Source organism: Oncorhynchus mykiss, chromosome 6 (assembly GCF_057628025.1).
Source record: "Oncorhynchus mykiss isolate SJ-2025 chromosome 6, ASM5762802v1, whole genome shotgun sequence".
NCBI classification, from domain to species: Eukaryota; Metazoa; Chordata; class Actinopteri; order Salmoniformes; family Salmonidae; genus Oncorhynchus; species Oncorhynchus mykiss.
Genome location: NC_143027.1, coordinates 71,584,739 through 71,656,827, shown reverse-complemented (window position 1 = coordinate 71,656,827; position 72,089 = coordinate 71,584,739). Strand labels below are relative to the sequence as shown.

General features: G+C 42.4%; 1 protein-coding gene across 1 annotated transcript; it reads left to right on the top strand.

The window, feature by feature from the left end:
- The first annotated feature begins 29,909 nt into the window (after positions 1–29,909).
- On the top strand, positions 29,910–68,423 carry LOC110526496 (uncharacterized). Its single transcript, XM_090238773.1, has 48 exons — positions 29,910–30,211; positions 30,508–30,570; positions 31,576–31,837; positions 32,119–32,233; positions 32,518–32,608; positions 32,706–32,812; positions 33,932–34,148; positions 34,244–34,369; positions 34,784–34,901; positions 35,000–35,138; positions 35,637–35,747; positions 35,888–35,957; positions 36,174–36,311; positions 36,415–36,579; positions 36,696–36,790; positions 37,012–37,138; positions 37,239–37,494; positions 37,668–37,720; positions 38,002–38,102; positions 38,908–39,059; positions 39,136–39,274; positions 39,620–39,730; positions 39,961–40,140; positions 40,274–40,513; positions 40,594–40,750; positions 40,867–40,995; positions 41,524–41,674; positions 41,799–41,842; positions 41,930–42,187; positions 42,592–62,208; positions 62,348–62,592; positions 62,739–62,910; positions 63,162–63,409; positions 63,603–63,786; positions 63,874–64,072; positions 64,264–64,442; positions 64,536–64,605; positions 64,697–64,827; positions 65,161–65,195; positions 65,483–65,651; positions 65,801–65,899; positions 66,015–66,055; positions 66,327–66,449; positions 66,698–66,796; positions 67,039–67,167; positions 67,460–67,499; positions 67,594–67,717; positions 68,031–68,423. Exons 1-48 carry the CDS (start codon positions 30,130–30,132, stop codon positions 68,236–68,238), a joined length of 26,109 nt encoding a protein of 8,702 aa, XP_090094899.1. The 5' UTR covers positions 29,910–30,129; the 3' UTR covers positions 68,239–68,423.
- Positions 68,424–72,089: the final 3,666 nt, after the last annotated feature.

The window sequence follows — 72,089 nt, the reverse complement described above, 5'->3', positions numbered from 1 at the left end:
CCCAGCGTGGAAGATATGGACATGTCTGATGTAGAAGTGGCAGATTGGGAGGTGTCAGGTGTTAACAATTTGTCAGACAGTGAGAGAAGTGAGACAGACAGTTCTACTGGTGATGAGAGTGGTGGCTTGATGTGCAGACTGGGCTGTAGAGTTTAGGATCCCGTTGATTGCTTTGTCTGCCTTGTTGCTAATTTTTCGATTTATATACCATACTTTTCTTGCCAAAATGTGTACAAAATTGAGACACAGGTTGGTGGCTCATTTCACTACTTTAGAATAGTCAATGCGCTTAACAAACTATTGCAAAGACTATTGTCTTATGTTCCGGACAAGCATGCTTTTAAGTTGCAGCTTAATTTTGATGGCCTTCCTCTTTTTAAGAGCTCTGCCATTCAGTTATGGCCAATACTCTGAATAATCCAAGGAAAAGTCAAAAAGTCTGTGATTATTGCTTTGTTTTGTGGGTCTGCAAAACCAACTTCTTTGAATGAGTACTGAATGAGTACTGAATGAGTACTGAATGAGTACTGAAGCAAGCAGGTCACTGAGTTAAAAAGCATAAGTGGGGGTTTTCTTTTCATGTGATTTCTTTATTTCTTAAATGTGTCTTCTGTAATATGTGATGCCCCAGCTAGAGCATATATAAAAAGTGAAGTCCCACACTGGATATAGTAGGTGTGACAAGTTCTACCAAAGGGGTGTCTACACAGGCAACCATGTGGCATTTCCTGAGGTTAATGCCAGGCCTAGAATCAACGAGGGCTTCAAACAGTCAGTGGACGAAGAACACTTCCATAACCAGTCTCCTCTTTTGAATTCTAACATGGTAAGAGTCGTCCGTCATGACTACATGCATTTAGTTTGTTTGGTGCTCATGAGACACCCGTTGGATCTGTGGATGGGAAGTAGTAGTCATCGTTTATAACATACATGGCTTAGTACATCTGAGCGAAGATATCAAAGTACATGGACATTTATATCTGATTTCAGGCTTTCCCTTTGAAAATGCATTCGAAAAACAAACAAAAAATGGTCCGAAGGCTACACGGTCCTTTAACTCAAGTGATCTGCTGACTATCAGAATTTGATAGGTTAAAGTCTAGTTATGATGTTAAAGAAGAGCAGCAAGAACTATCCTTGAGGAAGCCTGTGCCACAGTGTTTTGTTGGAGTAGTGGATCAGTCCAAGGAGCTGTTGATTGATGGATTAGCTGTCAGAACCTCAAAGAGAGATGACTGTATCAGAATTGATAAAGTTATTTCTGTCATGAATGTAATTTCTACAGAAGGCAAAGAGTACATTGTGGGGAAAGAATACAGACTGAAAGCACCATTTTTTGAGTATCCTCTTGACTCCAGGGAGTTAGAAATCTATGTGGGTTCTAACCTGTCCTCAAGAATTCAGTGCTTTCAGGTAAAACACCTGAAGAAATATGTGTGGTTGCCACCATATAACAGATATGTGGTTTTTCCTCTTTTGCACTCAGTCCTAGGACTGGAACTTGATTCAACCCCCTGATGATTCCCTGTAATATATTTTTTTGTAAGTATACCTACTTTAGCCCAGAAAAATGATGTTACTACTAACTTAGTTTATGGGTGCATGTGAGCATATTAAATTTGTATAGCCTGGAACACAGCAGGGGTGTGGTTGAAGCCAAAAGGCATGACCAGATACTCGCTGGTTGTGTTGAAGACAGTTTTCCACTCGTCTCCTTCCTGTATTCGCACCAGGTGGTAGGTGTTCCGTAGGTTCAGCTTGGAGAACATGGTTTATCCCCTGAAGCGGCTCGAAGGCCGAGGAGATGAGAGGTAGAGGGTAGCAGTTCTGCACCATGATGTTGTTGAGACCTGGTCCTCATCCTTGTCGTTAAGACCTTTGTCCTTCTTCTCCACAAAGAACAACCCTGCGCTGGCGGGGGAGGCAGAAGGACGGATTAACCCAGCAGCTAGGGAGTCCTCAATGTAGGTCTCCATAGCCTTGGTCTCTGGACCCGACAAAGAGTACAGTTGTCCCCGGGACAGAGTGATGCCTGGGAGAAGATCAATCCCGCGGTCATATGGTCGGTGCGGCGTCAACGACAACGACGTATTCTGCTGGAATGGTGTAGAGGTCCGGGGCAGCTTCCGAGCATCCAGGAAGATGACACGGGGCAGGCTGCGCTGATTTCAGGCAATGGGTGTGGCAGAAAAGGCTCCAGCCCATGATTGCACCGGCAGACCAGTCAGTGAGGGGATGGTGGTTGCTGGAGCCAGGAGACTTAATGAGCAGGAACTGGAATGTCTCGCTTTGTTTCCTGACACACGTAGGTTGATGGAGATGGTATTGTGGGTGGCCCTGCCAATAGAGCGCCCGTCAAATACTCTAACATCCATGGGAATGGAGAGGGGCTGGGTGGGGATATCCAGCTCGGAAGCCAGGGTAGCATCCATAAAGCTCTCATATGCCCCAGAGTTCATGAATACCAGGAGATATTTTGACTGGTTTCCCCACAGCAACATGGCATGAAAAAGAATGCGAGTAAGGGGAGAGGAAAGTTCTCGATATAGCCCACCATAGTACTCGCTCCTACTGGTGAGCCTGGTCTTTTAGTGGACAGGTGGACACGAAATGACCAGTAGTCCCGCAATACAGGCAACTCTTAGTGTGAAGCCTGTATAGCCATTCAGCTGGAGACAGCCTAGCTCTGCCAAGTTGATTGGGCTCAGGAAGAGGTGACTCGTCAGTCTTCAGAGGCTCTCATGAGAACTCGGTTAGTAGCCTCTGGTTTTCTCGGCAACAGAGCCGTCTGGGACTTCCGGGATATCGGATATCTCAGAGGCGAAGTGGAATCGACTCTCCTCTCCTTCCTTCGTTCCCGTAGTCGTCCATCGAGCCGAATGGTCATGGCGATGAGTGAGTCGAGATCCATCGGTTGTTCCCGGGCTGCAAGCTCTTCCTTAACTTTCTCCGATACTCCGTGTAGGAACGTGTAGGAATGTGTCGAACAGCGCTTCCAGGTTCCAAACACTCTCCGCTGCCAACGTGCAGAAATCCACCGCATAGAGTCTTGGCGTAGCTGGAGCAGCTTACGAGCAGCATCTCTCCCAGACAATGGAGAATCAAACACCTTCCGAACTTCCTCCGCGAGCTACTCCAGACTGAGTCAGGTGGTGGATTGTTGCTCCCACACCGCCGTGGCCCAGGCGAGTGCCCTCCCGGACATCAGTGTAATGATGTACGGTATCCTTGAGCGGGCCAGGGGGATCGAAGAAGGCTGCAGCTCGAAAATGAGGGAGAACTGGGAGAAGAAAGCCCAGCAGTTTCCGAAAACTCCATTGTAGTGCTCCAGAGGAAGTAAGCGGGGTTCTTGGGACACTGGGGTGCCAGGGAGGCGGCGCTGCTAATAGCCAAGTTACTGAGGGGCTGGGAGGTTAACGTCGTGGTACTGCCTTTTAGACAAGCTGCGGAATTGCTCCAGCAATGTGTTCAATGCATGGTCATGGCGTTCGGCCAAGGTCTGGAACCCCTCCGACGACACAACAGTGGTAGGCCGGATCAACGACAATGAAGAGACAGCCTATAAGGAGGAGGTCAGAGACCTGGCCTTGTGGTGACAGGATAACAACATCTCCCTCAACGTGATCAAGACGAAGGAGATGATTGTGGACTACAGAAAAAAGAGGACCGAGCACGCCCCCATTCTCATCGACAGGGCTGTAGTGGAGCAGGTTAAGAGCTTCAAGTTCCTTGGTGTCCACATCACCAAACTAACTTGGTCCAAGCACACCAAGACAGTCGTGAAGAGGGCACAACAAAACCTATACCCCCTCAGGAGACTGAAAAGATTTGGCATGGGTCCTCAGATCCTCCAAAGGTTCTACAGCTGCATCATCGAGAGCATGATGGTTGCATAACTGCCTGGTATGGCAACTGCTCTTCCTCCGACCACAAGGCACTACAGAGGGTAGTGCGAACGGCCCAGTACATACATCACTGGGGCCAAGCTTCCTGCCATTCAGGACCTCTATACCAGGCATGTGTCAGAGGAAGGCCCTAAACATTGTCAAAGACTCCAGCCACCCTAGTCATAGACTAGTCATAGACTGTTCTCTCTGCTACCGCACGGCAAGCATTAACGGAGCGCCAAGTCTAGGTCCAACAGGCTTCTAAACAGCTCCAAGATTGAAGAAGAAACCTGCCAGACCTCACAATCTCACTAACTCTTCCACACATGGGGCGGCAGGGTAACCTAGTGGTTAGAGAGTAGGAACCGAAAGGTTGCAAGTTCAAATCCCCGAGCTGACAAGGTACAATTCTGTCGTTCTGCCCCTGAACAGACAGTTAACCCACTGTTCCTAGGCCATCATTGAAAATAAGAATTTGTTCTTAACTGACTTGCCTAGTAAAATAATAATGTTACTTTAATGCAAATACCTGGGAGACCTATGAAATTATACAAGTGATAGCTCCATAAAATAAACTAAATGAAACATACAAAATATGACCATACATATTTGTGCGTGTCATATGCTTGGGTACCAGGTTGACATCTCTGATCTGCTTGTCTCAATAAATTAATGCTAGAACATTGGTAGCCAGGGTTAGATATTTGTATTTGTCTCTTAATAATTGCATAACTGTGCAAGTTCGACACATGTTCTCTTTTGTTTGCATGTGAGCATGTACGTTTTTGTCTGTCCTGTCAATGTTGCGTGATCACAAATGCCTCAGCACGCATAGAAGGTTACTTTGCCTGCTTGCAAATGTGTGCTAAAAGTGGGGATGTTTCATAGTATTTCTGATTATGTTATCTACCCACCACCAATGAACCACTTTTTTGTTTTTTACAAAGAACCATAGAGCCACCACTGCAATACAGGCCTAAACTCAGGAAAAAGTGCTATCTAAAACCTAAAAGGATTCTTCCGCTGCAACCATAGGAGAACCCTTTTTGGTTACAGGTATAGCCCCTTCTGTGCCTACAGTAGGTAGAACCCTTTTGGGTTCCATTCCACAGCAGGTTCTACATGGAACCAAAAATATTTTTACCTGGAACTTCTACCTGGTGACAGCCAAATAAACCCATTGGTACCCCTTTTTCAAAGAGTGTACTCAACAAATTCAACCTGTTAAGTTTACACCATTTCATTCTGTACTCAAACATATTCCTGGTATTCAAGATAACATGCAACATAGCACCACAGTCTTTGAAGGTTTTTGTCAACCTCTTCTCAGACTTGCAGTGTTCCAAGAACCTCCACCAGGGGTGACTGTAGACTGTAGTTTCCTAAAACTAATAAAAATAAGACACAAGAGGGCACCCCATACTAATTTTAAACCCCAAGGGGTCTTTATTTTCATACTGCACGCTCTCACTCCCATCACTATCTCCTTTGACATCTTCCATTTATGACATTCCAAGTCAAATCAAATTGTATTAGTCACATGCGCCGAATACAACAGGTGTAGGTAGACCTTACAGTGAAATGCTTACTTACGAGCCCCTAACCGACAGTGCACTTTCAAAAAACATGAATAAGAATAAGAGATAAAAGTAACATGTAATTAAAGAGCAGCAGTAAAAAATAACAATATATACAGGGGGGTGCTGGTACAGAGTCAATGTGCTGGGGCACCGGTTAGTTGAGGTAGTATGTACATGTAGGTAGAGTTAATTAAAGTGGCTATGCATAGACGACAACAGAGAGTGGAGAGGGGAGGAAGGGGAGGGGGACAATGCGAGTAGTCTGGGTAGCCATTTGACTAGATGTTCAGGAGTCTTATGGCTTGGAGGTAGAAGCTGTTTAGAAGCCTCTTGGACCTAGACTTGGCACTCTGGTACCGCTTGCCGTGTGGTAGCAGAGAAAACATTCTATGACTAGGGTGGCTGGCGATGGCGCCGGAGCAGAATGCAGACGTTTTATGTGTCCCCAACCAATTGTGTTTTTTTGTTTGTTTATCTGCGTTGTTTGTAACTTATTTTTTTACTATTTTTGTACATAATGTTGCCGCTACCATCTCTTATGACCGAAAATAACTTCTCAACATCAGGACTGCGATTACTCACCACGGACTAGCAGAACATTTCAACATTGAGGGGCACATCACACTCATGTATTTTCTTAGAACTCCATCCATCCATACACACACACACACACACACACACACACACACACACACACACACACACACACACACACACACACACACACACACTAATGTAGCATCTTGTTTACATTTCTCACATTGTAGGCATCCAGCTGAGGCCTTGGATGGATCATGTTGCAATGAGATGGGCCCAGGGGTATGTATATACAATCCTTTTCAGTGTGGTGGCAAATTAGTTGAACAGGAGAAGAGGATGTGGTTGTTTGTGGAGGGAGAACAGTGTGAGTGGTAGGTAGAACAGCTGAAGTGATGCTGATTGGTTGCTCTGGCTCATCACTTCTTGACTAAAAGAAAGATAGATTTGGAAATGTGTTGACATTGCCGTAGTTCAACAGCTGAAAAGCCTTTATTAACATATTCCCAAAGATAGCAAGACATTCAGTATTCACTGAATGAAGTAGCCTACCCATCCTCATTTACAATTTAATTAATCAATTAAATACATTATACTAGCACATACATACATGTATACAGTGGGGCAAAGAAGTATTTAGTCAGCCACCAATTGTGCAAGTTCTCCCACTTAATTAAAAAGATGAGAGAGGCCTGTAATTTTCATCATAGGTACACTTATATCATGACAGACAAAATGAGACAAAAAAATCCAGAAAATCCATTGTAGGATTTTTAATGAATTTATTGGCAAATTATGGTGGAAAATAAGTATTTGATCAATAACAAAAGTTTATCTCAATACTTTGTCATATACCCTTTGTTGGTGATGACAGAGGTCAAACGTGGTATTTTGGCCCATTCCTCCATGCAGATCTCCTCTAGAGCAGTGATGTTTTGGGGCTGTTGCTGGGCAACACAGACTTTCAACTCCCTCCAAAGATTTTCTATGGGGTTGAGATCTGGAGACTGGCTAGGCCACTCTAGGACCTTGAAATGCTTCTTACGAAGCCACTCCTTCGTTGCCCGGGCGGTGTGTTTGGGATCATTGTCATGCTGAAAGACCCAGCCACGTTTCATCTTCAATGCCCTTGCTGATGGAAGGAGGTTTTCACTCAAAATCTCACGATACATGGCCTCATTCATTCTTTCCTTTACACGGATCAGTCGTCCTGGTCCCTTTGCAGGAAAACAGCCCCAAAGCATGATGTTTCCACCCCCATGCTTCACAGTAGGTATGGTGTTCTTTGGATACAACTCAGCATTCTTTGTCCTCCAAACACGACGAGTTGAGTTTTTACAAAAAAGTTATATTTTGGTTTCATCTGACCATATGACATTCTCCCAAGCAAACTTCAGACGGGCCTGAACATGTACTGGCTTAAGCAGGGGGACACGTCTGGCACTGCAGGATTTGAGTCCCTGGCGGCGTAGTGTGTTACTGACGGTAGGCTTTGTTTCTTTGGTCCCAGCTCTCTGCAGGTCATTCACTAGGTCCCCCTGTGTGTTTCTGGAATTCTTGCTCACCGTTCTTGTGATCATTTTGACCCCACGAGGTGAGATCTTGCGTGGAGCCCCAGATCGAGGGAGATTATCATTGGTCTTGTATGTCTTCCATTTCCCAATAATTGCTCCCACAGTTGATTTCTTCAAACCAAGCTGCTTACCTATTGCAGCTTCAGTCTTCCCAGCCTGGTGCAGGTCTACAATTTTGTTTCTGGTGTCCTTAGATAGCTCTTTGGTCTTGGCCATAGTGGAGTTTGGAGTGTGACTGTTTGAGGTTGTGGACAGCTGTCTTTTATACTGATAACAAGTTCAAACAGGTAACGAGTGGAGGACAGAGGAGCCTCTTAAAGAAGAAGTTACAGGTCTGTGAGAGCCAGAAATCTTGCTTGTTTGTAGGTACCAAATACTTATTTTCCACCATAATTTTCAAATAAATTCATTACAAATCCTACAATGTGATTTTCTGGATTTTCTTTCTAATTTTGTCTGTCATAGTTGAAGTGTACCTATGATGCAAATTACATCCCTCTCTCATCTTTTTAAGTGGGAGAACTTGCACAATTGGTGGCTGTCTCAATACTTTTTTGCCCCACTGTACATATATAGCACACACTATTGTAGAACAGGCTACTGCTGTATCCACACTATATTAGGATACCGTTATGATTTCATTTTCAGGCATGATTTTAGGTATTTGATCGAAGTTGTATGTTATACCTAATTTCCCTTCTTCAGTGAAAAGTAGTTTTGCATCCCCCATTCAATTCAGTTTGAGTGTGAATGTGTAGGCCTAGTGACAGTGGAAAAATAAACCCACAGCTCCAGCACACAATGGCATGTAGGGGTAGTGTTTTATAATGTAAAATATGTATGTTTCCCATAGCACCACGTGCGTATATTTTAATTTACAATTGAATTCATCCATTAAATAAATAATACTAGCACATCAAATTATGTTATTATTGTACACTAGACTACTCCCCTATCGACACAGTAAATCAACTCGTTTTCAACAAAAAGTAATTATTTTCAAATAAATCAAATTTGTCTTGTCAACACAGGCCTAAATATTTCCTAATGATGTCACAACTTAAATATAGCCTACTTACTCTTCAGTTGGATCAAGGACATCTTGGTCATTATTTTCATGGTCTCTAAGGAAACTATCTGGGGTAGACTCTCTCGAAAAGTGTGTCTGCCGCTTGTAAAAAACAAACAACTGAACTTCTGTGTCGCTGCCGAGCTCTCAAATACCGTGCCAATCTCTTACTCTATGAACGGTCACTGCTCTCCAGACGTCCCTACCCTGAACCCTAAACTATAACCCTTAGCTAACACTAAACTCAACTCTTACCTTAACCATTTTACATTTCTACTTGATTGAGGTCCTGATATCCCAAGAATTCCAAATAGCATGGACCCTCTGGGAAAGCCTATTAACTCCTCTATTCAACTGAAAACTATGGACACAACTCTTATTGGTTGTCTGAAGTAGGCTACTTACTGAAACTGGTAACAACACAGTCTGTGATTGGCTAACAACATTTAGATCTGAATACAGCAAGATAATACCATCCCATGAGGTGTTGAGGGAAAGACAGATTACCTATAGATTGGACATACTATTTTCTAGGAATTTAGCGATAACCCGGAAATACACAGCCGTAGACTACACTACAGCTCAAGGTGGCTACTGTGGAATTTTGGCTTTCTAACATTCATGGTTGAGATTGAATTAATATAAATATAAATTATGCATTTTATGACTTTCAGTAACACACAGGTGTCACGCAGACATTAGTAAGGCATTGGTATGATGACATGTTAGTTACACGTTCAATGGTAGGCGACAGCCACACGGTTAAAACTTAATGCATGCTCTTCAACCGATCGCTGCCCGCACCTGCCCTCCCGTCCAGCATCAGTACTCTGGACGGTTCTGACATAGAATATGTGGACTACAAATACCTGGGTGTCTGGTTAGACTGTAAACTCTCCTTCCAGACTCACATTAAGCATCTCCAATCCAAAATTAAATCTATAATTGGCTTCCTATTTCGCAACAAAGCATACTTCACTCATACTGCCAAACAAACCCTCTTAAAACTGACTATCCTGACGATCCTTGACTTCGGCGTTGTCATTTACAAAATAGCCTCCAACACTCTACTCAGCAAATAGGATGCAGTCTATCACAGTGCCATCTATTTTGTCACCAAAGCCCCATATACTACCCAACACTGCGACCTGTATGCTCTCGTTGGCTGGCCCTCGCCAAACCCACTGGCTCCAGGTCCTCTACACTGCTCAAAAAAATAAAGGGAACACTTAAACAACACAATGTAACTCCAAGTCAATCACACTTCTGTGAAATCAAACTGTCCACTTAGGAAGCAACACTGATTGACAATAAATGTCACATGCTGTTGTGCAAATGGAATAGACAACAGGTGGAAATTATAGGCAATTAGCAAGACACCCCCAATAAAGGAGTGGTTCTGCAGGTGGTGACCACAGACCACTTCTCAGTTCCTATGCTTCCTGGCTGATGTTTTGGTCACTTTTGAAAGCTGGCGGTGCTTTCACTCTAGTGGTAGCATGAGACGGAGTCTACAACCCACACAAGTGGCTCAGGTAGTGCAGCTCATCCAGGATGGCACATCAATGCGAGCTGTGGCAAGAAGGTTTGCTGTGTCTGTCAGCGTAGTGTCCAGAGCATGGAGGCGCTACCAGGAGACAGGCCAGTACATCAGGAGACGTGGAGGAGGCCGTAGGAGGGCAACAACCCAGCAGCAGGACCGCTACCTCTGCCTAGTGGTCGCAGTTTAAATGAGAACTTGTTCTCAACTAGCCTACCTGGTTAAATAAAGGTGAAATAAAAACAAAAAATTATGTTGCCTAGGTTTGTTAACATGCAGGTATCACGCAGACGTTAGTTAGGCATTGGTATCGTCATGTGAGTCAGACTTTCAATGGTAGGTGATAGCCATATGGTGGTACTGTGGCCTAGGCTGAATTTAGACCTTTAGACCTTTATCACCCCCCATAGGTACTCGCCAAGCAAGCAGCTGACTGCCCTCCTGAAGCATCTTACCAGTCAGTGCCACGCAAAAAACGATCTATTCGCTGGTGTGAGTCCACTTTAGGCTGAGGAGTAAGTTTCACACATCCCCATGTGCTACAAAGTCGATAACGTCATTTGGTTTCTCCTCCCCGTAAAATGTTGTGGGTAACAATGCAACGCATCAGATTAGGGGAGACCGAGTTGGTTGGGTCATGGGGTGAGGGAAATCAAATGAGTTGGTTCTGAGGCTGTTGGAACCAACTCGGATGGTTGTTGTTTTTATTTAAATTGAGCTTTCACGTCACCTCATAGTCATAGCACAGCACATACAGTAATACTCTGTGTGTATATACTCCATATAAATTATAGTCTCTCTGTGGATACATCACCACTTTCTATCAACAGTTAAGAGCAACCTGGAGATCATCTAGACTAGCCTTATTATCACTCACATGGAGAGAAAGAGAGAGAGGGTAAGAGAGAGTATGAATGAGAAAGTGGTGCCTGTGCCATAAGACCGCCTCCTCCACTTAATATTCTTTATTCCGTTAATGGAGCCTGCCTCAGTAATTGATGGCCTGTTTGTGGGTGGATGTTGACTTTGTCGTAACCCGGCACAGGGGAGGGATGGGTATAGAAACGTACATAGTTTCTTATGCTGGTGTAATCACTTCAATTAATCATAGTTAAGCATCTTAAAAGCGCCAATCTGCATGAAAATTAGATTTCTCGCTGTGGGTTCACATTTTATTGGTATTCACGCTTTTATTGGTATTCTGCTGAAGGTGTACTCTGAGCTACATGTGGAACTACACTTCCACTTTATAACCAGTAGGTGGAGCTATGAGTCACTAGAAATCCAGAGATTTCTATATTTTTATCTGTTAAGTGCCTTTTCCACTGAGAGTTGAGTAGAACCAGTGTAGCAAAAGTGTTTGTGTGTGTGTGTGTGTTTGTGTGTGTACTCTGCTTTAGAACAAGTGTGAGCATGCAGTGCAACAGGGATTCTCTTCAAGTGTGTGTTCAGTACAGAACAGGTAAACAAATCAAACCTGGACAGGAAGCGGGCGTGATTGTCCCCTACTGTACCTCCTCCAATCTCTCTGTAGTCTCTGTAATCTGCACAGTTCCATAGTAAGGTCCCTTCATCAGTGTTATGCACATATTTAGGCTTTAGGCTTTAGCTCTCTGATTAACTCCGTGAGATTATGGTATATCTGTTATATTTAAGTGACACAAGGCCATGTGTCTATGCCTTTATACTGTGAGACAATGATTATGTTAACATCTGCGGAGCCACACCTAATGTCGTAGAAAATCGGTTCAAATATGACACTTGCAAGAACCTGTGAAATCAATATAGGCTTTTAATATAACGTAAAGCAAGCCGGAGTGGTCCGCGGAACACACACCTTTTTCAGAGCACTGGCTCTGATTTATACACATACAACATATGAGTCCATCCCACATGCAAATGAAGTTACTTCCCTCAGTCCATCTGCCACCATTATATCCCAAATCTGTGTGCATCCTGCTTGTTCAGCTGTCCTAGGCGCCTATGTGTCGCCTTCTCTTCATGTGGTTATTTACGATCAGCAGACTATGTGTCTCCATCTTTAGTGTGTCCAGTTGCCCTAGGCGCCTATGTGTCGCCTTCTCTCATGGCCTTACTCTGGCCTCCTGTCCTATACAATAGACAATGCATTTTACCAGAATGGCAAATGCACTCTATAAGTGTATCTCTCTCTTGTGTTACAGTATTATGTTCCTCCATATATGTACATCATTCTCCCATACTAACCAATCATAGACACGCCCAACAACACACATGCACACACACACAGTGTGTGTGCATGTGTGTTGTTGGGCGTGTCTATGATTGTGTTCAACCAGGGGGTAAATGCTCAGCTGAAGAGGTCTGATGGCCCCTCCAAGGTGTCTCTCATCAGTCTGGGTAAATCCAGGGGCAGGAGATGGAGAGAGGGAAGAGAGAGAGCAAGGGGGGTAAAAGGCAATGGATGGATGGATGGAAAGATGGAGTGAGTGTAATCAAACCATAGGGAGAAGGTCAATGGAGGAAAGCCCACTCACTGCATCCCAATCTCTCCCTCACCTTCTCTCTCTCTACCCCTTCGAGAGTCATTGAAAACAGAATTACTAGACCTAGAAATCATTCCTTTGCTCACAAGCCATTGTCCTCATAATGATGTCTACCAGGGTAAACTATAGGAAAGTACATTTCTTCAGCACTTGGAGAAGGGTGGAAAAGGGTCACTGCAGATGAAACGGAGGAAGAGGAACACAGAGAAGAGTGGGATAGGGAGAGGGATGCACATACACACACACTGCTCTCACACACACACACAGAGCCAAGTGTTGCCCTGTCCTTGGTAATCTTATTCCAGCTCAGCTAGAATCAGACTGGGGGAAATCATAGCGAGAGTGAAAGGAAGAATAAGGTTGCCTTTTTACTGTATTTTAAAGGTCAGAAAAGAGGATATTACCTTCTGATTCAAATCTTTAGAAAATTGGGCTGGAGATTGTGAGTGTATTCTGAAGGCAGAGTGGAGTGTAGAGAGAGATGAGTGATTTAGACCAGCAAGCCCATTAATAAGTGAAATATGGCAGAGAAATTGAGACACAAGATGGAAGCCACAAATTCTAACCAAATAAAAAAGGTGAATGGTCATGACAACACAGGGACGGTTGTGATTCACTGCTGTTTTAATGAGGCTGTTGTTTGAGACCGCTCCAAAAGATAGGGCTCCAGAAAGATGACCTTCTCTCCTCTATTGTACTCTCTTTTCCTCCCTTATACTTCTCAACATCCCTTCCCAAGACATATTTTCTCATTCAGTTTATTTTACTATTCTCTCTCTGTCCCTTCACTCTCTCTGCCCCCTCTCCCTCTTTCTCTCTCTCTCTCTCCTTCCTTCCTTCCTTCCTTCCTTCCTTCCTTCCTCTGTTCCAATCTTTTTGAACCCAGGCCCAGGCTTCACCAGGCTGTCACCCAGCAGTTTGTGGGCATCTGTTTTGCAGAGTTATTTTAGGATGCGCTCCTGTATCTGTCGTACATTGAGCAGTAACAGGTTGCATTGAGGCAGAAAGAGAGAGGATAACTCAGCCTCATCCAACATTGCAAGATGGAAAGAAACATTTATCATCCTCTACATGTGTGCTTGTGAGTGAACATGTCCTATTTCTCTGCTCTCAAAATACACTACATGACCAAAAGTATATGGACACCTGCTCGTCGAACATCTCTTTCCAAAATCATGGGCATTAGTATGGAGTTGGTCCCCCCTTTGCTGCTATAACAGCTTCCACTCTTCCAGGAAGGCTTTCCACTAGATATTGGAACATTGAACATTACCTGACTTTGCATGGGGACATTGTCATGCTGAAACAGGAAAGGGCCTTCCCCAAACTGTTGCCACAAAGTTGGAAACAGAATAATCTGGAATGTCATTGGAACTAAGGGGCCTAGCCCAAACCATGCAAAACAGCCCCAGACCATCCTCCTCCACCAAACTTTTCCGCTAAACCCACATTCGTCCGTCGGACTGTCAGATGGTGAAACGTGATTCATCACTCTAGAGAACGCGTTTCCACTGCTCCAGAGTCCACTGGCGGTGAGCTTTACATCACTCCAGCCGACACTTGGCATTGCACATGGTAATCTTAGGCTTGTGTGTGGCTGCTCGGCCATGGAAACCAATTTCATGAAGCTCCAGACAAACAGTTCTTGTGCTGACATTGCACAAGGCTCAGCACTCTGTGATTTTACGCGCTACACGCTTCAGCACTTGGCGGTCCCGTTCTGTGGGCTTGTGTGGCCTACGACTTCGTGGCTGAGCCCTTGATGCTCCAAAACATTTCCACTTCACAAAGCAGCACTTACAGTTGACCAGGGCAGCTCTAGCAGAGCAGAAATATTATGAACTGACTTTTGAAAAGGTGGCATCCTATGACAGTGCCACATTGAAAGTCAATGAGCTCTTCAGTACGGACCATTCTACTGCCAATGTTTGTCTATGGAGATTGCATGGCATTCTGCTCAATTTCATACACCTATCAACATTGGGTGTGGCTGAAAAAGCCTAATCCACTAATTTGAAGTGGTGTCCACATAATTTTGCTGATGTGATGTATACTGTATATGGACATAGTTTAGTGCCTAAAATAAGGGGATAAATACATGTAAAAAAAATTTTTTAAATAGTTTATTTCTTATGTATCTCAGGTACAGGACAGACATTTTAGAACAAACTTTCTTTGGATTTTTTGGGGATCTGTTTCATCGCATAATTTTTGTATAGATTTTTTTTTGTACCTTAAGGGGTCTTAAAATTCAAAATCAAATAGCTAAATTATCCTTGGTATGGCCATCTTAAAACAATTTTGTCACCAAAGCCCCATATACTACCCACCACTGTGACCTGTATGCTCTCGTTGGCTGGCCCTCACTTCATACTCGTCGCCAAACCCACTGGCTCCAGGTCATCTACAAGTCTCTGCTAGGTAAAGCCCCGCCTTATCTCAGCTCACTGGTCACCATAGCAGCACCCACCCGTAGCATGCACTCCAGCAGGTATATCTCACTGGTCACCCCCAAAGCCAATTCTTCCTTCGGCCGCCTCTCCTTCCATTTCTCTGCTGCCAATGACTGGAACGAATTGCAAAAATCTCAGAAGCTGGAGACACTTACCTCCCTCACTAGCTTTAAGCACCAGCTGTCAGACCAGCTCACAGATCACTGCACCTGTACATAGCGCATCTGTAAATAGCCCATCCAATCTACCTCATCCCCATACTGTATTTATTAATTTATCTTGCTCCTTTGCACCCCAGTATCTCTACTTGCACTTTCATCTTCTGCACACCCTACCATTCCAGTGTTTAATTGCTATATTGTAATTACTTCTCTACCATGGCCTATTAATTGCCTTACCTCACTCATCCTACCTCATTTGCACATGCTGTATGTAGATTTTTCTATTGTATTATTGATTGTATGTTTGTTTATTCCATGTGTAACTCTGTTATTGTATGTGTCAAACTGCTTTGCTTTATATGGGCCAGGTCGCAGTTGCAAATGAGAACTTGTTCTCAACTAACCTCCCTGGTTAAATAAAGGTGAAATAAAATAAATACAATTACATATGGCAGGGCTTGGACTCTAGAGGGTTAACTAGTTCATGTTAGAAGCCTGAGTTACTTATGGATTTTATCTTTACACATTTTGAAGTGAACACTGTAAATAATATGTGGGAAATGATACCATTGTAATCAAATACCTAACAGTTACAGCAGGTTCCACACAGAGAAACATTGGGATGAATCCTTAGAAATGAAGACACGGGAGCACGTCACTAGAAACTAGCAGTGTCTAAACGTATTTTTTTACTGTAAATAACACAAAAGCATTTGCTACATTGGTTCTTTGATGAATAGTTTTGAGTCTTCAGGTAGATTGTGGTACAGTACAATAAAATATGTCACCACAAGGGGACGTTAGAACGCTGATTATGCTTTTGGGTTCAGTGTAAAGCGTTGGAACCCAGGCGCTAATGGTTTTCTCTCCTCACTGAAGGAATGACGTGAATTGATGAACGTGTGATAGAAACCACATAGAAACTGACAATTGTGCACTTGAATTCACGATTGAATGTGAATTAACGGAATGATGAGGATGAAAAAGAGGGTGATTGAATTTAGAACAATAGCGGAAGAATTGACCTTCCTCTGTCCTGTGTGCACACCTGGAAAAAGACACCTCTTTTTTTGTTTCTACTTTGTCAGAAGAAGCTGTATCTGAACTGTGGTCTATTACTTGCTATAACTGTTGTTACTCTGAAATGTTTGTTTAATTTAATTCTAAGAGAAATTAAGATGTTCTGTTATATTCTTAAAATATATGGGTTGACAGAATATACGCAAATGATGTCTGCTAAATTAACAAGTAGCCTTGGCAACTGAGCACAGATAAATAAATAAAAAAGGTTTGTTTTATTTATTACATTTACATGTGGAATATCACCAATTATACAACGGGTGGGTTTAATGCTGATTGGTTAAAAGCACATTCCAGCCGGTGTCTATTCCACAAGTAACCACCGGATAAATCTATGACATTAAAATGCCTATTTACTCTGTTCCATCTGACTGCGCAATGTCATCAGCCAAGCCAGGCAATTTATAAACTTGATCGCCACTATAAAAATTATATAGGCATTGCCCAACGTTTCTTTTAGAGGAACATGTCATATTCAACAGCTGAGATTTGTATAAACATTGCTGAATGTCTATATTGTTTTAATATTCAGCTGTTCAGCTGTTTAATATTCATATCTCCAGCTGTTTATAGTGGCGATCCAGCTACAGTAATGAACGTGTAGGGTTCGGGAGTCGGGATGAGACAGGCAGGCAGGCAGGGAGCGTTTCTTAGCCAGTCGAAATAATGAATCACCTGGCATCATTGTTATGTGTATACTGTAATGAAACAGCAGGGAGCAGGTCTCGAACCCTCGACCTTCTAGCCCGAGGTCCGGCGCGCTATCGACTGTGCCGCGTTTATAAACCCAGGTCGTTACACTACTCCCTCCTTTCAACGAGCGCGTCCTCGCGCTAGCTTGCGACTCTACGTTTTACAGGAACGCGCTCACCGGCCAAGCACACGCACTGTCGTGGATGCAAATTTAACCGGTGCTGTAACGCTGCGTTGTGTGTGGTTGATTGAGACTATAGACGTGGACTTTGGAGATCAGGTAGTTTTAATCAAGCAGAACTCACTCTCTGCATCCTGCATCTGCATCCAAAAGGAAATAAAACATTTGTAGAGCACATATGTTCTGAGAATCGTCGCCTCTTTCTCTCAGTGCATCAAAATTATTTTCGAATACAAAAATTAATACAGTCTCGCGTCCTCGCGCTAGTTTGCGACTCTACATTTTACAGGAACGCGCTCACCGGCCAAGCACACGCACTGTCGTGGATGACAAATCCGACCAATTCCGACACCAATCTAATCTAATCTAATCTACCAATGTAGTCTCGAACCCTCGACCTTCTAGTCCGAGGTCCGGCGCGCTATCGACTGTTTCACAAGAGCATGCTCGTGCGGCAGAGTCGATTTCCGCGTTTATAAACCCAGGGTCGTTACAATACGTACAAAGAAATGTCAATAGCTTGCAAGCAAGGGATAAGAACGTTGCCAGCCTGTATGGTAATTTAGAACGAACGACTTGGTCGCGTCCGTAGATACAGAACAAAAAGGCTGAACGACTGGGTCCGCCTCTCTGGCAACCGAAACAATAAAATGAACGACCAGCCGGCATGGATGTTAACCCTAGATTTGTGTCGGCACTGTATCTTGTGAAATGATGAAATAGCATGAATAAATTAATCAAGATAACGTTTTTAATTAAAATATGTCAATCATTATTTAAATATGTTGGTAACCCGTTGTATAAAGTTATAATGCCCTTGAAGCCGGTGTTTGGAGGATATATTGGCTTATATACCGGCTTCAATGGCATTATCACTTAAATAGATAACAATAGAATGAAGGGGTTAACCAAGGTTGCGGCTGGCTTCCGGGTTGAATGCGCGCTGTGTTATTAAGAAACAGTGCGGTTTGGTTGGGTTATGTATCGGGTGACTTTCATGCTCTCCCGAGCCCGTACGGGAGTTGTAGCTATGAGGCAAGATAGTATCTAAAACAATTGGATACCACGAAATTGGGGAGAAAACAGCAACAAAATGAAAAGCTGAAATCTCTAAGTATTGAATTCCTTTGTTATGCTAAATAAATTCGGGAGTAAAAATCATGATTACATCATGATTTTACATGAGGCAAGATAGTATCTACTAAAACAATTGGATATCATATCTGTAAAAACAAGTAAGGTACCGCAGTGAATTTCAAACACTGATTCAACCTACAAAGACCAGGGAGGTTTTCCAATGCCTTCCTGGTAGATGGGTAGAAAAAACAAGCAGAATGCAGAAAACAAGCAGAATGAATATTAGTCCTTCCTAACTCAGTTGCGCGCTCAGGAGTTTGGGCTCCTGAGTGGCGCAGCGGTATTAGGCGAACCAGGGACCCTCTGCACACATCAACAACAGTCACCCACGAAGCATCGTTACCCATCGCTCCACAAAAGCCACGGCCTTTGCAGAGCAAGGGGAACTACTACTTCAAGGTCTCAGAGCAAGTGACGTCACCGATTGAAACGCTATTTAGCGCGCACCACTAACTAAGCTAGCCGTTTCACATCCGTTACACATCTCAGTGCAAGAGGCATCACTGCAGTCCCGGGTTTGAATCAAGGCTGTATCACATCTGGCCGTGATTGGGAGTCCCATAGTGTGGCGCACAATTGGCCCAGCGTCGTAAATAATCATTTGTTCTTAACTGACTTGCCTAGTTAAATAAAGGTTAAAAAATATAATAATAAAAAATATATGTTAACTCTCAGGGATTTCACCATGAGGCCAATGGTGACTTTAAAACAGTTGCAAAGTTTAATAGATGGGATAGGAAAAAACTGAGGATCGATCAACAAGCTTGTAGTCACGACATAATGCTAACCTAATTGACAGAGAGAAAAGAGGGTAGCCTGTACCGAATAAAAATATTCCAAAACATGCATCCTGTTTGCAACAAGGCACTAAAGTTATACCGCAATAATGTTTGGGGAAAATCCAATACAACACATTACTGAATACCACTCTCCTTGTTTTCTAGCATAGTGTTATGGGTATGCTTGTAATTGTCAAGGACTAGGGAGTTGTTCAGGAAAATAAATGGGATGGAGCTAAGCACAGGGAAAATCCTAGAGGAAAAACCTAATTCAGTCTTCTGGGAGATGAATTCACCTTTCAGCAGGACAATAACCTTAAACACAAGGCCAAATCTACACTGGAGTTGCTTACCAAGAAAACAGGGAATGTTCCTGAGTGGCCGAGTTAGTTTTGACTTAAATCTACTTGAAAATCTATGGCAAGACCTGGAAATGGTTGTCTAGCAATAATAAACAACCAAAAAATGTTTTAAGAATAATTGGCAAATCTTGCCCAATCCAGGTGTGGAAAGCTCTTAGAGACTTACCCAGAAAGACTCATAGCTGTGATCGCTGCCAAAGGTGATTCTAACATGTATTGACTCGGGGGGTTGAATACTGTATCTAGTCAAGATATATTAGTGCTTTATTTGTAATTTCTTTCAAAATTCCACACATTTCAAACAACAATAAGTAGTTTTCCGTGTTCAACACAACTATTATGTCCAATATGGCTTGGTTGAAGGAGTTTATCATTGTTTGGTAATGCTGTAACCTGATGTTGTCCCAACTGAGCTCGAGAGAGAAAATCCCAGCATAACGTAAATTCCACATATCAAGATAGAAAAGGGCTAATTGTAGCAATGAATCATATTTTATGTTCTATTTACAACATTAGACTGTTGTTCTACCGTACATACGTAAATGCAGCCACATACACTTGAGGTAGAGGTTTTGATTCTCATTATCTGAGGTCTCAGCCAAATTACCCTTGCCATGACTTCCAGATTGATCCAGGGTTGGGGGTGGGATCTGTCTGTCAGTCGGTCTATCTGTCTGTGTATTTGTTACAACCTAGGTTGTAACAATATTATACATTTTAAGATAATGCTAGACTGTCATTTTGGCAAAGTGGTTGTATGCTAATATTACCGTGAGAAAGACAAGCAGGTTTTTTGGTTGCTTACCAATGTGTAACTTGGATGGCACCAATGAGTTGCAAATATTTGCAGAAGGGCTGACAAGTATTGAGGTATGGACACCCAGCAGGGACTGTATAATTGCATACGCAAACAGACGCATATGTTAAGTGCCTGTGTTTCACCACATAAGGTCTTTCCGTCCAGAACTGTTTTCACAAATCTGAGTGACTGCTTCCTGACACTCCCTGCGGGCAGCCGCTCCACCTGTGTATCTAGAGGTGGGTAGGGCTTTTGAACCAGTACCTTGTCATTGGTCATATAACCCAAAGTACAAACGAACATTCCACAATTCATCAAACCCTTTTTTTGAGGTTTCTAAATTCTTTATAGCTACATGTATGTATAGAACAACTATTTAAAAAACATTTGAAGGATATTGTTAGTTTGAGAGATTAACCAAGCCTTGCATAGTATTAATTCATTTTCTCAGAACTAATGTAGATAACAGAATTAAGATATCAAGTGGGAATGAAAAGCTTCCACTTGTAAAGTTAATATATGCAAACAGAAATTTGCTTGACATACAAACGAAATAACTAAAAACATTTTTGTTGTTGTTGTTGTCTGCATCATAACATCACACCAAATGTAGAGTATACCATATGTAGTTACCCCACTTTGTTTAGCTATGTTTACGTATTGTTTTGTCTGCTTGGTTACAATAAAGACGTAGACTGACGCCCAGGTTTGTTTGGCTCTCAGTGACACACCATGTACATTGGCAATCTCGTCCCAGAAAGAAATCCAGACTCCACCCATGGAGTTTTAACCACAGACCTATGGGTTCCAACTGTAAAATCAAAATCTCTGTGTGTAAAATATCGACACGGTGTGGAGAGAGGGACACGTTGCTGATCAGGGTTTTCACTGAGCAAATGTTGTATTAGGCTGAATTTATACTCCCCTAGACATACTCAGTAGAGGCTTTGTGACTTCACCATGCACCACACAGAGGGCTAAGTACAGAGATGTTGTTGCATGCTGTATGTTAAAGCTTTAAGTACTGGTGTCTTGCTACGGTGAACGTTTGGTGGAGTACAAACCCAGCCTTAGCAAGACGTCATCCTCACTGGCATGGGCTGTGCATTTCCCCTTTGGACTAAATAGCCCTGTCACAGATATGGATTAAGACATTCCAAATCAGGAAGGAGGAAGTGATAGTGATTTTTAGTAGGTATTGTTTGATGCATGTATATTTCCTTCTTCTAAATGGAGTCGGGATTATTAATCATTCACAAACCTTATGGTTTAAAGAAATAAATACTTTTAGCTCTGATGTTGCATCTTTACTTTTTCTGGGATTTTGCATCTTTGGGACCTTGTCTAAGTTACCAATGTTCTTTTTGACTTGAATAAGTCTAAAATAACATATATACAGAGACTTAAGAAACCTTGAATCCCATGCAGTTATGTATGTACTCTCCCCTACATATTTATTTGGACAGTGAAGCTAAAACTTTTAGCTCTATACTCCAGCATTTTCGATGTGAGATCAAATGTATTATTTGAGTCAACTGTTCAGTATGTCACCATGTCACCACATCTTGACTTGTCCAAATAAATACGAATGGGAGTGTATGTATAGCAGGATTGTTTGCAGGATTGATTGAATAGCTAAGTCTCTACGCTTGAGAAATTGTTGTTCTGATATCACTCATGGCTAAATGTAAGGCCTGCTGACCTCTCAGGGAGGTCCCCCATCAAATGATTAGTTTCAATCATAATTATATGATAATTATATCACGTCAAGGACATCCAATACATCTTTATTACTTATTAAATGGGTGCATCATTATGAGTGCCGGGATCCAGATCCTAATCTTGAAAGTGTAATGCTGACTAATTTTGGCAGTGCAACCATTTGGTGAGTCTAAGGAGTGGCAGTGAATGAATTGGGAACGACCAATCAATGGCACATTTTTCAGGTGATTAATGAACTATGGAGTGATTCAATTGTCACACCTTCAACCCTTAGCATACAATTGCTGTGCCCCCACAGAAATCAAATTAAGATTAAAAACAATACCCATCAAAATGCGTCTAAGTGAAGAGGTTGAAGCATCAGTGCAGAGTCCAATTTCTCTTGTCTTATATGGCTAGACGGGCTGACATTTCTTCCTAATTTCAAGATGAATTGAAAGCTGCTATACAGTACATACAGCAAGACATAAAGCAAGACAGGCTTTATTAAAGGGGAAGTTCAGGATTTTACAACTTGTCATTAGATGGTTCCTCATCCTAAAAGTAGTCTGTGGGCCAGGAGAAACTGTAATCCGTTCTCTAAACAGCCACTACAAATTTCAGCTAACTTTAGCCACTGCTAGCTAAAAATCTATGAAAGGGATGGGGGCATGTGTGCAATTGTCAAAATGTCAAATACATTGAAATAAACTTAATATTTAGTTTGATGTTACTAAAAGGTGATTAAGTCATTTTAAAAAACATGCACATGTAAAGGATGTCACACTGCTTGCTATGTCCTGATTCGGCTCACACCGAGGCTCAAACCCAGGACCTCTGCCTTGCTAGTATGCATGACTGCCCTCCTATTTGACCCAGGTCTGGTATTTTTCTTGGTTCAACTCTGACGCAACTACCTTTGATGTATGGTATATGTACACTTCACTTTAAGGTAGACTACACATACAGTATAAAACCACTTGTTTTTAGTTTATAAGTGTGTATATAAGTAGCTAAAATGCCTTTATTGTGTCTTATTAAGTCCTTGTTTAAGTGTTTTCCTATTCACACATAAGTCATGTGTTAGCCATAATAAAGACATTACTATTTAATAAAGAGAAAGTTACACAAGAAACATACTCTTAGTAGCTGTCTCAATGTGGAACTAATAAAGACAGTGTGTTATTTGCAGAAATAGCAGCAAGTGCTAATACATAGTTGCCTTTCATATTTAAAGATACTTGCAGAAATATTGTCCAGAAATGACCTCATTTGAGACATTAAATTCATATGGAGAGCATCACTGTCCAAATTTACATGGAGACCACTGTACAGTATACTAGCAGCAAGTGATAATACATATTGGTCATTCTAATTTAAAGATACTATGGAAAGAAGTTTAGTTTCTAATTGTTATTAGGTGCGTATGTCCTGTACATGCTGATGAACTACATATTAGTGGCTAATATTTGTAACAACATATAAAATGTTACCATTTATTTACTTTCAGGATACGACTATATCAATATCCTTAATGAGAACTTGTTGTCAACTAGCCTACCTGGTTAAAAAAAGGTGAAAAAATAAATAAATAGTCTTGTCAAAGACTATTAATCTTTCTAACCCTTGTGTGAAATTAATGAAATGGAACACAGCTTTCAACAATACATTCTATTAATTCACAGTTTTAATGGGTGTATTTTGAAGCCAAAAAGGGGTTTTCATGCCAAAACTCTCGTTTTGAACCTTTGTTCTGGGTCGTTCCATTTGATTTCAATCCGTTTTTGACCGCACCCCTTTTGATTTGAACAAAATACTTATTTGCTGTGGTAGAAGCTGTCAGTGTTACGGTGCGTGAATGAGGACCCAAAAGCGAATTAACGTAAACAGAACTTCTTTAATAACAAAACATAGGTAGGCTCAGATGGACCGGCAGATTCCGACAGGACAGGACAAGGTTGCAGCAAACATGACGATAGTCTGGTTCAGGCATGAAAAACACAAACAAGAATCCGACAAAGACAGAAACAAAAACAGAGAGAGATATAGAGGACTAATCAGAGGGAAAAAGGGAACAGGTGGGAAAAGGGGTGACGAGGTAGTTAGGAGGAGACAAGGAACAGCTGGGGGAAAGAGGGGGAGAAAAGGTAACCTAAAACGACCAGCAGAGGGAGACAGGGTGAAGAGAAAGGACAGAAACAAGACACAACATGACAATACATGACAGTACCCCCCCACTCACCGAGCGCCTCCTGGCGCACTCGAGGAGGAAACCTGGCGGCAACGGAGGAAATCATCGATCAGCGCACGGTCCAGCACGTCCCGAGAGGGAACCCAACTCCTCTCCTCAGGACCGTACCCCTCCCAATCTACTAGGTACTGATGACCACGGCCCCGAGGACGCATGTCCAAAATCCTACGGACCCTGTAGATGGGTGTGCCCTCGACAAGGATGGGGGGGGGGGAAGACGAGCGGGGGCGCGAAGAACGGGCTTGACACAGGAGACATGGAAGACCGGGTGGACGCGACGAAGATATCGCGGAAGAAGAAGTCGCACTGCGACAGGATTAATGATCCGAGAAATACGGAACGGACCAATGAACCGCGGGGTCAACTTGCGAGAAGCGGTCTTAAGGGGAAGGTTCTGAGTGGAGAGCCAAACTCTCTGACCGCGACAATATCTAGGACTCTTAGTTCTACGCTTATTAGCAGCTCTCACAGTCTGCGCCCTATAACGGCAAAGTGCAGACCTGACCCTCTTCCAGGTGCGCTCGCAACGTTGGACAAAAGCCTGAGCGGAGGGGACGCTGGACTCGGCGAACTGAGATGAGAACAGCGGAGGCTGGTACCCGAGGCTACTCTGAAAAGGAGATAGCCCGGTCGCAGACGAAGGAAGCGAGTTGTGGGCGTATTCTGCCCAGGGGAGCTGTTCTGACCAAGACGCAGGGTTGCGAAAAGAAAGACTGCGTAAGATGCGACCAATAGTCTGATTGGCCCGTTCTGCTTGACCGTTAGACTGGGGGTGAAAACCGGAAGAGAGACTGACGGAAGCCCCAATCAAACGGCAAAACTCCCTCCAAAATTGAGACGTGAATTGCGGACCTCTGTCCGAAACGACGTCTGACGGAAGGCCATGAATTCTGAAAACATTCTCGATGATGATTTGTGCCGTCTCTTTAGCAGAAGGAAGCTTAGCAAGGGGAATAAAATGAGCCGCCTTAGAGAACCTGTCGACAACCGTAAGAATAACAGTCTTCCCCGCTGACGAAGGCAGTCCGGTGACAAAATCTAAGGCGATGTGAGACCACGGTCGAGAGGGAATGGGAAGCGGCCTGAGACGGCCGGCAGGAGGGGAGTTACCGGACTTAGTCTGCGCGCAGACCGAACAAGCAGCCACGAAGCGACGCGTGTCATGCTCCCGGGTGGGCCACCAAAAACGCTGGCGAATGGAAGCAAGCGTACCCCGAACGCCAGGATGGCCGGCTAACTTGGCAGAGTGAGCCCACTGAAGAACGGCCAGACGAGTAGGAACGGGAACGAAAAGAAGGTTCCTAGGACAAGCGCGCGGCGACGGAGTTTGAGTGAGTGCTTGCTTTACCTGCCTCTCAATTCCCCAGACAGTCAACCCGACAACACGCCCCTCAGGGAGAATCCCCTCGGGGTCAGTGGAGGCTACTGAAGAACTGAAGAGACGAGATAAAGCATCAGGCTTGGTGTTCTTAGAGCCCGGACGATAAGAAATCACGATGAAACGACGATAGAAGTTTGCGAAGCCGAGAAAGCGCTGCAGCTCGACGCGTGACTTAGGGACGGGCCAATCAATGACAGCTTGGACCTTAGCGGGATCCATCTTAATGCCTTCAGCGGAAATAACAGAACCGAGAAATGTGACGGAGGAGGCATGAAAAGAGCACTTCTCAGCCTTCACAAAAAGACAATTCTCTAAAAGGCGCTGGAGGACACGTCGAACGTGCTGAACATGAATCTGGAGTGACGGTGAAAAAATCAGGATATCGTCAAGGTAAACGAAAACAAAGATGTTCAGCATGTCTCTCAGGACATCATTGACTAATGCCTGAAAGACAGCTGGAGCGTTAGCGAGGCCGAAAGGAAGAACCCGGTATTCAAAGTGCCCTAACGGAGTGTTAAACGCTGTCTTCCACTCGTCCCCCTCCCTGATGCGCACGAGATGGTAAGCGTTACGAAGGTCCAACTTAGTGAAAAACCTGGCTCCCTGCAGGATCTCGAAGGCTGAAGACATAAGAGGAAGCGGATAACGATTCTTCACTGTTATGTCATTCAGCCCTCGATAATCTATGCAGGGGCGCAGGGACCCGTCCTTCTTCTTAACAAAAAAAAACCCCGCTCCGGCGGGAGAGGAGGAGGGGACTATGGTACCAGCGGCAAGAGCTACAGACAAATAATCTTCGAGAGCCTTACGTTCGGGAGCCGACAGAGAGTATAGTCTACCCCGGGGGGGAGTGGTTCCCGGAAGGAGATCAATACTACAATCATACGACCGGTGTGGGGGAAGAGAGGTGGCCCTGGACCGACTGAACACCGTGCGCAGATCGTGATATTCCTCCGGCACCCCTGTCAAATCACCAGGCTCCTCCTGTGAAGAAGAGACAGAGGAAACAGGAGGGATAGCAGACATTAAACATTTCACATGACAAGAGACGTTCCAGGAGAGGATAGAATTACTAGACCAATTAATGGAAGGATTATGACAAACTAGCCAGGGATGGCCCAAAACAACAGGTGTAAAAGGTGAACGAAAAATTAAAAAAGAAATGGTTTCGCTATGATTACCAGAAACAGTGAGGGTTAAAGGTAGCGTCTCACGCTGAATCCTGGGGAGAGGACTACCATCCAGGGCGAACAAGGCCGTGGACTCCCTTAACTGTCTGAGAGGAATGTCATGTTCCCGAGCCCAGGTCTCGTCCATAAAACAGCCCTCCGCCCCAGAGTCTATTAAGGCACTGCAGGAAGCTGACGAACCGGTCCAGCGTAGATGGACCGACAAGGTAGTGCAGGATCTTGAAGGAGAGACAGGAGTAGTAGCGCTCACCAGTAGCCCTCCGCTTACTGATGAGCTCTGGCTTTTACTGGACATGAAGTGACAAAATGACCAGCAGAACCGCAATAGAGACAGAGGCGGTTGGTGATTCTCCGTTCCCTCTCCTTAGTCGAGATGCGGATACCTCCCAGCTGCATAGGCTCAGCACCCGAGCCGGCAGGGAAGATGGTAGTGATGCGGAGAGGGGGGCAACGGAGAACGCGAGCTCCTTTCCACGAGCTCGGTGACGAAGATCAACCCGTCGCTCAATGCGAATAGCGAGTTCAATCAAGGAATCCACGCTGGAAGGAACCTCCCGGGAGAGAATCTCATCCTTTACCTCTGCGCGGAGACCCTCCAGAAAACGAGCGAGCAAGGCCGGCTCGTTCCAGCCACTGGAGGCAGCAAGAGTGCGAAACTCAATAGAGTAGTCTGTTATGGATCGATTACCTTGACATAGGGAAGACAGGGCCCTGGAAGCCTCCTCCCCAAAAACAGATCGATCAAAAACCCGTATCATCTCCTCCTTAAAGTCCTGATACTGGTTAGTACACTCAGCCCTTGCCTCCCAGATTGCCGTGCCCCACTCACGAGCCCGTCCAGTAAGGAGAGATATGATGTAGGCGACACGAGCAGTGCTCCTGGAGTAAGTGTTGGGCTGGAGAGAAAACACAATATCACACTGGGTGAGGAACGAGCGGCATTCAGTGGGCTCCCCAGAGTAACACGGCGGGTTATTGATTCTGGGCTCCGGAGATTCGAAAGCCCTGGAAGTGGCCGGTGGATCGAGGCGGAGATGGTGAACCTGTTCTGTGAGGTTGGAGACTTGGGTGGCCAGGGTCTCAACGGCATGTCGAGCAGCAGACAATTCCTGCTCGTGTCTGCCTAGCATCGCTCCCTGGATCTCGACGGCTGAGTGGAGAGGATCCGAAGTCGCTGGGTCCATTCTTGGTCGGATTCTTCTGTTACGGTGCGTGAATGAGGACCCAAAAGCGAATTAACGTAAACAGAACTTCTTTAATAACAAAACATAGGTAGGCTCAGATGGACCGGCAGATTCTGACAGGACAGGACAAGGTTGCAGCAAACATGACGATAGTCTGGTTCAGGCATGAAAAACACAAACAAGAATCCGACAAAGACAGAAACAAAAACAGAGAGAGATATAGAGGACTAATCAGAGGGAAAAAGGGAACAGGTGGGAAAAGGGGTGACGAGGTAGTTAGGAGGAGACAAGGAACAGCTGGGGGAAAGAGGGGGAGAAAAGGTAACCTAAAACGACCAGCAGAGGGAGACAGGGTGAAGAGAAAGGACAGAAACAAGACACAACATGACAATACATGACAGTCAGAAACATTTAGGAGATATAGGTTTTCAAAATTGACCCATTTTTCCTATTTTTCTATTATGTATATTTCTATGATTTCAATAGGTTTTCTGTGGAAGATTGACAGCATAATTTAAAACAACTGATATTCCCATTCATTTCAACATTCTGTGATATGTGGAACTCCAACCAAATTTTGCTGTCCTTTAAAAGTTAAAATGTTGATTTTATCAGCCGAAACATTACACACAAACTATATTCAAGAGCATACTGTGTCGAAACCGATGTCGAACACAAACACATCAAATAAGTAAAATAGGGTCTAAGCTACAACATACGGCAAAAAAAAATATGCATTGCATTTTGGGAGGATAATTGATGTTGAAGGTAAATAAATGCCAATTTTTATAAAAACAAAAAAATTCTTCAAGGTATTCTAATTATTTTTTTGGACTACCCTGTTTGCAAGCTTTTAAATGATATCAAACTCATGCCATTGGTCTTTTCCAGTGACAAAGACATGGATGTCTCTTGGTAGGGTGGGGTATGCAAAATGGGTCAACTGTGAGCACCTATATCTCCTAAATGTTTTGGCATTCAGTTCCAAAAAGTTTGTTTCTGACTATTTTATTTAACCTTTATTTAACTAGGAAAGTCAGGTTACTGGCCCAACGCTTTAACCACTAGGCTTTAACCACTAGGCTACTACTTCTATGATGGGCAAAGTTTTGTTCATGTTAAAAGGTGTGCAGTCAAAAAGTTATTGAAATCAAATGGAACGACCCTTCTACAAGAATATTAACCTAAGGACATGAGATGGTGGAGTCACATTACACAGCACCACATAACCACATTGTGCATTGTGCATTGCAACAATACTAATGGCATTTTGAAAATGTTTCGTGTTTATAAAACAATTAATTACTAAAGTAAACAAGGGTTTTCCTTCATATCAAGTCATGAGCAATATTGCCATTGTGTGTAAAAACTCTTTGTGACAGGAGAAACAATAAGACATTTCAGCCTCAGTGTAAGGACAATAGATTGAATCAGTAATCACTCTTATCATAGGAACACACCTGCATTGTGTTATGTTGGTCTATTAAATTAGTCATAAGAGATAAACAAATGAACACAAACACTTCATGACCTGTTTTGGTGTTTTATTTAATCTATATATATATATATATATATATATATATATATATATATATATATATATATATATATATATATGAATTAATAAATACAATTAATCGAATAGATTAACTAATGCAATAATCTAACTAATGCAATAATAATGGTTATGAACATTGTCTATGGACACTGTGTCTCCTGAATGATGGGTCAGGGCTATATCCTCCTGGGTTGTGGCTCAACTCAAGACTAGGTTGACATATACGGTTGGTTTATTTGCTTGGTCGCGATAAATATTGGAACTTGGTCAGAAGGTAAACAAATCTAGGAACCACTTGTTGATGACACCTTTTTCTGTGCAATGAGAAAATGGGGTTTAAGCCTCTCATACCGGTATTAGAGGGCCATGAAATGCTTGGAACAGAGCCAACCCTTCTGCCACACCTTCACGTCCAGAAGAACCAGGGACCTTCCCTTCACTCAAATGGTATAAAGCCAAGAACCAACAAGTACCTTTCTCATACCACCTGTGTTCACTACCCAGAGGATGACCATGGGGACAACACAGACACCCACATGGGTGTTAATATGGATGGCTCTTGCGATTGGTTTAACTGCCTCTCAAAGTGGTAGGTAGAATCCATGATTTTGTTTTACATGAAACCTTGTACTTTAGTGTTGACAGGGCTAAACTGTATGTTACTGTATGTCATAGCACTCTCACAATAGCTCCAATGTTTATCTCATTGGACAGCCTAACAATGAGGGAATATTTGACCATGCTTTTAAGCACGAGTTATGATTGATGAATAGGTAAATGTAGGATTGGCAAGAGAACTACATAACAGAGCCTGAAATACACAGGATTCCACAATGATTTACAGTGCAACTTTATGTAACTTATTAACATACACTTTGATTTCAGAGGATACGACAAAGGCCACAGTTAACATCATCCCCTCAATGTCAAGGATGCCTGAGATTGCAGGTAAGCTTCATAATACATGTGCTATACAGATGTGAGCCCTGAGGATGGTGACAATGATTAACACTGCAGCCTTACATATCCACAGACAATGGTGAAAGGACAATAACCATGATGGAGACAGTCATAGCAAGTTGTGCAACAGGTTTTGTGGATTAGCTGTTTTTGAAAAGCATGAAGTAGCCTAAATAATTCAGTTCATAAAAATGATAGAGATTGGATGTACTTTGAAAATTCTTAGTTTTTAGTTGATCAAATATTGAATTTGGCCATAGAAACGCCTTGAATAACACGTTCATAAATGCCCAAAAAATGTATCCTAAGGAATACGGTTTAGAAATGTCTGGAGAGATAAGAAAGCTTAGGATATATTTGTGTTTTTTTACACATATTTAACCAATTTTTTTTGTTGGCACAAAACTATCGCCATGCTTCCATTCAGTGACACTTGTGGGGGTCGTAGACCAAACGGTTCGGACGCTACAGACAGAGGTTGGCACATCTGTGGTACTGACATCAGACGAGTCCCGTGACACCATGGAGTGGTGATATTAGTTCGTAGGCCAAATCGTTCGGACGCTAAAGACGTTTTCGTGAGAATACCAAATTTTTAGGATGTCCCCTGGTGTGACAAACAGCTCTGTAGCTCTGCCACTTTCAACCTCAGATGCGGAAGGTCGACATACTGTAGGTGGATGTGGTTGATTGAGACGCAGCCCATGCAAAAAAACAGATATCTTTAGCTTAAAATGACAGATTTTGATGAGGATGTTTTCATTATGTTAATTAGGTTGACACACGGGTGCGTCAGTAGACTCTTATGGTGAGTGAGTGAGGCCAATCTTGCAGTCAACCAATGGACTACTAGATAAAAGCAAGATCTTACAAGGGGCAACAAATTGAAATAATTCTGCTCACCGTTGTCTACACATTTCTTTCTCTGTATCTAAAGATAAAACCTGCTGAATTGTATGCTATCACAGCTGAATTGGTTATCCGTTTCCTCAGGAGTGAGTCCTATGCACAATGGCCAGGTCTGCAGCACGTGGGGTAACTACCACTTCAAGACCTTTGACGGAGACATCTTTCAGCTCCCCTCCACCTGCAACTATGTTGTGACCTCACTGTGCCATAGCAGTTATGAGGATTTCAACATCCAGATGAGGCGGCAGGTGGTGGACAACCAGCCCACCATTAGCAAGATCACCATGAAGCTGGATGGTGTAGTGGTGGAGCTTTCCAAGGGTTCCGTTGTTGTTAATGGGAAGAAGTAAGTTCCTCAAGAATTTCTCATGTAGCTGTATTTCTCAATCAGTGCTCAAGTAGTTGGATGTCATATTGTTGTCCCAGTCACTTTGACTTAAAACATCAGACACAACTGTATACTGTGTAAGTATGCTCCAGCACATATTTACAGCGATTGAGATGAGATTACAGTTTTTATACTACTAATGAAAATGTCTTAAAATGAAGTCAATTGAGCTAATGTCAAATTGGTTGGTCTGACTAAGTTCTAGTTGAATCTAATGCTTTGTCTTCCTCTTCCTCCAGTGCCACCTTACCATTCAGCCAGTCTGGTATTCTCATTGAAGAGACTCCCTCCTACATCAAGATCAAAGCAAAACTGGGATTGGTAGCCATCTGGAACCAGGAGGATTCCTTCTTGGTAGTACAACAATTATGCATTTCTGAATATTTCTGTTGTGGAATTAGGTTTTTGCAGTGTGGTCAATGTCTACATTTGAAGGCCTGTGCTATGGTGGGCACTTGGAATGAATGTAGGCACTTGGAATGACTATAGGTAGTACTAATCTAAAGTTATTGTAAGGAATAGGTTGTCACTGCGGTTAAATGTTCGTTTTGTTACAGTCATTTCCCGTTTTTGTTGAGTGTTATGCGGTTATGGAGGTAAACTGTCTCCCTAAAATGTCTAATGGTCTTCTATTTCAGGTGGAGATGGACATCAAATTCAGAAACAAGACCTGTGGTCTATGTGGAGATTTTAATGGAGTTCAGCAATTTGATGAGTTCTATAGCCATGGTACATTTTCACTGACATTATCAACACGTCAACCATAGCCTATTATTTGGAATACAGTTGACATTCAACAATAATTTGATTTATTTTTATGCCAAAGGTATGAAATTGTCCCCTGTTGACTTCGGAAACTTCTGGAAATTGGATGGTCCAACTGAAAGCTGTACTGAAAAAACACTGCTTTCGAATCATAAATGCCCCAATCTGGTAGGTTAAACTTTATCGCTTATGATAAGAATAGGATGTTGGCTGCTGTGTACTTAACAACATTTAAAGTGGGGTCCGAAATTACTGACTCCCTTGATAAAGATTAGCAAAAATGACTATACTGTATACTGCTACAGTATATATGCTCCATTTCTTTGAAAAATATATTATTTTATACTAATACAATTGCTCTGAGAAAGAGATTTTTTTTTAAAGTCATATTTTCTTTCTCTCCAGTCAGGGGTCAAAATTATTGACACCCCTGTTTTCAATACCTTTCAATACCTTGAGAGAATAATAGGACTGAGCCTTTTTCTAAAATGTTTTATGAGTTGGTGAACATATTGGGAGGGATTTTAGACCATTCCTCCATAGAGAAGCCTTCCAAATCATTGATATCCTTTGTCTGTGCTTATGGACTGCCCTTCAATTCAAACCACAGGTTTTCAATGGGTGTCAAGTTCGGAGACTGCAAAATAGCCCCTTTTTGCAATGGCCGTCTCAGTCTCTCTTTGAAACCCACTGAAAATCTGTGGTTTGAATTAAAGAGGGCCATCCATAAGAACAGACAACGATTATCAAGGATCCTAATCAGTGGAGGCTGCTGAGGTAAAGACGGCTCATAATAATGGCTGGAACGGAGTAAATGGAATGGCATCAAACACATGGAAAACATGTGTTTGATGTATTTGATACCATTACACTAATTCCGCTCCAGCTATTACCACGAGCCCATCCTCCCCAATCAAGTTCCCACCAACCTCCTGTGCTCCTAATGTGTTCTTCAACTCATAAAACATTTTAAAAAAGGATTACTGCAGTTTTCCTTACAAGGTGAGGTATTGAAAGATAGTGAAAACAACGATGTCAATAATTTTGACCCCACCTTTTAGAGATTTTTTTTGTATGACTTTTTTAGACAAAATCTCTTTCTAGAAGCAATTGTATTAATATAAAATTAAATATTTTCCCAAATTTGTTTTGCATACAATATAGTTACATTTTTTTATTATTTATTTTATACAGTCCTTTCTACTCGTCTTTATCAAGGGTGTCAATAATTTCAGACTCCACTGTATATGTCCTAATTATAACATCTCTCTGTTTTTTGTTTGATAGAAACCAGTTTGTGAGCAGTTGCTCTCCGGTCCTGCCTTCAGCAGCTGTAAGGACTTGTTGGCCATCGACTCATTTGTTGAGGCCTGTGTATCTGACCTGTGTCACTGTGATAACAGCACCAACTCCTTCTGCCTGTGTAACACCATCTCAGAGTACTCCCGTCAGTGTGTTCATGCAGGGGGGAAGCCCCAGCAATGGAGGACTGAACAGTTCTGCTGTAAGCATGCCATTACTCCCCATATCAAAAATCTAATCGCACATTGGTTAGTTGCAACAGTATACTAATATTTTGAAATAACCTTATCTTTGCAGATAAAACATGCCCCTTCAACATGGAGTACCAGGAGTGTGGAAACCCCTGTGTTGACACCTGCTCCAACCCTGAGAGAGGCCAGATGTGTGAGGAACACTGCTCAGATGGCTGCTTTTGTCCTCCAGGTAGGCAGACATATTTAAACGTTCTCTGCACATCCTCTTCTTCAAAGAGATGTGATACATGCATTGGAATGTAGCAGACTGTATACTGATAGAATGCAAAGCAATTGATTCCATATTGTGGACCGGACTCTGTTGCGTTACAAAGGCAACTACACGTTTGGTCAAAAAATGTTTGATCTGTTGTAATGGCCAGGTATACTATCTGATTCATGTGGTATTTAGTTTCCTGACACAAACATGCCAATTGATCAGAATATATTATGGCGTGTCAGAAATTATTGTCTGTCTAGACAGAAAAATACTTTGAATTCAGATTTTGGAGTAAAAGAAAACATATAGTTACTGAGTTTTGCCTTTGTAGGGCAGTATGGTGGGATGGAGACATAATAAACACATGTATGCTCTCACCCAAAGGCACCGTTTTTGATGACGTCAACAAGAATGGTTGTATCGCCTTGAGTCAATGCTCCTGCCGCCACAATGGAAAAACCTACGCCCCCGGAGAGTCTTATTCAAGCACTTGTAAAGATTGGTAAGAAAACCAGGCTAAGAATTTTGACTTGAGTCTAAAAGTTATTCCAGCAGTGACAATTTGTAAGTTCCATTGAATAATTGATATGTTGCCCTTAGCTCCTGTGGTGGTGGTCAGTGGAAGTGTGTGGACAAGGACTGTCCTGGCACATGTGCTGTGGAGGGAGGATCCCACATCAACACCTATGATGGAAAAGCCTACACCTTCCACGGGGACTGCTCTTATGTTCTGACCAAGGTCCATATGCAGTTTCCTCACCAAAGATCTGTGTGCATCCATCTCATCCACATAAGACATCTTAACACTTGTCAACTTTTTTGTAGTTATTATGTCTGTATTACAGCTTTGTCTCCAGCTTCTTTACTTTTATTCTAACAAATCCAGGATTATGAAGAACATTGTAATCAAACTATATAGAACAGGGCTCTCCAACCATGTTCCTGGAGAGCTACCGTCCTGTAGGTTTTCACTCCAACCCTAACACCTGATTATACTAATTAGCTGGTTGATGAGCTGAATCAGGTTAGCTACAACTGGGGATGGAGCAAAAACCTACAGGAGAGTAGCTCTCCAGGAACAGAGTTGGAACAATAATATTAATCTTGCATTCATACGTTTATCTATGGAGAAATCTGGGTTGTTCATGTTTACTCTGTCTCTTGTTTTACACTGAGATATTGATTTTTCCTTTTATTAAGGCAAATATTTGTAACAACTTATTCATATTTTTTTCAGGACTGTGATGGGATGCAATTCACTGTACTGGGTGATCTGGTGCAGTGTGGGCTTTCTGACAGTGAGACTTGTCTAAAGGCTGTTATCCTGTCCCTCTCAGAAGGAGCCACTGTAAGTATTCTTTGACTGACGTGCTATCAGTCTTTGACTGCAGTAAATGTTTTTTCCCTAGTGTTGTTAGGTTTTAGACCTGAATGTATAATTTGAATATCATGAATAAGCATATGGTTAAACAATGCCCCTCTATGCAGGTGATCAACATACAACCCAATGGAAAAGCCTTTGTAAATGGAATCTATTCTCAGCTGCCCTTTTCTGTTGGTAAGTTAGAGTTGCACAATAAACATACCGTACTATCAATGTAGTCATGACTAGGCATACATGAAACTTGTGTCCTACAGTTAAAGCACATCATTGTATGGGGAATACATAATGATAATTGGGAATGTCGTGATGGCGATGTAGCTTTATCATTCAACACTGACATATATTTTAATGCAGCATCTTACTCCTTCCTCTTCACTTTGTTCCTTATAGCTGGAGTAACTATTTTCAGAGCCTCCTCATTTTTCATCATCGTCCAGACCACCTTTGGCCTCCAGTTGGAAATCCAACTCTCACCAATCATGCAGGTCTATATTGCTGCAAGCACCGTTTGGCAGCAGAGAACTTGCGGTATGTCTCATCATCCGTTGACCAACCACCACAGTCCACTGAGGTGTTCATGTTCTGGGAATAATTTATATTCCCTGTATATAAATACATGTTCACCCTACAGGTCTTTGTGGAAACTTCAACAACAACCAAGGAGATGATTTCAAGGTCCTGAGCGGAGTGACTGAGGGCACAGCCATTGGTTTTGCAAACACCTGGAAAACACGAGCCAGCTGCCCAGACATCAAGAGTAGCTTTGAAAGCCCCTGCAGTTTAAGTCTTGACAATGGTAGCAGCATGATTTATCCCCTCTCCATGTCAGTTTTAAATGTTATGGAGAATGGTGCAAGTGTTTCTTAAAGTTGGCATAACTAATTCCTGTGGTTTATTTTTTCACTATTTCAGAGAAATATGCGCAGCACTGGTGCTCTCAGCTGGCTGATCCTAAAGGGTTGTTTGCTCCATGCCACGCAGCAATAAGCCCAGACATGTACAAAGATGTGAGACCCCATCACCATACTATTCATTTCTTAATATTTCATGAGCATATCTAATACACACATGTATGTATCATGTGATTACAGTTGTTATGGGGCAATTGAGAATCATTTTGCTTGCTGTTAAATATTGTTTTCTGCACAGTGTATTATGCACACACAATTAATTAAAACTATTGCACAGTATAATATGGATGCTGTTCTGACTGTGGTTTTCTATTCAGAACTGCATGTATGACAGCTGTAACTGTGAGAAGAGTGAGGACTGCATGTGTGCTGCCGTCTCCTCTTATGTCCACGCTTGTGCTGCCGAGGGTATCCAGCTCAGCGGCTGGAGAGACACTATCTGCAGTGAGTGACAATCACACAGTAATACCTAAGAAGATGTGTCAATTGTGGAAGAATAAGATATAAATATGCTTCATCTAACAGTAATTGTTGCCATCCCCAGACAAATACTCCACCTCGTGCCCTAGCACCATGGTCTACAGCTACAGCATGGAAATCAGTGATCGCTCCTGCCGCTGCTACAGCGACTCTGACTTTACCTGTTCAATCACCTTCGAGCCTGTGGATGGGTGTGTCTGTTCTGAGGGAACCTACCTGGATGATGAGGGCAAGTGTGTTCCACCAGCCAGCTGCCCTTGTTATTACAAGGGCTCAGTGGTGTCCCCTGGAGAGGTCATCAGCAAGGATGGAACCATGTGGTATGGACCGAGTTATTTACCTACCTATACTCAAGCTGTATATCAATGTAATTCACTACACATTTTATTTTAAAGGCATATTTTTTAGACTTTATGAACCAAGGGCCTTGGGCCTTGCTTTCCTGCAGTGCGCATAGGGACATTCAAGTACCATTAACATACTTTTATTTCAGCACCTGCAAGGAGGGAAAACTCCATTGTATTGGAGATTCACCTGATCATCCATGTAAGTTCATGTATATAAAATGTCAAAACATCTCACAATTTTGAGATATTGTACTGTGCCAGGCAACACTGAATTTGAAATAAGTATATTATTTTAATGGCACTCTGTCAAATCCTATATACACATGTGGTGTGTGGTAGTAGTATGCTATTTGCAACAGAACCAGGCTATGTGCATGTTGAATTATCATCTCTCCATCCTAGTACACACTTTACAGAGTATATTGATTTTGTGAAAGACACAACAGAGTCATGATACATTAATTCCCTTTATTTCCACAGCATGTGTTGCACCAATGGTTTTCGTCAACTGCTCCAATGCAAGCCCAGGAGTGAGAGGGTTAGAGTGTCAGAAGAGCTGCAATATTCTGGATATGGCCTGTGTAAGTCCCCTGTTTACTTTGTCTCCAGGCCATTTCGCACAGTGGATATACACCTGTGTACAAAACATTAAGAACACTTTCCTAATATTGATATTAATACGCAATCCGTCTCAATTGTCTAATGGCTTGAAAATCCTTCTTTAACCTGTCTCCTGCTCTTCATCTACACTTATTGAAGTGGATTTAACAATTGACATCCAAAAGGGATCAATGCTTTCAGCTGAATTCCCGTGGTCAGTCTATGTTATGGAAAGAGCAGGTGTTCTTATTGTTTCTACACTCAGTGTATCTAATGCCCAAAGGATTGTGAATAAAAATCAAGTGTAAAATATAAACTTTCAGTTTTTTATATATTGGTAAAGTTAACATAGTCTCCAAGCTATTGTGCACAGCGTATGTAAGGCTGGTACATCAACGATTCAATTTTGTCCTTAGTGGGAGTGATCATATAATTCTATGGGCGTTTCCTTATTGAGTAAAGTATTTGTCATCATTTAATTTGAGCGAATCACACAACTGCGAGGCTTGGTTCTGTGCTTGTGGTGTGCTAGTGTATGGGGGAGGGTTATTGGGAAGGTTTTGTGGGAGATGATTGTTTGGTAGAATAAGCCAATACCTAAGCACTGGGAGTTTCTCCTGGTCTCTCTGTATTGACTAATGGCTAACGAAGGCCAAGTTTGACCTTTTGGTCCACCAGACTCTTCACTCATTCATGCATAGCCTGGAGAAGCCCACAAATCTGCTGTGAGTTTCTAACACCATTTTTACACAACAGATTTTCAAATCAATAATTTTCACTTTACAGATCAGCACAGAGTGCATTTCAGGCTGTATGTGTCCCCCTGGACTGGTATCCGATGGAAAAGGAGGCTGCATCAAGCCAGACCTTTGTCCTTGTTCTCACAATGCAGCTACTTACCAACCAGGAGACAGCATCAAGGTCGACTGCAATACCTGGTAAGCTCATCTTGCCTTATTTGGGGTTTTAGACCAATGAAGACTTCAGTCTGATATCTGTTTTTGCCACTTTCAGCACTTGTAAAGACAGAAAATGGCAGTGCACAACTAACCTGTGCCATGGAACCTGTGCCATTTATGGAGATGGACACTACATTACTTTTGACGGGAAACGATTCACTTTCGAAGGAGACTGTGAATACACTCTTACAAAGGTATGCTTGCAGGGTAACGTGATAGTCTAAGTGATCAACACCAATATGATTTGTTTTATTGTTTAAGTATTAATACATGATGACCAATAAGGGTTTGTGTTCATTTTTTAAAAGGTATATACTGTAGGTGTTTCTGGGGAGTCTGAAAAGCAATATTTGAAACTGTTTGGACATTATCTGTTGTTGCTTTGTGAATACTACTGTAGCATTCCCAACGAGATTAACATTTTCATTATTTCATTGATTGACTTACCGCATGTGTGGTTGGAGACAATGTACCATCCACCATAATACTGTGTTGGCTGTTGTTACATTTATGACTGAAATTGAGTCTACCTTAAACAGGACTACTGTGGAAACAACAATGCCAATGGCAGCTTCAGAGTCATCACTGAGAACATTCCCTGTGGAACAACAGGCACCACCTGCTCCAAGGCCATCAAGCTCTTCCTGGGGGTAACTAGATTCCTGCTTCCTGCCTGGCACATACCATTACTGAAGCCAAGACTACTACTTTTCAGTCATACATACATACATACATACATACATACATACATACATACATACATACATACATACATGATATAAAGCATACGTTACAAAATACACAAAAAAACAAACATTATAGCATACATTATAACAATCAGTAATTAGATAAATTGATAATTTTTAAAAATCTCTTTCAGAACAATGAATTAATCCTGACAGAAGGGAACTACCAAGTCATTGAGAGAAATACAGGGGAGCTGGTTCCTTACCAGATTCGTACAATGGGCATCTACCTTGTGATTGAAGCCAATAATGGGTTGATTCTCATGTGGGACAGGAAAACAAGCATGTTCATCAAACTGAACCCACAGTTCAAGGTACATTTCAACTTTTATTGGATGACAAATTAGATATTAAAATATGTTTCTAGTATTCCATCAACTGATATTCACAAGTCTGTTATGACTCCTTTTTATCACTCAACTGAATCTAATGCTATGTCCTCTTCAGGGACATGTCTGTGGTCTGTGTGGAAACTATGATGGCAACGCAAACAATGACTTCACTACCAGGAGCCAGGCAGTAGTTGTCAACCCTCTAGACTTTGGAAACAGCTGGAAAGTCTCTGCAAGCTGCCCCGATGCAAAGAACAAAAGGAGCCCCTGTACTGCCAACCCTTACAGGCTGTCTTGGTCACAGAAGCAGTGTAGCATCATACAGAGCAAAGTTTTCACAGACTGCCATTCTAAAGTAGGTTTAGACTTTAGTCGTTCACTGAATGTTTAGGAATTTGATATGATCATGTTGACTAAATGATGTTCTCCAATTAGGTGGACCCCTCTTCTTTCTATGATGCGTGTGTGACAGACTCATGTGCTTGTGACAGTGGTGGAGACTGTGAGTGTTTCTGTACCGCTGTGGCAGCTTATGCAGAGGCCTGTAATGAGGCTGGAGCCTGCATAGCCTGGAGAAGCCCACAAATCTGCCGTGAGTTTCTAAATGTTCCATTCATTTAAGTGCTGACATAAAAACAGGCTTAATCCAGTCAGTTTAAACCGCATTGAAGATAGTACTTACAGAGAGCTTTTGTCCACCACATACAGCACTGTTCTGTGATTACTACAACCCCACTGGAGAATGTGAGTGGCACTACAAGGCATGTGGAGCTCAGTGTATGAAGACCTGCAGGAATCCCTCCGGGAGCTGCTCAACTCAGATACCACCTCTTGAAGGTACAGTAGACATTCATTTAGGATCTATTTTCGGCAACAACAATTTTCCATAACAGGTACTTAGTATTTATTTAATGTTGAAGCTAGAGTCCTTAAATGAAACAATAAAAAAGTCGCCACCCCGCCTCTGTTTAGGTAAAAAGCTGAGGGAAGGCCCAGGAGAATTGTAACCATTCTCAAATTCATACAGGGCTATGGATGCAAGGGCTTTCATGATATAAATTCATGATGTAAAAATTATTGTTTTAACCATGTTTTGAGGCTACACAGTGTTTGACTTAATTTGTATTGTTTACAAACATTGTGGTAAAACAAACGTGTATTTGGGGTTCTTATGGGGTACGACAGTTGAACTAAGCTCAGGAGGCATTTATAAGTTATATTCTTCAAGAATGAATGGGTATGTATTATTCATTTATAGGTAAAAACAAAAATGGCTGTAGCAACAAAAGATTATAGCTTTAAATTACCTCTATCAATCAATAGCTTTTTGATCATTAATATTTGAATATTTTTCTTCTTCTTTAGGTTGCTATCCAAAATGTCCTCCTGCTCAACCCTTCTTTGATGAAGATATAATGAAGTGTGTGGAGAAGGAGCAGTGTGGCTGCTATGGCAGAGATGGAAAACACTACAATAATGGAGAAAAAGTTCCAACCACAGAAAACTGCCAGACATGGTATGTCTTTAGTAATACAGAGAATCTTGGTCTTGGCTAAAATTGTGAACACCCTAACTTTGTTTGAATGTTTGAATGTCAAGAATGAAACTAAGTAGAATTGTAAATGTTTCTTTTTCCAAAGCTATTGTAATTCAGTGACAGTGGACTGCAAATACGATGTACAAGGTATGAATGCATCCCTCAACAAAAACGAAAACACAGTAATAATGTTTTCAACATTCCAGTACCCTAAAATATATCTTATCATTTCAGCTTGCACTTGCACCTACAATGGGAACAAATACCCCTATGGGCATATCATATACGATACAACGGATGGACATAGCAGCTGTATGACAGCAGTTTGTGGGAAGAATGGAACCATTCAAAGGGACATGTACACATGTTCAACTACAACTCCATCAACTTCTATTCCATCTCATCCAACTCCATCTACGAATGTTCCTACCACTACATCATTCTCTACAGTGACAACAAATGTTTTCACTTTCTCAACACCAACGCCAACTGGTGGGTACCTGAAACGGAGGCTTTAGTGACTAGTATGACTTGGTTATATATCAGAGTAGGCTGATGAGGGGAGGACGGCTCATAATAATGAGTGGGAAAGAGTAAATGGAATGGTGTCAAACACAAGGAAATCAGGTGTTTGTGTTTGAGACCATTCCATTTATTCCATTCCAGTTATTACTATGAGCCCGTCCTCAATGTTTAACGTTCCACCAGCCACCATTGTTGCATATGAAATGTGAACACTACAGCAAGTATCTCTTATGATCAGAATGGCTGAAGACATTGCTAACTAGGTACCTTCCTTAGATTGTGTTACATTACCACCAATCTAAAAGAAGAAAATATATTTTTATATTTTTGTATTTAACTGACTAACTGTAATGTAATCCCTGATTCTATAGAGCCAGCCACATCTTCAACAGAGACAACAGTGTCTCCAACAACCTTTACTACTACATGTGGATATCCATGTGTGTGGTCACAGTGGTTTGATACCACATTCCCTACACTTGGAACTCCAGGAGGAGACTCTGAAACCTACAACAACATAAGAGCAGAGGGACACAATATATGTGAGAAGCCAAGCAACATCCAATGCAGAGCCGAGAAGTACCCAAATGTTAGCATAAGCCAAGTAGGCCAAGTGGTGCAGTGTAATGTAGCAGAAGGGTTGACTTGCAGAAATGAAGACCAGTCAGGTCCATTCCCACTGTGCTTTAACTACCAAGTCCGAGTCCTCTGCTGTGATGAAGATCTTTGCACATCTAAGCCTACAACCATTTCACCAACAACTACAAGACCACCTGTTACGACGACAACAACAACTACAAAAGCAACCACCTCCACTATATCAACAACCACGTTGAATACAAAAACCCCTACCTGCACAGTTTGTGAGTGGTCACCTTGGTATAATGTGGACTATCCTCAATTTGGTCCTGGGGGTGGCGACAATGAATCAATTAAAAAGATTCTAGAATCTGGAAAACATATTTGTGAAAAACCAGTGGATGTCATATGCCAAGCAGTGCGATATCCAGGGGTCCCAATGTCTGAATTAGGACAGAAGGTAGAATGTAATACAAAGGTTGGATTAATATGCCAGAACAAAGATCAAGGTATTCCTCCAATATGCCTTGACTATGAAATTAAGGTAAAATGTTGTAAGACTGTGAAATGTCACACTACAACACAAGAATCTACAACTACACCTACTGTCACAACTACAATAATGTCAACATCCACATTAACTACAATAACAAGTAAACCAATGACAATCACTACTCCTTCAACCTCAACTCAACCTCTGACCACAACTACAACTCCAACAACCACAACAACACCCACTACTACGATCTTGACATCGCCTGCTCCAGCTACCACATCAACAACAATTCCTTCAACCACGACTCCTACACCCACTACTACAATCTTAACTTCGACAGCTCCATCTACCACAAAAACAACTACTCTGCCTTCTACTACAACTCCAACCTCTACTCCTACATCAACCTCAACAGGAGCATCAACTACCCAGTGCAGTAGTGAAGAAAGTTGTGTGTGGTCAGACTGGATCAACCTTGGTCAGCCAACCTCTGGCTCTGAAGGTGGAGATAATGAATCCATTAAGAACATCATTGCTAGTGGTTATCACATTTGCTCAGCTCCAGAGGCAGTTGAATGTAGAGCAAAACAATACCCTGGACTTCAGATCTCTCAGCTTGGCCAAGACGTGACTTGCAATCCATCCGTTGGACTGATTTGTAAAAACAATGAGCAAGGTCTTCAGCAAAAGTGCTTCGATTACGAGATACGAGTGAAATGTTGTCAATGTCCTCCCACAACACACATCCCGACAACAACAACAACAACAACAACAGTTCTGTCGACCACGACTCCTACACCCACTACTACAATCTTAACTTCAACAGCTCCATCTACCACAAAAACAACTACTCTGCCTTCTACTACAACTCCAACCTCTACTCCTACATCAACCTCAACAGGAGCATCAACTACCCAGTGCACTGGTGAAGAAAGTTGTGTGTGGTCAGACTGGATCAACCTTGGTCAGCCAACCTCTGGCTCTGAAGGTGGAGATAATGAATCCATTAAGAACATCATTGCTAGTGGTTATCACATTTGCTCAGCTCCAGAGGCAGTTGAATGTAGAGCAAAACAATACCCTGGACTTCAGATCTCTCAGCTTGGCCAAGACGTGACTTGCAATCCATCCGTTGGACTGATTTGTAAAAACAATGAGCAAGGTCTTCAGCAAAAGTGCTTCGATTACGAGATACGAGTGAAATGTTGTCAATGTCCTCCCACAACACACATCCCGACAACAACAACAACAACAACAACAGTTCTGTCGACCACGACTCCTACACCCACTACTACAATCTTAACTTCAACAGCTCCATCTACCACAAAAACAACAACTCTGCCTTCTACTACAACTCCAACCTCTACTCCTACATCAACCTCAACAGGAGCATCAACTACCCAGTGCACTGGTGAAGAAAGTTGTGTGTGGTCAGACTGGATCAACCTTGGTCAGCCAACCTCTGGCTCTGAAGGTGGAGATAATGAATCCATTAAGAACATCATTGCTAGTGGTTATCACATTTGCTCAGCTCCAGAGGCAGTTGAATGTAGAGCAAAACAATACCCTGGACTTCAGATCTCTCAGCTTGGCCAAGACGTGACTTGCAATCCATCCGTTGGACTGATTTGTAAAAACAATGAGCAAGGTCTTCAGCAAAAGTGCTTCGATTACGAGATACGAGTGAAATGTTGTCAATGTCCTCCCACAACACACATCCCGACAACAACAACAACAACAACAACAGTTCTGTCGACCACGACTCCTACACCCACTACTACAATCTTAACTTCAACAGCTCCATCTACCACAAAAACAACAACTCTGCCTTCTACTACAACTCCAACCTCTACTCCTACATCAACCTCAACAGGAGCATCAACTACCCAGTGCACTGGTGAAGAAAGTTGTGTGTGGTCAGACTGGATCAACCTTGGTCAGCCAACCTCTGGCTCTGAAGGTGGAGATAATGAATCCATTAAGAACATCATTGCTAGTGGTTATCACATTTGCTCAGCTCCAGAGGCAGTTGAATGTAGAGCAAAACAATACCCTGGACTTCAGATCTCTCAGCTTGGCCAAGACGTGACTTGCAATCCATCCGTTGGACTGATTTGTAAAAACAATGAGCAAGGTCTTCAGCAAAAGTGCTTCGATTACGAGATACGAGTGAAATGTTGTCAATGTCCTCCCACAACACACATCCCGACAACAACAACAACAACAACAACAGTTCTGTCGACCACGACTCCTACACCCACTACTACAATCTTAACTTCAACAGCTCCATCTACCACAAAAACAACTACTCTGCCTTCTACTACAACTCCAACCTCTACTCCTACATCAACCTCAACAGGAGCATCAACTACCCAGTGCACTGGTGAAGAAAGTTGTGTGTGGTCAGACTGGATCAACCTTGGTCAGCCAACCTCTGGCTCTGAAGGTGGAGATAATGAATCCATTAAGAACATCATTGCTAGTGGTTATCACATTTGCTCAGCTCCAGAGGCAGTTGAATGTAGAGCAAAACAATACCCTGGACTTCAGATCTCTCAGCTTGGCCAAGACGTGACTTGCAATCCATCCGTTGGACTGATTTGTAAAAACAATGAGCAAGGTCTTCAGCAAAAGTGCTTCGATTACGAGATACGAGTGAAATGTTGTCAATGTCCTCCCACAACACACATCCCGACAACAACAACAACAACAACAACAGTTCTGTCGACCACGACTCCTACACCCACTACTACAATCTTAACTTCAACAGCTCCATCTACCACAAAAACAACAACTCTGCCTTCTACTACAACTCCAACCTCTACTCCTACATCAACCTCAACAGGAGCATCAACTACCCAGTGCACTGGTGAAGAAAGTTGTGTGTGGTCAGACTGGATCAACCTTGGTCAGCCAACCTCTGGCTCTGAAGGTGGAGATAATGAATCCATTAAGAACATCATTGCTAGTGGTTATCACATTTGCTCAATTCCAGAGGCAGTTGAATGTAGAGCAAAACAATACCCTGGACTTCAGATCTCTCAGCTTGGCCAAGACGTGACTTGCAATCCATCCGTTGGACTGATTTGTAAAAACAATGAGCAAGGTCTTCAGCAAAAGTGCTTCGATTACGAGATACGAGTGAAATGTTGTCAATGTCCTCCCACAACACACATCCCGACAACAACAACAACAACAACAACAGTTCTGTCGACCACGACTCCTACACCCACTACTACAATCTTAACTTCGACAGCTCCATCTACCACAAAAACAACTACTCTGCCTTCTACTACAACTCCAACCTCTACTCCTACATCAACCTCAACAGGAGCATCAACTACCCAGTGCACTGGTGAAGAAAGTTGTGTGTGGTCAGACTGGATCAACCTTGGTCAGCCAACCTCTGGCTCTGAAGGTGGAGATAATGAATCCATTAAGAACATCATTGCTAGTGGTTATCACATTTGCTCAGCTCCAGAGGCAGTTGAATGTAGAGCAAAACAATACCCTGGACTTCAGATCTCTCAGCTTGGCCAAGACGTGACTTGCAATCCATCCGTTGGACTGATTTGTAAAAACAATGAGCAAGGTCTTCAGCAAAAGTGCTTCGATTACGAGATACGAGTGAAATGTTGTCAATGTCCTCCCACAACACACATCCCGACAACAACAACAACAACAACAACAGTTCTGTCGACCACGACTCCTACACCCACTACTACAATCTTAACTTCAACAGCTCCATCTACCACAAAAACAACTACTCTGCCTTCTACTACAACTCCAACCTCTACTCCTACATCAACCTCAACAGGAGCATCAACTACCCAGTGCACTGGTGAAGAAAGTTGTGTGTGGTCAGACTGGATCAACCTTGGTCAGCCAACCTCTGGCTCTGAAGGTGGAGATAATGAATCCATTAAGAACATCATTGCTAGTGGTTATCACATTTGCTCAGCTCCAGAGGCAGTTGAATGTAGAGCAAAACAATACCCTGGACTTCAGATCTCTCAGCTTGGCCAAGACGTGACTTGCAATCCATCCGTTGGACTGATTTGTAAAAACAATGAGCAAGGTCTTCAGCAAAAGTGCTTCGATTACGAGATACGAGTGAAATGTTGTCAATGTCCTCCCACAACACACATCCCGACAACAACAACAACAACAACAACAGTTCTGTCGACCACGACTCCTACACCCACTACTACAATCTTAACTTCAACAGCTCCATCTACCACAAAAACAACAACTCTGCCTTCTACTACAACTCCAACCTCTACTCCTACATCAACCTCAACAGGAGCATCAACTACCCAGTGCACTGGTGAAGAAAGTTGTGTGTGGTCAGACTGGATCAACCTTGGTCAGCCAACCTCTGGCTCTGAAGGTGGAGATAATGAATCCATTAAGAACATCATTGCTAGTGGTTATCACATTTGCTCAATTCCAGAGGCAGTTGAATGTAGAGCAAAACAATACCCTGGACTTCAGATCTCTCAGCTTGGCCAAGACGTGACTTGCAATCCATCCGTTGGACTGATTTGTAAAAACAATGAGCAAGGTCTTCAGCAAAAGTGCTTCGATTACGAGATACGAGTGAAATGTTGTCAATGTCCTCCCACAACACACATCCCGACAACAACAACAACAACAACAACAGTTCTGTCGACCACGACTCCTACACCCACTACTACAATCTTAACTTCGACAGCTCCATCTACCACAAAAACAACTACTCTGCCTTCTACTACAACTCCAACCTCTACTCCTACATCAACCTCAACAGGAGCATCAACTACCCAGTGCACTGGTGAAGAAAGTTGTGTGTGGTCAGACTGGATCAACCTTGGTCAGCCAACCTCTGGCTCTGAAGGTGGAGATAATGAATCCATTAAGAACATCATTGCTAGTGGTTATCACATTTGCTCAGCTCCAGAGGCAGTTGAATGTAGAGCAAAACAATACCCTGGACTTCAGATCTCTCAGCTTGGCCAAGACGTGACTTGCAATCCATCCGTTGGACTGATTTGTAAAAACAATGAGCAAGGTCTTCAGCAAAAGTGCTTCGATTACGAGATACGAGTGAAATGTTGTCAATGTCCTCCCACAACACACATCCCGACAACAACAACAACAACAACAACAGTCCTGTCGACCACGACTCCTACACCCACTACTACAATCTTAACTTCAACAGCTCCATCTACCACAAAAACAACTACTCTGCCTTCTACTACAACTCCAACCTCTACTCCTACATCAACCTCAACAGGAGCATCAACTACCCAGTGCACTGGTGAAGAAAGTTGTGTGTGGTCAGACTGGATCAACCTTGGTCAGCCAACCTCTGGCTCTGAAGGTGGAGATAATGAATCCATTAAGAACATCATTGCTAGTGGTTATCACATTTGCTCAGCTCCAGAGGCAGTTGAATGTAGAGCAAAACAATACCCTGGACTTCAGATCTCTCAGCTTGGCCAAGACGTGACTTGCAATCCATCCGTTGGACTGATTTGTAAAAACAATGAGCAAGGTCTTCAGCAAAAGTGCTTCGATTACGAGATACGAGTGAAATGTTGTCAATGTCCTCCCACAACACACATCCCGACAACAACAACAACAACAACAACAGTTCTGTCGACCACGACTCCTACACCCACTACTACAATCTTAACTTCAACAGCTCCATCTACCACAAAAACAACAACTCTGCCTTCTACTACAACTCCAACCTCTACTCCTACATCAACCTCAACAGGAGCATCAACTACCCAGTGCACTGGTGAAGAAAGTTGTGTGTGGTCAGACTGGATCAACCTTGGTCAGCCAACCTCTGGCTCTGAAGGTGGAGATAATGAATCCATTAAGAACATCATTGCTAGTGGTTATCACATTTGCTCAGCTCCAGAGGCAGTTGAATGTAGAGCAAAACAATACCCTGGACTTCAGATCTCTCAGCTTGGCCAAGACGTGACTTGCAATCCATCCGTTGGACTGATTTGTAAAAACAATGAGCAAGGTCTTCAGCAAAAGTGCTTCGATTACGAGATACGAGTGAAATGTTGTCAATGTCCTCCCACAACACACATCCCGACAACAACAACAACAACAACAACAGTTCTGTCGACCACGACTCCTACACCCACTACTACAATCTTAACTTCGACAGCTCCATCTACCACAAAAACAACAACTCTGCCTTCTACTACAACTCCAACCTCTACTCCTACATCAACCTCAACAGGAGCATCAACTACCCAGTGCACTGGTGAAGAAAGTTGTGTGTGGTCAGACTGGATCAACCTTGGTCAGCCAACCTCTGGCTCTGAAGGTGGAGATAATGAATCCATTAAGAACATCATTGCTAGTGGTTATCACATTTGCTCAGCTCCAGAGGCAGTTGAATGTAGAGCAAAACAATACCCTGGACTTCAGATCTCTCAGCTTGGCCAAGACGTGACTTGCAATCCATCCGTTGGACTGATTTGTAAAAACAATGAGCAAGGTCTTCAGCAAAAGTGCTTCGATTACGAGATACGAGTGAAATGTTGTCAATGTCCTCCCACAACACACATCCCGACAACAACAACAACAACAACAACAGTTCTGTCGACCACGACTCCTACACCCACTACTACAATCTTAACTTCAACAGCTCCATCTACCACAAAAACAACTACTCTGCCTTCTACTACAACTCCAACCTCTACTCCTACATCAACCTCAACAGGAGCATCAACTACCCAGTGCACTGGTGAAGAAAGTTGTGTGTGGTCAGACTGGATCAACCTTGGTCAGCCAACCTCTGGCTCTGAAGGTGGAGATAATGAATCCATTAAGAACATCATTGCTAGTGGTTATCACATTTGCTCAGCTCCAGAGGCAGTTGAATGTAGAGCAAAACAATACCCTGGACTTCAGATCTCTCAGCTTGGCCAAGACGTGACTTGCAATCCATCCGTTGGACTGATTTGTAAAAACAATGAGCAAGGTCTTCAGCAAAAGTGCTTCGATTACGAGATACGAGTGAAATGTTGTCAATGTCCTCCCACAACACACATCCCGACAACAACAACAACAACAACAACAGTTCTGTCGACCACGACTCCTACACCCACTACTACAATCTTAACTTCAACAGCTCCATCTACCACAAAAACAACTACTCTGCCTTCTACTACAACTCCAACCTCTACTCCTACATCAACCTCAACAGGAGCATCAACTACCCAGTGCACTGGTGAAGAAAGTTGTGTGTGGTCAGACTGGATCAACCTTGGTCAGCCAACCTCTGGCTCTGAAGGTGGAGATAATGAATCCATTAAGAACATCATTGCTAGTGGTTATCACATTTGCTCAGCTCCAGAGGCAGTTGAATGTAGAGCAAAACAATACCCTGGACTTCAGATCTCTCAGCTTGGCCAAGACGTGACTTGCAATCCATCCGTTGGACTGATTTGTAAAAACAATGAGCAAGGTCTTCAGCAAAAGTGCTTCGATTACGAGATACGAGTGAAATGTTGTCAATGTCCTCCCACAACACACATCCCGACAACAACAACAACAACAACAACAGTTCTGTCGACCACGACTCCTACACCCACTACTACAATCTTAACTTCAACAGCTCCATCTACCACAAAAACAACTACTCTGCCTTCTACTACAACTCCAACCTCTACTCCTACATCAACCTCAACAGGAGCATCAACTACCCAGTGCACTGGTGAAGAAAGTTGTGTGTGGTCAGACTGGATCAACCTTGGTCAGCCAACCTCTGGCTCTGAAGGTGGAGATAATGAATCCATTAAGAACATCATTGCTAGTGGTTATCACATTTGCTCAGCTCCAGAGGCAGTTGAATGTAGAGCAAAACAATACCCTGGACTTCAGATCTCTCAGCTTGGCCAAGACGTGACTTGCAATCCATCCGTTGGACTGATTTGTAAAAACAATGAGCAAGGTCTTCAGCAAAAGTGCTTCGATTACGAGATACGAGTGAAATGTTGTCAATGTCCTCCCACAACACACATCCCGACAACAACAACAACAACAACAACAGTTCTGTCGACCACGACTCCTACACCCACTACTACAATCTTAACTTCAACAGCTCCATCTACCACAAAAACAACTACTCTGCCTTCTACTACAACTCCAACCTCTACTCCTACATCAACCTCAACAGGAGCATCAACTACCCAGTGCACTGGTGAAGAAAGTTGTGTGTGGTCAGACTGGATCAACCTTGGTCAGCCAACCTCTGGCTCTGAAGGTGGAGATAATGAATCCATTAAGAACATCATTGCTAGTGGTTATCACATTTGCTCAGCTCCAGAGGCAGTTGAATGTAGAGCAAAACAATACCCTGGACTTCAGATCTCTCAGCTTGGCCAAGACGTGACTTGCAATCCATCCGTTGGACTGATTTGTAAAAACAATGAGCAAGGTCTTCAGCAAAAGTGCTTCGATTACGAGATACGAGTGAAATGTTGTCAATGTCCTCCCACAACACACATCCCGACAACAACAACAACAACAACAACAGTTCTGTCGACCACGACTCCTACACCCACTACTACAATCTTAACTTCAACAGCTCCATCTACCACAAAAACAACTACTCTGCCTTCTACTACAACTCCAACCTCTACTCCTACATCAACCTCAACAGGAGCATCAACTACCCAGTGCACTGGTGAAGAAAGTTGTGTGTGGTCAGACTGGATCAACCTTGGTCAGCCAACCTCTGGCTCTGAAGGTGGAGATAATGAATCCATTAAGAACATCATTGCTAGTGGTTATCACATTTGCTCAATTCCAGAGGCAGTTGAATGTAGAGCAAAACAATACCCTGGACTTCAGATCTCTCAGCTTGGCCAAGACGTGACTTGCAATCCATCCGTTGGACTGATTTGTAAAAACAATGAGCAAGGTCTTCAGCAAAAGTGCTTCGATTACGAGATACGAGTGAAATGTTGTCAATGTCCTCCCACAACACACATCCCGACAACAACAACAACAACAACAACAGTTCTGTCGACCACGACTCCTACACCCACTACTACAATCTTAACTTCGACAGCTCCATCTACCACAAAAACAACTACTCTGCCTTCTACTACAACTCCAACCTCTACTCCTACATCAACCTCAACAGGAGCATCAACTACCCAGTGCACTGGTGAAGAAAGTTGTGTGTGGTCAGACTGGATCAACCTTGGTCAGCCAACCTCTGGCTCTGAAGGTGGAGATAATGAATCCATTAAGAACATCATTGCTAGTGGTTATCACATTTGCTCAGCTCCAGAGGCAGTTGAATGTAGAGCAAAACAATACCCTGGACTTCAGATCTCTCAGCTTGGCCAAGACGTGACTTGCAATCCATCCGTTGGACTGATTTGTAAAAACAATGAGCAAGGTCTTCAGCAAAAGTGCTTCGATTACGAGATACGAGTGAAATGTTGTCAATGTCCTCCCACAACACACATCCCGACAACAACAACAACAACAACAACAGTTCTGTCGACCACGACTCCTACACCCACTACTACAATCTTAACTTCAACAGCTCCATCTACCACAAAAACAACTACTCTGCCTTCTACTACAACTCCAACCTCTACTCCTACATCAACCTCAACAGGAGCATCAACTACCCAGTGCACTGGTGAAGAAAGTTGTGTGTGGTCAGACTGGATCAACCTTGGTCAGCCAACCTCTGGCTCTGAAGGTGGAGATAATGAATCCATTAAGAACATCATTGCTAGTGGTTATCACATTTGCTCAGCTCCAGAGGCAGTTGAATGTAGAGCAAAACAATACCCTGGACTTCAGATCTCTCAGCTTGGCCAAGACGTGACTTGCAATCCATCCGTTGGACTGATTTGTAAAAACAATGAGCAAGGTCTTCAGCAAAAGTGCTTCGATTACGAGATACGAGTGAAATGTTGTCAATGTCCTCCCACAACACACATCCCGACAACAACAACAACAACAACAACAGTTCTGTCGACCACGACTCCTACACCCACTACTACAATCTTAACTTCAACAGCTCCATCTACCACAAAAACAACTACTCTGCCTTCTACTACAACTCCAACCTCTACTCCTACATCAACCTCAACAGGAGCATCAACTACCCAGTGCACTGGTGAAGAAAGTTGTGTGTGGTCAGACTGGATCAACCTTGGTCAGCCAACCTCTGGCTCTGAAGGTGGAGATAATGAATCCATTAAGAACATCATTGCTAGTGGTTATCACATTTGCTCAATTCCAGAGGCAGTTGAATGTAGAGCAAAACAATACCCTGGACTTCAGATCTCTCAGCTTGGCCAAGACGTGACTTGCAATCCATCCGTTGGACTGATTTGTAAAAACAATGAGCAAGGTCTTCAGCAAAAGTGCTTTGATTACGAGATACGAGTGAAATGTTGTCAATGTCCTCCCACAACACACATCCCGACAACAACAACAACAACAACAACAGTTCTGTCGACCACGACTCCTACACCCACTACTACAATCTTAACTTCGACAGCTCCATCTACCACAAAAACAACTACTCTGCCTTCTACTACAACTCCAACCTCTACTCCTACATCAACCTCAACAGGAGCATCAACTACCCAGTGCACTGGTGAAGAAAGTTGTGTGTGGTCAGACTGGATCAACCTTGGTCAGCCAACCTCTGGCTCTGAAGGTGGAGATAATGAATCCATTAAGAACATCATTGCTAGTGGTTATCACATTTGCTCAGCTCCAGAGGCAGTTGAATGTAGAGCAAAACAATACCCTGGACTTCAGATCTCTCAGCTTGGCCAAGACGTGACTTGCAATCCATCCGTTGGACTGATTTGTAAAAACAATGAGCAAGGTCTTCAGCAAAAGTGCTTCGATTACAAGATACGAGTGAAATGTTGTCAATGTCCTCCCACAACACACATCCCGACAACAACAACAACAACAACAACAGTTCTGTCGACCACGACTCCTACACCCACTACTACAATCTTAACTTCAACAGCTCCATCTACCACAAAAACAACTACTCTGCCTTCTACTACAACTCCAACCTCTACTCCTACATCAACCTCAACAGGAGCATCAACTACCCAGTGCACTGGTGAAGAAAGTTGTGTGTGGTCAGACTGGATCAACCTTGGTCAGCCAACCTCTGGCTCTGAAGGTGGAGATAATGAATCCATTAAGAACATCATTGCTAGTGGTTATCACATTTGCTCAGCTCCAGAGGCAGTTGAATGTAGAGCAAAACAATACCCTGGACTTCAGATCTCTCAGCTTGGCCAAGACGTGACTTGCAATCCATCCGTTGGACTGATTTGTAAAAACAATGAGCAAGGTCTTCAGCAAAAGTGCTTCGATTACGAGATACGAGTGAAATGTTGTCAATGTCCTCCCACAACACACATCCCGACAACAACAACAACAACAACAACAGTTCTGTCGACCACGACTCCTACACCCACTACTACAATCTTAACTTCGACAGCTCCATCTACCACAAAAACAACAACTCTGCCTTCTACTACAACTCCAACCTCTACTCCTACATCAACCTCAACAGGAGCATCAACTACCCAGTGCACTGGTGAAGAAAGTTGTGTGTGGTCAGACTGGATCAACCTTGGTCAGCCAACCTCTGGCTCTGAAGGTGGAGATAATGAATCCATTAAGAACATCATTGCTAGTGGTTATCACATTTGCTCAGCTCCAGAGGCAGTTGAATGTAGAGCAAAACAATACCCTGGACTTCAGATCTCTCAGCTTGGCCAAGACGTGACTTGCAATCCATCCGTTGGACTGATTTGTAAAAACAATGAGCAAGGTCTTCAGCAAAAGTGCTTCGATTACGAGATACGAGTGAAATGTTGTCAATGTCCTCCCACAACACACATCCCGACAACAACAACAACAACAACAACAGTTCTGTCGACCACGACTCCTACACCCACTACTACAATCTTAACTTCAACAGCTCCATCTACCACAAAAACAACTACTCTGCCTTCTACTACAACTCCAACCTCTACTCCTACATCAACCTCAACAGGAGCATCAACTACCCAGTGCACTGGTGAAGAAAGTTGTGTGTGGTCAGACTGGATCAACCTTGGTCAGCCAACCTCTGGCTCTGAAGGTGGAGATAATGAATCCATTAAGAACATCATTGCTAGTGGTTATCACATTTGCTCAGCTCCAGAGGCAGTTGAATGTAGAGCAAAACAATACCCTGGACTTCAGATCTCTCAGCTTGGCCAAGACGTGACTTGCAATCCATCCGTTGGACTGATTTGTAAAAACAATGAGCAAGGTCTTCAGCAAAAGTGCTTCGATTACGAGATACGAGTGAAATGTTGTCAATGTCCTCCCACAACACACATCCCGACAACAACAACAACAACAACAACAGTTCTGTCGACCACGACTCCTACACCCACTACTACAATCTTAACTTCAACAGCTCCATCTACCACAAAAACAACTACTCTGCCTTCTACTACAACTCCAACCTCTACTCCTACATCAACCTCAACAGGAGCATCAACTACCCAGTGCACTGGTGAAGAAAGTTGTGTGTGGTCAGACTGGATCAACCTTGGTCAGCCAACCTCTGGCTCTGAAGGTGGAGATAATGAATCCATTAAGAACATCATTGCTAGTGGTTATCACATTTGCTCAGCTCCAGAGGCAGTTGAATGTAGAGCAAAACAATACCCTGGACTTCAGATCTCTCAGCTTGGCCAAGACGTGACTTGCAATCCATCCGTTGGACTGATTTGTAAAAACAATGAGCAAGGTCTTCAGCAAAAGTGCTTCGATTACGAGATACGAGTGAAATGTTGTCAATGTCCTCCCACAACACACATCCCGACAACAACAACAACAACAACAACAACAACAGTTCTGTCGACCACGACTCCTACACCCACTACTACAATCTTAACTTCGACAGCTCCATCTACCACAAAAACAACAACTCTGCCTTCTACTACAACTCCAACCTCTACTCCTACATCAACCTCAACAGGAGCATCAACTACCCAGTGCACTGGTGAAGAAAGTTGTGTGTGGTCAGACTGGATCAACCTTGGTCAGCCAACCTCTGGCTCTGAAGGTGGAGATAATGAATCCATTAAGAACATCATTGCTAGTGGTTATCACATTTGCTCAGCTCCAGAGGCAGTTGAATGTAGAGCAAAACAATACCCTGGACTTCAGATCTCTCAGCTTGGCCAAGACGTGACTTGCAATCCATCCGTTGGACTGATTTGTAAAAACAATGAGCAAGGTCTTCAGCAAAAGTGCTTCGATTACGAGATACGAGTGAAATGTTGTCAATGTCCTCCCACAACACACATCCCGACAACAACAACAACAACAACAACAGTTCTGTCGACCACGACTCCTACACCCACTACTACAATCTTAACTTCAACAGCTCCATCTACCACAAAAACAACTACTCTGCCTTCTACTACAACTCCAACCTCTACTCCTACATCAACCTCAACAGGAGCATCAACTACCCAGTGCACTGGTGAAGAAAGTTGTGTGTGGTCAGACTGGATCAACCTTGGTCAGCCAACCTCTGGCTCTGAAGGTGGAGATAATGAATCCATTAAGAACATCATTGCTAGTGGTTATCACATTTGCTCAGCTCCAGAGGCAGTTGAATGTAGAGCAAAACAATACCCTGGACTTCAGATCTCTCAGCTTGGCCAAGACGTGACTTGCAATCCATCCGTTGGACTGATTTGTAAAAACAATGAGCAAGGTCTTCAGCAAAAGTGCTTCGATTACGAGGTACGAGTGAAATGTTGTCAATGTCCTCCCACAACACACATCCCGACAACAACAACAACAACAACAACAGTTCTGTCGACCACGACTCCTACACCCACTACTACAATCTTAACTTCAACAGCTCCATCTACCACAAAAACAACTACTCTGCCTTCTACTACAACTCCAACCTCTACTCCTACATCAACCTCAACAGGAGCATCAACTACCCAGTGCACTGGTGAAGAAAGTTGTGTGTGGTCAGACTGGATCAACCTTGGTCAGCCAACCTCTGGCTCTGAAGGTGGAGATAATGAATCCATTAAGAACATCATTGCTAGTGGTTATCACATTTGCTCAGCTCCAGAGGCAGTTGAATGTAGAGCAAAACAATACCCTGGACTTCAGATCTCTCAGCTTGGCCAAGACGTGACTTGCAATCCATCCGTTGGACTGATTTGTAAAAACAATGAGCAAGGTCTTCAGCAAAAGTGCTTCGATTACGAGATACGAGTGAAATGTTGTCAATGTCCTCCCACAACACACATCCCGACAACAACAACAACAACAACAACAGTTCTGTCGACCACGACTCCTACACCCACTACTACAATCTTAACTTCAACAGCTCCATCTACCACAAAAACAACTACTCTGCCTTCTACTACAACTCCAACCTCTACTCCTACATCAACCTCAACAGGAGCATCAACTACCCAGTGCACTGGTGAAGAAAGTTGTGTGTGGTCAGACTGGATCAACCTTGGTCAGCCAACCTCTGGCTCTGAAGGTGGAGATAATGAATCCATTAAGAACATCATTGCTAGTGGTTATCACATTTGCTCAATTCCAGAGGCAGTTGAATGTAGAGCAAAACAATACCCTGGACTTCAGATCTCTCAGCTTGGCCAAGACGTGACTTGCAATCCATCCGTTGGACTGATTTGTAAAAACAATGAGCAAGGTCTTCAGCAAAAGTGCTTCGATTACGAGATACGAGTGAAATGTTGTCAATGTCCTCCCACAACACACATCCCGACAACAACAACAACAACAACAACAGTTCTGTCGACCACGACTCCTACACCCACTACTACAATCTTAACTTCAACAGCTCCATCTACCACAAAAACAACTACTCTGCCTTCTACTACAACTCCAACCTCTACTCCTACATCAACCTCAACAGGAGCATCAACTACCCAGTGCACTGGTGAAGAAAGTTGTGTGTGGTCAGACTGGATCAACCTTGGTCAGCCAACCTCTGGCTCTGAAGGTGGAGATAATGAATCCATTAAGAACATCATTGCTAGTGGTTATCACATTTGCTCAGCTCCAGAGGCAGTTGAATGTAGAGCAAAACAATACCCTGGACTTCAGATCTCTCAGCTTGGCCAAGACGTGACTTGCAATCCATCCGTTGGACTGATTTGTAAAAACAATGAGCAAGGTCTTCAGCAAAAGTGCTTCGATTACGAGATACGAGTGAAATGTTGTCAATGTCCTCCCACAACACACATCCCGACAACAACAACAACAACAACAACAGTTCTGTCGACCACGACTCCTACACCCACTACTACAATCTTAACTTCGACAGCTCCATCTACCACAAAAACAACAACTCTGCCTTCTACTACAACTCCAACCTCTACTCCTACATCAACCTCAACAGGAGCATCAACTACCCAGTGCACTGGTGAAGAAAGTTGTGTGTGGTCAGACTGGATCAACCTTGATCAGCCAACCTCTGGCTCTGAAGGTGGAGATAATGAATCCATTAAGAACATCATTGCTAGTGGTTATCACATTTGCTCAGCTCCAGAGGCAGTTGAATGTAGAGCAAAACAATACCCTGGACTTCAGATCTCTCAGCTTGGCCAAGACGTGACTTGCAATCCATCCGTTGGACTGATTTGTAAAAACAATGAGCAAGGTCTTCAGCAAAAGTGCTTCGATTACGAGATACGAGTGAAATGTTGTCAATGTCCTCCCACAACACACATCCCGACAACAACAACAACAACAACAACAGTTCTGTCGACCACGACTCCTACACCCACTACTACAATCTTAACTTCGACAGCTCCATCTACCACAAAAACAACAACTCTGCCTTCTACTACAACTCCAACCTCTACTCCTACATCAACCTCAACAGGAGCATCAACTACCCAGTGCACTGGTGAAGAAAGTTGTGTGTGGTCAGACTGGATCAACCTTGGTCAGCCAACCTCTGGCTCTGAAGGTGGAGATAATGAATCCATTAAGAACATCATTGCTAGTGGTTATCACATTTGCTCAGCTCCAGAGGCAGTTGAATGTAGAGCAAAACAATACCCTGGACTTCAGATCTCTCAGCTTGGCCAAGACGTGACTTGCAATCCATCCGTTGGACTGATTTGTAAAAACAATGAGCAAGGTCTTCAGCAAAAGTGCTTCGATTACGAGATACGAGTGAAATGTTGTCAATGTCCTCCCACAACACACATCCCGACAACAACAACAACAACAACAACAGTTCTGTCGACCACGACTCCTACACCCACTACTACAATCTTAACTTCAACAGCTCCATCTACCACAAAAACAACTACTCTGCCTTCTACTACAACTCCAACCTCTACTCCTACATCAACCTCAACAGGAGCATCAACTACCCAGTGCACTGGTGAAGAAAGTTGTGTGTGGTCAGACTGGATCAACCTTGGTCAGCCAACCTCTGGCTCTGAAGGTGGAGATAATGAATCCATTAAGAACATCATTGCTAGTGGTTATCACATTTGCTCAGCTCCAGAGGCAGTTGAATGTAGAGCAAAACAATACCCTGGACTTCAGATCTCTCAGCTTGGCCAAGACGTGACTTGCAATCCATCCGTTGGACTGATTTGTAAAAACAATGAGCAAGGTCTTCAGCAAAAGTGCTTCGATTACGAGATACGAGTGAAATGTTGTCAATGTCCTCCCACAACACACATCCCGACAACAACAACAACAACAACAACAGTTCTGTCGACCACGACTCCTACATCCACTACTACAATCTTAACTTCGACAGCTCCATCTACCACAAAAACAACAACTCTGCCTTCTACTACAACTCCAACCTCTACTCCTACATCAACCTCAACAGGAGCATCAACTACCCAGTGCACTGGTGAAGAAAGTTGTGTGTGGTCAGACTGGATCAACCTTGGTCAGCCAACCTCTGGCTCTGAAGGTGGAGATAATGAATCCATTAAGAACATCATTGCTAGTGGTTATCACATTTGCTCAGCTCCAGAGGCAGTTGAATGTAGAGCAAAACAATACCCTGGACTTCAGATCTCTCAGCTTGGCCAAGACGTGACTTGCAATCCATCCGTTGGACTGATTTGTAAAAACAATGAGCAAGGTCTTCAGCAAAAGTGCTTCGATTACGAGATACGAGTGAAATGTTGTCAATGTCCTCCCACAACACACATCCCGACAACAACAACAACAACAACAACAGTTCTGTCGACCACGACTCCTACACCCACTACTACAATCTTAACTTCAACAGCTCCATCTACCACAAAAACAACTACTCTGCCTTCTACTACAACTCCAACCTCTACTCCTACATCAACCTCAACAGGAGCATCAACTACCCAGTGCACTGGTGAAGAAAGTTGTGTGTGGTCAGACTGGATCAACCTTGGTCAGCCAACCTCTGGCTCTGAAGGTGGAGATAATGAATCCATTAAGAACATCATTGCTAGTGGTTATCACATTTGCTCAGCTCCAGAGGCAGTTGAATGTAGAGCAAAACAATACCCTGGACTTCAGATCTCTCAGCTTGGCCAAGACGTGACTTGCAATCCATCCGTTGGACTGATTTGTAAAAACAATGAGCAAGGTCTTCAGCAAAAGTGCTTCGATTACGAGATACGAGTGAAATGTTGTCAATGTCCTCCCACAACACACATCCCGACAACAACAACAACAACAACAACAGTTCTGTCGACCACGACTCCTACACCCACTACTACAATCTTAACTTCAACAGCTCCATCTACCACAAAAACAACTACTCTGCCTTCTACTACAACTCCAACCTCTACTCCTACATCAACCTCAACAGGAGCATCAACTACCCAGTGCACTGGTGAAGAAAGTTGTGTGTGGTCAGACTGGATCAACCTTGGTCAGCCAACCTCTGGCTCTGAAGGTGGAGATAATGAATCCATTAAGAACATCATTGCTAGTGGTTATCACATTTGCTCAGCTCCAGAGGCAGTTGAATGTAGAGCAAAACAATACCCTGGACTTCAGATCTCTCAGCTTGGCCAAGACGTGACTTGCAATCCATCCGTTGGACTGATTTGTAAAAACAATGAGCAAGGTCTTCAGCAAAAGTGCTTCGATTACGAGATACGAGTGAAATGTTGTCAATGTCCTCCCACAACACACATCCCGACAACAACAACAACAACAACAACAACAGTTCTGTCGACCACGACTCCTACACCCACTACTACAATCTTAACTTCAACAGCTCCATCTACCACAAAAACAACTACTCTGCCTTCTACTACAACTCCAACCTCTACTCCTACATCAACCTCAACAGGAGCATCAACTACCCAGTGCACTGGTGAAGAAAGTTGTGTGTGGTCAGACTGGATCAACCTTGGTCAGCCAACCTCTGGCTCTGAAGGTGGAGATAATGAATCCATTAAGAACATCATTGCTAGTGGTTATCACATTTGCTCAGCTCCAGAGGCAGTTGAATGTAGAGCAAAACAATACCCTGGACTTCAGATCTCTCAGCTTGGCCAAGACGTGACTTGCAATCCATCCGTTGGACTGATTTGTAAAAACAATGAGCAAGGTCTTCAGCAAAAGTGCTTTGATTACGAGATACGAGTGAAATGTTGTCAATGTCCTCCCACAACACACATCCCGATCACCACAGAATTTGTTCCCACGACAACAACAACAACAACTCAGCCACCCATAACTAGTACTTTTCCTACAACCTCATTTCCTGTAACATCTGGTGGAACAACATCACCAACAATTACATCCACTGAACCCGTTTGTTTTTGCCATTTCAATCATCGTGATTTCTCCATTGGTAAGTTTTTATTTTCCACCTTTTCACATTTGAAACCTTTTGTATTTTACCATTAGTTCAGTCATTCATAATATTCAGTTTATATTGAATTATGCATGTTCAATTGTACAAAATGTAATACTCTTCAAAATACTTTCAGGCTCAATTGTTTACAATGTCTCTGACCATGATGGATGGTGCTACATTGGTCTCTGCAACAAGACTTGCAAAGTAGAAACCCGTTCCTTCAGATGTGATGTAACAACTACCCCAGTTACCACTACTTCACCCACCACTACACTGCTCCCAACAACAACAACAATACCACATACAACAGAAAGACCAACCACCACCCCAAAATCTACAATTGAGCAACACTGTCCCCATGAACATCCTCCAAGACAGGTATTTGCTCTTCTATAGATAATAACTTTTGTGGAAACATTCCATAGGAATTATTATTTACAAAATGGTGATTCATAAAAACACATAAAAAATTGTATGATTTTGTAGACATTTCCTGCAAGCCTAATATTTGTCTGTGTTTGTAGAACGGTGACAGCTGGAAACATAACCAGTGCACCAACGGAACATGCGCCAACGGGAAAGTTATTTATGAGCATGTACATTGTGAGACTCCGAAGCCAATAGCATGTGAAAATAACTATCCTCCGATCAAAGTGTATGACGAATCTGGATGTTGTTTCCACTATGAGTGTCAATGTAAGTTCACAACAAAGTTTAAAAAAAAGTTTAGTCTTTGTTTTACAAATTGTACTTTATCGATTGATTTTAGTTCAAAATCTGAAAAATAATCCTTACTCTTGACTGGTTTAGAGTTATCTTATAGTTAATAGCAGTACATGCACATGAATGTCTCACATTGGAAACATTTCAGCACCACACTATTCATTTAGCATAAAACATTCCATATCCGTGTCCTTCTAAATGCTAATTGTTCTCTTCTTACTAAGGTATCTGCTATGGTTGGGGAGACCCTCACTATGTCACCTTTGATGGAACATACTATGGCTTCCAAGGAAATTGTTCTTACGTCTTGGTCAAAGAAATCCTGCCAAAGTACAACTTCAGTGTTGTAATCGACAATTACTATTGTGATGCCCCAGATGGACTTTCCTGTCCTCAGTCTCTGACAATTTATTACCAATCTTACAAGATATTCATGACCAAGAAGGACGTTGATGGAGTTTTCACAAGTCTGGTAATTAAAATATCTCAAATGCTGTATCTTCAAGAAATTTTTCCTAGAATAGAGATTAGATTTTCGATTAGCTTAAATATTTATTAGCTTTCATTTAAGATGGATATACTTCCTCTATGTATTAGATATAGGAGACATTGGGTATAGAAATTATTGTAACCATTTTGTCGATCTCTTAATATTTTTGTCTTAGATTTATGTAAACCAGCAACGCATCATCCCAGCATATGAGACCAAGGACTTCCGCATCACAGACAACGGAATTGAGACCCTTTTAGTCATACCAGCAATTAATGCCAAGGTGTCTTTCACTGGTCTTATGTTTAGCATATACCTGCCCTGGGACCAGTTCAGTGGCAACACTGAGGGACAGTGTGGTGAGTACAGGTGTTTTATGGTCACTCTGTTGCCATGATTACCCCATGATGTCTCATTGTCTAACGATGGTTTTCAATCTTATTCAGGTACATGTGACAACAACCGGACAGATGACTGCCGCTTGCCAGATGGAACTATCGATTCATCTTGTCCAGACATGGCACACCAATGGCATGTTGCTGACCACAATAACAGTCAGTGCACACCACCACTACCACCACCAGAACCGACACCAACACCACCAACAGGCTGCGATCCACCCATTTGTCATCTCATTCAAAGCAAGTAAGTAGCAATTAGTATTCACAATACATCTCCTCTGTAGTATCGATAACCTCTCAATCAGAATAATCTCAGTGCGAACAGTAACTTGACATACTAAAACACGGCAATCATTTGACAAAGCCTGATGACAAAACAAAGTGAATTAACATATTTAAATATCTACTCTAACTGAAGCATGACATCTTTTCAAGGGTCTTTGAGAGTTGCCATAAGATAATCCCCTATGAGCCATTCCTTGTGGCATGTTTCTTTGATGTGTGCCATATGGATGATGTTACCATTGGCTGCACCAGCTTGCAGACCTATGCTGATGCATGTGCACAAGCAGGAGTCTGTATTGAGTGGAGAAATTATACAAATGGACAATGTGGTAAGTAGGTCACTCCTCAAGACCATAAAGCTCAGACAACCTCTCTATGATGTAGCTTATTGGTAATTAACCTTTTTATCTCACCTGCTACAGACTTCACATGCGAGAAACCCAAGGTTTATAATGCCTGCGGTCCACAAGTTGAACCAACCTGTAATGCCTGGTATGTATAATGCTGTTGTTGTTCAGTGGATGGGTATAACGACTAGGAAAAGTCTCTCAGCTATTGAAACTTTTTTTGAATATCTCTGCAGGTACAATTTTAAATTCATCCAGACTCAAAATGAGTTCAGCGTCATGGGAGATATACAATTGGAGGGATGCTATTGCCCTCCTGGTACCACTTTGATGAGTTCCAGCTCAAACTACTGTATCCCCAGCTGTGGTAAGAATGGTCAAATAACAGCATTGTATATTGAGGGTGTGGGGACCTACAGTATTGTGCTGTGATAGTAGCTACATCCTGCTGGCCTTCACTTTGGGAAGCACAAAGTGTTAATTGTTCGTTGCTACTGTAGTTGTCTTTTGAAATTGATTTTTTTTTTAAATGTCCACAGCATTTTTCAGATACTTCAATGGTGTGGGTTTTGGTTTATTTTGATTGATATTGATTTTATCAAGTGATTCCGGTACATACAGTACATTATCAAAACAAAGTAGTGGAATGGACTTCAATGACTTCGTTTTTGAATGTATTTTTTTCTCTTTGGTTCATCAGATATTTGTCCGTTGCCAAATGGAGAATGGAAAGAGGTAAAATTGTGTTTGAATTTCACTCACAGGTTTTAGTAGGGAAGAACAACTATTCATTTCTGATATACACATTAACATCATGTGGGTAGTTCACTTTTGACAATCATGTATAATAATGTATGCAATAATAATAACTATAATAATAACAATAATGTATTACATTTCTATAGTGCTTTTCATAGAACAAAGCACTTCAGTAATTTATGATTCCACACACTAAATGATTAAACCTTGTACTGGTAGTGTCCATACAAACCTTGATGTGCTTAAAATATTCCTCATTGCAGGCTAATGAGACCTGGGTGAGCAACTGCCAGGATTGTGTATGTGACCCATACAGTCTGGAAATCCAGTGCCAGCCGGTGGCATGCCAACATCAGCCTCCTCTCACCTGTGATCAGGAGGGCCAAGTTAAGGTCGTAGAAACTGTTGACTGTTGTCAAAAGGACAAATGCGGTGAGTGACTTCCTTGGATAATATTCTCTTTATGGGGGCTTTGGAACAACTCTTTAAAAACATTTATATTTTTGGTGATTACCTAATATATCCAACCAATGTGGCCACTTGCATATTTTTTAAAACAATAGTTGTTTCTTTCCAAACAGAGTGTGATGTCACACGATGCTCTACTTCCAAGATAACTTGTCCAGTCGGATTTGAGATAGAGGCAACTATGGGAGTCTGCTGCCCAACTTATCAATGCGGTGAGTATGAGTTTGCATGTGCTTGAGTGTGTGTGTACAGTATTTGTGCATATTACAGAAATCCCAACATGTTACTTGCAGTATTGAGTGATTATCCATGTTCTTTGCCCCACAGTGCCAAAGGATGTCTGTGTGTTTAACAACACTGAATATCAGGTGCGGATGCGTTCTATGCTATGTTATTTGGCCTGTCCCACCACTTATAAATTATCAACACTTTTGAATGTAACTTATTAAAAGGACAATGTTATTTTACTTGCATACGCAAAAAAAATAAAATAAGTTAAACTAAACAAATACCTTCATTAAGCTATCAGGGTGCCAACAAAAAATGTTTTGGTCAATCCATGTATGAGATTAGATAGGACAAAAAAAAGCATCTCAATTCATAGATTTTCCATTGAAATATTGTATTTTCTCATTCCAGCCAGGTGCCAATGTTCCTGGGGACAAGTGCAAGAATTGTGTGTGTGGTGACAGGGTGGATGCCCAATCCCATCTACATATCATTGAGTGTCAACCTACTGAATGTGACACTCACTGCCAGCAGGTAAGTGATCTCCATTGACACATCTACACACTTTAGCCTCATTATGTAATTCAACATACTTAGTGTAATGTGAGTCCTTATCCATGTAAAAATATTATAATAACACTGATTCCTCTGCGTTCACTATTGGACTACTACTGGATAAGTGTAATTTACTAGTGAGTTACCAGGATCACAAATTGGTATAAGAGAGATCATGTGCACATCATAAAGGTTTTCTCCTCTCTGGTCTGTCTTCTTCCTTTCAGGGCTATGATCATCAAGCTGTTCCTGGGCAGTGTTGTGGGAAGTGTGTACAGACAAGCTGTGTGGTTATGCTGCCAGATAATACCACACACACTATTCAGGTAAAATAGCATCAGGCAGCATTATTTATCTCTCACACAGATTCACAATTTTTTGTTACTTTTTACAATTCATAAAACATACAGTCCTATTTCCCTTGATTATTTAAAAAGAGCAACATGTAATTTTAATCTAGCACTCAAGTGTTACACAAAATAACTATCTTAGCGATGATATAGTATATCTTATCTTTTATCATTTGAAGAATCTCCTGTTAATATATTTCACATTCTCACCTCTATAGCCTGGTTCCATCTGGATACCATCTGGAGACAAGTGTCTCAAGTTTGAGTGCGTAAAGATTATGGACCAATTCATCCCAATTGAGGCTAAAACCGTGTGCCCTGACTTCCACCCAGAAGATTGCATACCCGTGAGTTACAATAATTATCTGGCAAATTATCTGGGTCTGGGAAACTGGCCCATTTAAAAACTGGACAATGTGCAAATTCATACTTGTGAAATACAGTTTAAATATGCCCAGTCGCTCAGACCAAGGCCTGTTGCGTACCTACTGTGTATTTATGTGAGGTTATTTACACCTGTTGCGTAAAGTGAACAATGCAAGAACACTGCACTGAAAAACATGTGGAGTGAGTTTGGTAAACGCTACGCCAGTGACTTAAAAATGTTCTTGTTTTTTCTTCTATTTTCTTGTTTTTAAGGGAACTGAAGTCATTGCTCCAGATGGTTGCTGCCATGTCTGTGAGTGTATTTTTAACACCATCCTTTGTGATAGACATTTGTAAATCATTCTTGCCCTTTATCAGGTATTGGAAAATGTCACTTTTGTGTGCAGGTGTTCCAAAATATAAGCCATGCAACGTGACAAAGGGAAAAGTGTACCTGGACAGCAATGGGTGCAAGTCTGCAAACGAGGTGGAAGTGACAACATGCGGAGGATCCTGTGGCACCTACGCCATGTGAGTATTTTGATCATTCCTGAAATATTTCAGGAACACTAACACATTAATCCTCCCAATTAAATATAATTGGGCTGCCTGTCTAAATGCAAACTACAAATTATATTTTCACTAATATGTTATGTTACAATGGCTGTGTTTACAAAGGCAGCCCTATGCTGATATTCTGCCCAATTATTGTCAAAAGAGCTCATCTGATTGGTCATTACATCAGAATTCGGCTGCCTGTTTAAACACAGCCAATGTTATATAATTACAACTGCTACCATCACTACATCCGCATAATAACATCGCCTCTCCTTTATGTTTTCAGGTATTCTCTTGAGGCCAACATGATGGAGCGCTCTTGTACCTGTTGTCGGGAAGTATCCACCACCAAGAAGGAAGTGGAGATGATCTGCCCAGACGGGTCAAAGTTCAACCACTCCTACATTCACATCAATAAATGTGGCTGCCAGAGGACAGAGTGCGTGACCCCAGAGGCGACCCAGGTCGCAGGGTCACGACGCAGGAGAAGATGAATGACTCTCCACTACTATCCCTTTACTGCTTAGATTAGTTCTCTATTTATGCTCAAGTTGTTCACTTTCCTGCAAAGTAATCTCCTAGAAGGAGAAAAAGTTTCAGCTTTTTTGTCAAATTTAGTTTTGTTTTAGCCATTCAAAACACATAAATAAAGTTGGCAATAGGCTATGCATACATACCACGTTCTTGTTTTCATTCCTTTTGAAAGTCTGTTGAGAAATATTTGAAATATTTGATTGCAGACACCCAGTTCAACAATGGCCTATCCTTTTCCAGATAAACAACCACAATTCAAAGTGTCAAACACTTATTTACATTTGAGATGGTGTTAGTTCAGAAAAACGGATCAGTAATCAGAAGGTTGCTGGTTTCAGATCCCTGGCGCCACTTCCTACTGTTGTCCTTGAGCAACGCACTTAGCTAACCTCTAGATATATCCAGGGACAACACTGTGGGACAACTGTGGGATATATCCAGGGACAACACTCTCTATACAGTACTAAAGACACATTTTCATCTTTGATGGACTAATAAAGTAATAAAGTATTATGCACTTAAACAATTTATTTCAAATGTTTTTGATAGTGTTTGTCAAACTGCGTGAACAGAAATGAGAAGGTTCCCACCTTAGTTGGAGGGAATTAAATAACAATTTTGCTATTATAACCAGTCCTCTGTTACAGATGACTTACCTTACCAATGATATAACCTCACAAAAATCAGACAAAATGTGAAATAAACTTGATTCAAATCAAAACTAATATTGCAGAAAAGAGCACTCTGCCTGCTTTATAACATGATCATGTTGTACTGACTTGTCTACAACTGGCACAACAAGTGTCCAAAAGGACAACAAAATGTTGAGGCTGTTTAAAAGGAAAAATACTTTCTACAGTTTTTTTGAAGCCCCTAATATGAAAGAGAATGATTTTCAAAAACATACCATTTATTTAAATAAAAGTCTGTGTGGTGCTATGGGCAGGGTAGACAGATTTTTAGAAGATCATGCCTTGAGGTGGAGTGGATTAGATACACTTTTCAATGCTAATTGTATTGACGCTGAATCAACATTGAAAGTCCCACCTATGTAGGCAAACAACATTCCTGTGAGATTAAAAGTAAGCAGTAGAACAGGTAGGGTCACCTTAATAGGGACCCCATTGCACAAAGGCCATAATACTAGGACTGTTTATTAGTTTTACCCATCTCCAGGCACTGTATACTTGCTGCCAAGTCATCAAAAAGGAACTCTGAGCTCACAAAAAGTGGGTCATATGTTTGACATAATTAGACCAGGGGCAGTAAAATACCTATTAATATAATAAATAAATGAGTCAATTAATTAAGCAATTTTTATTTATTTTTATGTAAACATTTCTCAAACATGGTGTTGTTAGGGAACCTCTCTTTACTAGCCTATATAGCCAATAAACAGTAAACATATGTTGCTTAACTGTGTGCTCCACCCTGGATAGTTAATCCTGAGTCATTTCTCCCACTTTATTCAACATGTTTTAATATTACACTTACTTTTACATAAAGGTTCCTGTATCATGTTACGTCAATCTAACCTTTAGTTACACTTAACATTAAGCTGTCACCCATAAATCATCACAGTTTGTTTGAGTTATTCAAAGTGCTCATCAACTTGCGCTGTATAATATTAATTCTGTATGCTGAATTGAGTTTACTCTCAACCTCAATCTATTTACCCAGAGCTTGTGTAATAATGGTTCTATACATAAACCAAGTATAGCTATGACGATAGAGCAGTCAAATACGCAACCCAGAGCTGCTAAAATCATCAAACATTGTTGAAGCCTTTGGGTAAGGTGGAGCCGCACACAGCCTCTGGCAAGACCAAGGTGGGGATGGGTGGGGAAGGATGGATAGGCTATTCAGTCAGCGATGGCTTTGTTAGGAAAGAAACCACCTAGGCGGTGTGAAAGACATTTAAAGGCTGGGCCAATTATCAGTCATAAATCAGTCAATAGCATTTTGGTAGAGCGCCCTAGGTACGATAGTGAGGTTTGAGCTCTGTATGAATTCCAGATTGACCACTATGAATATTCCATTGTCCAATGTAAAGATGGGTCAGATACAAAAAGTACTAACCTACAAACCTGCAACAGATTCTTCCCTATAGTAGATGAATGTAGACATGATCATACACAGATATGATCATTTCACACATACGTCGGCTCTGTCGGCTCTGGTCGGCTCTGTCAGCTCTGGTCGGCCCTGGTCGGCTCTGGTCGGCTCTGGTCGGCTCTGTTAGCAATGGATGATAAAAAAAAGTTAGATGATTGACCTCATAGAAAAAGGCAATTCTTCCACAAATGTTGATCAACTGACGGTACAATATTTAATGTCATGTGTTACATTCATGGCAGGAAAACCACTAAAACCAAGCAGGATTTAGATTGACAGAACTGCCAAAATGAAGGAAACACCAACATAAAGTGTCTTAATTGTGCGTTAGAACATAAAAACTTCAATGCGCCTCAGCATAAGTTCTACAGGTGTCTGGAACTCTATAGGAGGGATGCAACACCATTCTTCCATGACAAATTCCATAATTTGTTGTTTTGTTGATGGCGGCGGAAAACACTGTCTCAGGCTCCGCTCCAGAATATCCCATAGGTGTTCAGTTGGGTTGAGATCTGGTGACTGAAACACACACACACACACACACACACACACACACACACACACACACACACACACACACACACACACACACACACACACACACACACACACACACACACACACACACACACACAACCATGTTAATTGCTTAATTAACTCAGGAACCCCATCTGTGTGGAAGCAGCTGCTTTTCAATTTGTATCCCTCATTTACTCAAGTGATTCCTTTATTTTGGCAGTTACATGTACATCTGTGGTAAAATAAGTTAGTATCAATGTAAAATGAAATATAGAAAGCCATGCAGGTATAGCAAACTTGTTTAATGGGTTTTAAGTCAAATGTGTACTTTCTGGTCATTTAGTGTGATATTTTACATGTTATTAAAAAAATGGCACATATTTATGTTGAGACACGTAACATATTGACGTTTTTAAAATGTATGCTTAAAGTGAGGGTTTGAAGGTATGTTGAATCTTAACAATAACCATAAGCCTTAAAATGACAACCATCAATTGAACAAGGAACGTTTGACAAAAAAGTTTTAAAAAGTAACATTTTCAAACATGAATTTGGAAAAAATAGATATGCTATGAAACATAAGAAATGCTAATGTGTTACTAAAGCTCAGTTAATTTTGCAACAGCATGGGCTGTATGTGCTATATACAAACTAGTTATTCCTGTTGAGTTTAAAAACACCCCAAAAATAATAGGTTGATACGGTTGATAGACTTAGTGGCCATATGAGAAAGCTGAAGTGATTAATGTTCTAATAGTTGTGAAATAATACTTACAATAGTTGTGCAAAAATGCACATTAGTGTGTTCAAATTATTTTTTCATTATTTTCAATTTAATATATATATATATTTTTTAATCAGGATGCAGTTCCTGGATAAGCTCGGTGAGTCACACTAGTCCATGAATACTACTATGAATACAATTAGCCCGATCGCTCCTTTGAGCAACAGCAGCGAGACAAATGTTTGCATTTGGACAATGTGTGCTCAAGATACTGAGCCAATAGAGAGGATGAATGTATTTTTAATCCGCAATACATTGGCTGACTTTTTGATGGCTGTGGGGATACATTGTTTTGTTCTATCAAACCTCACTACTTATTCATTATGAATGTATCTGTAATTATACATAAAAATGTACATTACATAAAGAAAATAACATGTATTGTGTTGTGGA

Excerpts from the sequence above, each read along its gene's own strand:
- LOC110526496 (XM_090238773.1), top strand. The coding sequence starts at position 30,130 with ATGACCATGGGGACAACACAGACACCCACATGGGTGTTAATATGGATG. Across the intron at positions 32,609-32,705 it reads TGATGAGTTCTATAGCCATG|GTATGAAATTGTCCCCTGTT; the intron begins GTACATTTTCAC and ends TTTATGCCAAAG. Across the intron at positions 62,209-62,347 it reads TCATCGTGATTTCTCCATTG|GCTCAATTGTTTACAATGTC; the intron begins GTAAGTTTTTAT and ends AAATACTTTCAG.